The 72,089-nt window shown below is 42.4% G+C and overlaps 1 protein-coding gene across 1 annotated transcript; it reads right to left on the bottom strand.

Moving 5' to 3' along the window:
- Nucleotides 1-40,530: 40,530 nt before the first annotated feature.
- On the bottom strand, nucleotides 40,531-49,314 carry LOC125937359 (uncharacterized). Its single transcript, XM_049652012.1, is given in 4 exon segments — nucleotides 40,531-42,141; nucleotides 42,144-44,251; nucleotides 47,451-47,569; nucleotides 49,270-49,314. Coding segments are annotated over 4 exon segments (3,768 nt in total). The 3' UTR covers nucleotides 40,531-40,645.
- Between the last annotated feature and the right edge of the window lie 22,775 nt (nucleotides 49,315-72,089).

The following is a 72,089-nucleotide window of genomic DNA, read 5'->3' as shown; positions in this document are numbered from 1 at the left end:
AGAAGGTTCCTAAATGCCTGTGGGTAAGGAGGTTAGGCTTAGACTGTGGTGCTGGTATAAATGCTTTTCAATTTAATTCAACCAACAGTCATTGCCTACCTACCAGTATCCCCAGGCCATGCCAGCATGAAGATGATCCTGACATGAATAACAAGAGCAACAGTCTCATTCGTCACCTCCATGCTCCCAAAGTTCCTGAGGAACACCTGTCCTTCCAAATGTCCTTACTTTTGAGAGGCATCATAGTGTGGCAGGAAGACTATGGCTTTGGAGGCAAATCGAGATTTTGCTACTCTTAGCAGAGCAAGGCTCAGTGTTTTCATTCACAGAATGTGGACCGTATCTATTTTAGACCATAGTTGTGATGGTCAACCATGATACACATAAGTACCTGGCAACTTGCCAGGTTCAGAATAAGTTCTCAGGCAATGGCAGCTTTCATGGTTGCTTGTGTCCCTGCGGGCTGCTATGCTGCTCCTCCTGGCTCTAAACCTGCTCCTGTCATTGGGACTACAATTATCTCTGTTGTTTTGACCACCACCCAAAGGTCCCCCAGTTATGGGAATAGTGTCCCCAATAATTAGAGTTGTTCACAAGACTGTTTTAATCTAAATTTTAGTTGGCTAACATACAGTGCAATATTGGTTTCTGGAGTAGAATTTAGCGATTCATCATTTACATAGAACACCCATCGCACCCATTTCCCACCCACCACCCCCATCCATCAATCCTCATTTTGTCCTCTATTGTTAAGAGTCTCTTGTGGTTCACAAGACTTTTTGAAAGGTCGTCTAAACTTTTGGATATTATCATCTTCCATCAGAAAAACTTGAAATGAGTTACCAGGAAGCTACTCGATGAGCTGCCAGGTGAAATTCTTTATTTCATCCCAAGCACATTTCTTCTCTAAAAAACCAATGTCCCAAAATAGGTCCCTTCCCTTTCAAAATTTTTTTTTAACGTTTACTTATTTTTGAGACAGAGAGAGACAGAGCATGAACAGGGGAGGGGCAGAGAGAGAGGGAGACACAGAATCTGAAACAGGCTCCAGGCTCTGAGCTGTCAGCACAGAGCCCGACGCGGGGCTCGAACTCACAGACCGCGAGATCGTGACCTGAGCCAAAGTTGGATGCTTAACCGACCGAGCCACCCAGGCACCCCAGGGCCCTTCCCTTTCAAAGCCAGTTTACTAATTAGCCAGGACTTTTCCCCACTTTTGTATTTCTTTTATTACTCCCAATAAGCCTAGCACAATGCCAAGCCCATAGTAAGCACTCAGAGATTTGATGGAACATGTAACAAACCTAACACACTGGACATACTTAAAATAGAAATCAAAACTAAGAATTACATGTATTCATTTCTCTCCTTCTTTTCATATAGCACCCTGTTGGGATGTCCTTATAAGCCCTTACCACACTTTATTTTAGTTGGCTATTTGGATTAGGCCTTTAATAACTGTTTCAGGAACAAAATGATATACTGCAGCTTACGAAATGAAAAAGGTAAAATAAATATGACAAAATATTTAAAAACGAAGAAAGTTCTAACAAAATTTTGACAATTCACCAACATGAGGATGTTTTTACGATTCATCTAGAATTGCAACTCAATATTATATTCAGTTTATTTTGGAATATAATCTCTTTACCTGGAAAGTCAATACCCAAATATTACCAAATATTAATTTTTTAAAAAATTAAGTTTTTTAAATTAAATTTGCACATGTGAAGAAGTTTTGATATCGCTGGAATAATAATTATAAGTAGCATTTTAAGTACCCACTCTGTGCCAGCAGTCTGCAATCTCTGTGCATGCCTTGTGCAAGCCTAGGGCATAGGAGTATGCACTCGGCACTGAATTCCTGGTTTTCAAAGCTGGCTCTTGGAGAGGATGACAAATGTGATTTACTGGGACTGGAAACTGTTATTTATCTATGGGAAATAAAATGAACTCTGAAGCACTATGAGGGTGGATGGGAGCCCAGAGGATTCAAGGTGGCCAAGACTTTAGACTAGGAGAGTCTTGGCTCAGGGGAAACTGGAGAAAGAGAGCAGAACAGGAGGCCAGTAGGAGGAGAACTTTATGCCTGAAAAAAGGTGAAAAGAAGAGAAACCTGGTTCTATAGCAATGGTTCTTCCCGGTATGGCCCCCTTTCGAACCGGGACCCTGTCCAGTTTATTGTAGGATAAATCATTTTCAAAACCATCTTAGGAACCTCTCAAGACAGTCCATAGCCTTCCTTTATAGTCATTCCTGGATATTTGGCACAACAAGGTATATCTAGTATCTTGTGTCTTGACTGTCATGATAGATACATAGATCTACACATGTGAGGAAATTGCAGAGAACTAGGCTCACACACACACACACACACACACACACACGCAAGTACAAGCAAAACTGAGAAATCTAAAAAAGACCAGTGGATTCTACCAATGTCAGCATCCTAGTCATAATATTGTGCTATGGTTCAATAAGACATTGCAATTGAAACTGAGCACAGAGTGCATAGGATCTGTGCATTATTTCTTACAACTGAATGTGAATCTGCAATGATCTCAAAATAAGTTCATTTTTTTTAAATGCATCATGATTGAAAAATGGTTGAAAGCTGTCTCTCTAATATACTTCTTATACTGCAGACGCTGGGTAGTTAAACACATATTCCTTGAGTCTAGGGGTCCAAACATGATATAGATTTTACATCCCAGAGTTTTGAGCAGGTGGGATAGAGTCAGTGTGGTCGTGAGGACATCTGACTATGCCCTCCCACCCCACTGGACTTCATCCCTGATTTGAGCAGACATACCAGTATCCATTCACTAGCTTTGTGGGGATCAAGAGGCAGTGCATGGGCAACAGCTTTTTGGTTTTGTTTTTGTTTTGTCAGTGCAGATGCAGCAGACATGGAGTAGCTCTGAATTTAATAGTTCTAAAGAAAATGTTTGGATTCCTGGATTATGGTTAAGACTGGGTGTTCCTAGAGCCATATTCCAGTGTGTTTTTTGCCAATTCTCCATTTTGCCAATGGTAGGAGACACAACAGCTACCCTGACAGGCCTGTTCAGTGATGTTACTCTTGGAGTCATCCATGGAGGCCTTACAAGGCCTAAAGCCTTTCAAGATTTTTCTAAGCATGTATGTCTCTGCAGTATATCCCCTTTGCTTAGAAGAGTGGGTATTTTTTGTTGTTGATTTTTGTTTCTATTTTTTTTCATCTTCAACTGAACTTTGACGCTGATGCCTGTGACTCTAGACCCACCATTCCACCACTGAATTCTCTCCCAAATGAGACATCATTAGTCTAATAGTCAAATTATCCATAAATAGTTAGCTAAAGTCATCGTATGGCCAATGAGATTCTCTAACAGCTAGAATTCTCTGGAGTGTTATCTGAAAGAGAGAAGAAAAAGCAGAAAGAAACAATAAGGGGAAACTGTTGATGTTTTCACCTGTATAGAGACTGGGGTATAGTTGATGGAAGCACAAAGAAAAAGTCCCAGAGAGACCATAAGGAAAGCTAAATGTTGTTTTGACAAAGTTGTGGTTATGCAAGACAAGTAAGTCTTGAGATCTAATATGCAGCATGATGACTGCAGTTAATAATACTGTATTGTACACTGAAAATTTGCTAAGAGAGTAGATTTCAGGTGTGCTTACCACACACACACACACACACACACACACACAAGGTCAGGAGAAGATGGATATGTCAATCAGCATGACCATAGTAATCATTTCACTATGTATATGTATCTAAATATACATATATGTATAAGTATCACTATGTATATGTATCTAAATATCATGTTTTACTTAAATATATACAATTTTTATTAAAATATAAATTTTTAAACATTTCTAATCCATTTAAACTCTTTGGAATTTTAATAGATTTGTTTGTTCTTAGTGAAAATCTTGGTGTGATTGTGTTGTGCATCCTACAGGAAATGAAAAGCAGCTGAGATTTTTTTCAGGCTCCTATCTAGCCCCTTTATGATATTCCTTCTCTCCATCCCTCAAAATTTAAAGAATCCCCCTTCCACAGTAAATAGAGCGACATAAAAGTGTCCTTGAGGCCAAGGTAGAGGGATCCGCTGGGGCTGAAAGGGTCGGGCTAAAAGGCAGTGGCTTTGTGGGGCACTGCAGCTTTCACGTTTAGAAAGGGGAGGCCAAGAGCAGCTGCGCCCTGGAGGAGAGCCGCCTTCTCCATGGCCTTAGCCACCCTGTGTTCTTCCTCCTTTTCCCTTTCTCCCCACCCACCTTTCATCGTCCTCAGAAGCCCATGTGTGTGAAAAGCAAGAGAGGAATGTGGGTGGGTTGACTTGTATAATTAAATCCATGTTGCATCGTGTTCTTTAGAATTAATAAGGAATTCATCCCATTGAAACTCACCATGACATCTTCCCTCTGACTCAGATTTCTTTTGCTTTTCTCTCTTTTTCTTAGCTAAAAGCATTAGACATGGGGCTATGGTTCAAATTAGGATCCTACATTTCTCTTCTTCTTTTTTTAATTGAACTTTTCTGTTCAGTGAATAATTTAGTTTGTTTATATTTCATTTTTCTTCTATTCCACTTATCTGCCATTGTCTTTTTCCTTCCTTCTCCTAGAAAACTTACTTGGTAAAGGAGAATACAGGAAAGCTCTTCCTCTTACTACTGCAAAGTTGGAGAAAGTACACTGCTGGCCAAACCTTGACAATCTGAGCATTGTCCTTAGAGGCTCTTCATTCCCTGGGTTGCCACACCTTGCCCTCATGAGCCCTGCTCCCACGTATGCCCATGGAGGCCATAGGGAGCCGTGTATGTGAGACCAAGAGAAACAGTGAACAAATGGTACTTCTGAATTCCTGGGTCATGTTGCAAAACACCTTTTTTATTGGGGGTAATAATTTGACTTCATTCCCTTATAAAAGTAGATTTATGTGATGGATATGTGATATATATTTTTCTGCCACTGTTCTTGCGGGATAGTGGTTGTATCAGTTAGGATTAAATTCAACTGTGAGTAACATAAACCCGAAATAACAGCAGCTTAAACCTGATAAAAGTTTTTCCTCGCTCATGTAGAAGACCAGCTGTGCGATCCCAGGCTGGCTTGGGGGTTCTGTTCCATGAAGTTCTTCCCTGGCAATCCAGGCCCTGTCCAGCTCAGGGGGTGGCCCTCAGCTTCATGGTCCAGACAGGGAATTAAGTCATCATCTTAAGAACTATCTTCTGAATGATCCAAAAAAGTCCATCTCCTTCCTTTTGGGGCTCCTGCCTTTTGGCCACAATAGGGTGCTTCAGTTTAGCCTCACGCATGAAATTTGGGGCTAAGGAGTAAGGCCGGCATGGGCTTGAGTCTGAGCTGTGCTGCCTGCCAGATGTGCAAATATGAACACATTCTTTAACCTTTCTGAAGCTGTATTTTCCCATATGTAAGATGGAAGTTGTAATATATATATCTCTTAGAGCCAGAGAAAGACAAAAGAAAACATACATGAAAGAAGTGACCCACTGATTATCATGATAGCAAATACCAACTTATGGTGCTTTTAAATTTCTTGTTGGGTGGTTTTTCCTTTCTCAAAGGAAACCAATCGTATGTTTAGGAACTGGACATTTGGTGTTAGTGAGAAACCGCCCTGCAGTGGGCTATATGTTCTTTACAAGCCCTTCTCCCACTTAGAAATGAAATCTAATGAGGGCCGCCTGAGTGGCTCAGTCGGTTAAGCATCTAACTTCAGTTCAAGTCATGATCTCACAGTTTGTGAGTTTGAGCCCCGCATTGGGCTGTCAGTGCAGAGCACAGTTCCGATCCTCTGTCGCCCTCTCTCTCCGCCCCTCCCCCACTCACTTGTGTGCTCTCTCTCTTTCTCTCTCTCAAAAATAAACAAATAAACTTGAAGAAGAAAAGAAACCTAATGTGAAGAAGGCAACCCCATAGCTTGCCCCATCTATTTTTCAGTGGGGGATAATGGTGAGTTAATGGCAAGTATCCCCTAACCCCCCTCCCCACTCCCTTCTCGTGCAGTGTTTTTTAAACTGCAAATTGAAAGACGGGTTGGTGGTCTGTGAAATCAACTTACTGGGTCATGATCAGCACTGTTTAATGAAAGAATGGAATGGAGTAGAATAGGTTAGGAAAGAATCAGAGTACATCACAAATACTATATCATTTTCATGAGATGGGTTTCATATTTATGTGTGTGCCTAGGTTACAGAGTAAAATATATTTCTTAAAATGGATCTTGAATCTTGAAAAAAGGGGAGTGAAGTGGAAGGGATCACTCTCCTTGACCTTAAAGCTTACTATAAAGATACAGTAATTAATTCAACATGGTATTTGCAGAGATAGGCGCATAGATCAATGGAACAGAATGGAGCAGCCAGAAATACACTTCCATAAATATGCCCAACTGATTTTTGACAAAAGCGGGAAAGCAATTCAAATGGAGGAAAATTCAATTGACCTTTTCCATTTAAATGGCCCAAGTAAATCATCATCGTCACATCTGTGTTTTAAGTAGCAGCAAGAAGACAAGAGAAGCAACTGTGTGCCAGCTGTCTTAAAAAAAAAAAAAATCTTGGAGCTGCCACCAGGCTTTAGCTGTGTCCCATTGGCTGGAGCTTAGTCACAAGACCACACCAACTGTCAAGAAGGCTGAAAAATGTCATCTTTATTCAGAGCAGTCACATAGCCAGTTAAATTTTCTAATTATTATATATTGCTAGAGAAAAATAGACATGGGGGGACAATTTCCTGCCTGTCTGTGCTACACAGAGATGTGCAAGTAGAGAATTCTACCTCTCATGGACACCAAAGTGGTATTTCCACAGCACATGCTTGACCCCTGATTAAAAAACTCAGATGTCTCTGTAACATACATGGGGTAAATTCCACACTCGTCTGGGAGGATATTTGGGTTTCTGAGCTCACATTGGCAGCCATCTGCTGCCCACTGCATTCTCTGCAATACTAAGACTCTCCCACCTTCATGCTCCCGCCCGAGCTCTCCCTTCCCCTAAACGGCTCCCTCACACGCACCCTGCCCTGTACATCTGACAGATGTACAAGGATGAGTTCCTTGCAGGCTTAGAGAAATTGTCATTTTCTCTCTTTGATGGCCTTCCTGACCCCTCAAACCCAGAAGAAAATTCCCTTCCCTAGGCTTCCATTAATCCGTAGGTAAGTCAGTTATTATGGCTCTTACCTCATGTCTTACAGGGACTTATTTATCTGTGTTGTTGTAGTTTTGCCTTGTTTTCTTTTTGCTGTGGACTCACTGCTGCTCCATTACAGGGCCTATCTTCCTGAATTCCATTTCTGCAGATCTTGGCTTCTCTCCATGCCTTTAAAATTAGTTGTTGAATTACTGAGAGGTTTCTCGGGGTCAAAAGTAGAAAGAGAGAAAGAAAAATGTATCCATTTACAACAGGTGTGTTTTGAATGGACAAAGTTGTTAATTCACAGGTTTTAGTTGTAAAGAAATAATCTGTGCTTAGAACTGATTTAAGAAGCTGAGGTGAAAAGGATGATTCTTTGATATCTTGAGGTTCCCATTTCATTGTCATGAGCAAGTCTCATTCAAACTAGATCATGGGCAAGTCCCCTCAGACTTCATGGCCCTTAGTGAGAGCACCTGTCTGCTTAAGGGACAGGGATTTCTTCAGATGTCAGCACATAAAGACAGAGTAGCAAGGGCAACTTCAAAACTATCATGTCTCTTGTTATTTACCTGTAAGAAAATCCTTTTCTTTCTAAGGAAATACTTAAGTTTTATTCTTACAAGCCATGGTTTTTGAACACAAAAAGTACATTTTATTATTATTTATCAATTTTTGCTTGGCATCCTTTACCTCAGTAAAATTTATTATTTTTTTTTTTTGGTGGTGTAGGGAAGTTCAGTGGAAAAACTTTATACTGTCGAACAACAATTTCCAATTTCCCCCTCTCCCTAACTCCTGGAGATTTCCATCCTATGCTCTTCTTGACTATTTTAGATGCCTCATGTAGATGGAGTCGTGCAGTATTTTTTGCCTTCTGTGACTGGCTTATTTCACTTAGCATAACGTCCTTCAGGCTCATCCAGGTAGTCACGTTAGCAAGACTTCCTTCTGTCTTAAAGCTGGATAATATCCATTGCGTGAACTGCCACATTTTCTTTATCCGTTATCCACGGGATGGACACAGGTTGCTTCCACATCTTGGCCATTGTGAATAATGCATGCCTCTTTTTGGAATGAAATACCAGGTAACATTCTCATCATTGACATTCTTCTAGTGTAATCCTACTGTTAATTGGCTTTCCTGAGCCTCAGTTTCTTAAAGCTGTAAAATTTAGATCCCCTACTGTGTCAAAGACAGTTTGTTTATCAGATCTGCATGTGCTCCTTTGTATTTCCCAGCCTTCCCGTTGGATCAGGGCCAGGTGACTTACTTTAACCCACAGGCTGTGAACAGCAGTGTCTTGCATCAGTTCCCACCATGATAGGTAAGAGCCAGTGTCTCCTATCTTTGTTTTCACATGAAGGACATGCATTCCAGATGGCAGTTAGAAGATGGAGGAAGATATTACATGAGTAAAATAAAATGTCAGTGTGTTAAACCACTGAGATTGAGGAGTTTGTGGTAGCAAGTAGGATTAATAACCATGACTAATAGGCTAACAGTGCAAGGTTCTTACAAGGATTAAACAGGTCATTTACATACCAGCCTGAGCACGGTGTCTGAGAGAAATACACATCAGCCATATGGGTAAAGTAAGGAGGCCATTGCATAATAAAATGGTTGTATTGAAAGAAAAATGTCTAGACCACAGAGAAGCTTGGTTCTAGAGTTGTAGAACTTTAGACCTGGACCTTGAAGTCATTTGGTGTAGTGTTTTCCAAACTTGTCTGATTATAAACCTCCGGTTCTGAATAAAAAATACAGATTTCTAGGCCTTGCTGAAGTTACAATGAATCAGAATCACTAAGGGAGGTTTTGATCCCAATTGTTTTGTTTAGTTTTATAAGGAAGAAAAGTGAATCATAAGAGGTTAATGACTTTTCTAAGACCACAGAACTAATTATTCAGCATGCTGACACTAGAACCCAGCTTCTATGAAGTCTAATGCTTTGCTTCTGGGCTAACAAAATAATGTTCTAATAGAGTGAGGCCAAGACTGACCCTTTATCCCCCTTTCTCTGATAAATCATGTCAAGACCTGCAAATGATTTTACCCTTTAACAATGAAAAGAAGATGTAATTTTAAAATTACCTTGGATGTACAGTAAAAGCAGCATTCCCATAATCAATCATCCAAAATCATGGGGTTATTTGGAGCTATTTGAAGGAAAGTAAATTGAAAACATGTTGTTAAACAATGCACCAAAGAGTTATCAAATCATAAACATCTAGATTACTTTAACATGTTGATTATTTCACATTTAGGGTCTCCTTACAAAGTAACTCTGGCCATGAAGAGACCTGGAAAATTCAATGAATCCTTTCCTAAGTTGTTAACTGTATTAGGTTCAATCACTTTGCCATGTGGGAACATATGTTAAAGTTAATATATATGTGTGTGTGGGTCTGTGTGTGTGTGTGTGTGTGTATGTGTGTATATATATATATATATATATATATATATATATATATAATCTTTTTGGAGCTATTATTCACACTTCTCACTAAGCAGAAGACACGGAGGCCTGTTATTAGGACATGTCTCTGAGGATACAGAAATAGCTTAGGGAGTGCGGTGGTATAACATTGAACACATTAAAACCTATACTGAGCTTTGGAAATCAAATATACAGACATTCCATAATGACCCTTGGGTTTTAGCATAATTCCTGAACCTGAAAATTCATAACTAAATAATGGCAGCACATTTATGACATAAAATGCCTTAAACCATTTGTTTATTATTATATGTGGATTTTAAGTTTTATGTTTAAGAAAATTGAAAGCCTACCCGTTTTTCCCCCCTTGGAGAGGTGGTATACCAATTACCTTTGAGAGTCTTTGTTTTTCTCACTGGAAGAGAGTTAAACCAGGACTGAAATTTACGTCAAGGCATCTATTTGGTTATCAAATATATGATCATACACTCTTGTTAAACTAAACCAAATTAAATTAATCTTTGTTGAAAAATAAATGATGTAATTCCTGGAGGATCCTGTTTTACTCCCAGGATGGTGGCCTGGTTCTTCTAAGTAGCTTGGAAGAAAGGAAATTCTGAAAGAATTCTTAAAACTGAAAAGAGGAAATTGCTTTGAGTACAGCAGGTGTCTAGAAGGAGCCACTACCCACAAATGATCTGTGATCTAAGGGGTCATCATTACAAGACTAAATTATATCTGGATTCTTCCTGAGACCAGATTCAAAGACTGAACTCAAAAACGAATCTAGATGTTGTTTCTTCTTTGAGTTCTAAACTGAGCCCAGCGAAGAGTGGAGCCATTCACCTGACTGGGAAAAATCACAGTGCATCCTCTGACTTCTCTTGCAATGGATTCCTCATGTGGACACAATGTGAGTTAGATCACATCTGGTTATTGTTTTCAGAGAATTTTGCTGAAACACAAACTAAGCCTGTGTACCGTGGGCTGACTTATCAGTGCCTGTCCGTGTGAGAACCAGAATGGAACTGAGAGGTGTGACAATAGGAAGTTGCACTGCGGGCCTCTCTCTGTCCAGGCTCTCATGTCCTAGTGACATGGCCCAAGGTCAGAAAGAGCAAACGCAGTGTATTCCCACACAGAGACACCTGCCTTCTCCTTGGGCTCTGATAACAGCCAAGAGGCAGACAGAACAATAGCAGCGTGGTGGAAAGAAAACGGCATTTGAAATCAGACTCAGCTGTCTCACCCTGGCTCCACCATGTAGGAAATACCTAATTTTTTAAAACAATTCTTTGTTAATGCTTATTTATTTTTGAGAGAGAGACAGAGCACAAGCGGGGGAGGGGCAGAGAGAGAGAGAGAGAAAGACAGAGACAGAGAATCCAAAGCAGGCTCCAGGCTCTGAGCTGTCAGCACAGAGCCCAATGTAGGGTTTGACCCAAGAACTGTGAGATCATGACCCAAGCCAAAGTCAGATGCATCACCAACTGAGCCACCTAGGTGCCCCTGAAATACCTAATTTTTGAGTGAGCTCTGTAATCTCTCTGAGCCTCAGGTTTCCTGTTAGTAAAATAGGAGTAACAGTGTCTGCCTCGTGGACTTGTAAGAATTAACCAGAAACTTTCTGCATAGTACCTGGCATCTGGTAGGTCACCAAAAAAAAATTGGAAAAATGGTCAGTCTTCTATAATCCCTTCAACAACTAACACATGAACACTTATTATGTGTCCAGGACTTTACTTCCTACTGATGCCTAGCACATGCCTGGCGTTAGTGGAAACTCAATAAACCAGTCATAAAATGACAAAACAAGACTGGATCTCTTCATGGTCACTGCCTTTGGCCACGGAAAGAGAGACAGGCAAGTCTAGAGAGGAAATGTACGTGTGCCAGTGCTGTGGAATCCTGGGTTTCTGGGGGGATGGCCCTCTCCTCACCTCAGTCCCCTACTCTTCCATGGATGGCTGTACCCCTAGAACCATTGAGTATTTTGTGGTCTTGCTTCTTCTGAGGCCAGAGGGTGAAAACTGAAACACAAACTAAAAATGTCAAGTTCTATTCTGCTCCAGAAGCTCCCAAGGGCCGGGCAGAGGTTTTGCAGTTTTACCACAAGCATTTACAAGGGCCGCACACTTTGCCAGGACCAAGTCTCCAGATAGCCTAACCTCTGCAGACCCAGAATGCAGCTGAATTTCAGAGGTCGTGAAAGGGGGAGGTTCTGGGGGGTCCTGGAAAAGACTAATTCAACCTTGGTTCATCATCATGCTATGCTCGAACCCCCTGAACCCCCCGTGTAGCCAGGGCTTGCTTGGTGTCTGGTTTCAGAATGACATTTTCACACAGCCCCAATCCCAACCCACCCTAATTTAAAGAAACAGGCACTTGGCATACGATCCAGATAGATCAGCAGTTGCTCACATACAGCTGCGCACATCTGGCACACAGGTATGTGATTTTGCATGAAGATAAATTGTGTGGGGACCAAATGCACAGTTGTTAAACTAAAAATGAATCGCTTCTTGGAAGCAATCTTCCTGCACAGCAGGGCCTCTGGGTGAGCTTGATCCTTTTCATTAGGCTTTTCTCAGAACGCACAGCCTACTCCAGAAGGTCTGTGGGTGAAGGAAGGGGCATGCCCACACCTGCAGTTGGCTCTCTGCTGCTCCTTTCAAATCAGAACTTGGACATAATCTCTGATAGCCACGGTCAGACAGTCTTCTCAGAAGAGTTACTCAGGGTCTGGGATCAAAGAAGGGGCCAGGTCTTCCCTTGGTGCTGCTTCGCTGTCCAGAAATTATGTTTCATCCACAGCCTATTCCTCGGGGAGAGTCTTTTAGTGGACAGCTACTGAAGGATTAAGGCCGTTTACCAAACTTCATGGGCAAAGAAATCTACCTCCCTTGCAAGCTTCATGGAGTCAATAGCGTCCACCTAGTGGGGACAACTTTCCCAGGGTTCATGTGCTTATGGTAACTCATGGGACAATGTCATGGTCATATGCTCTTCAGATCACAGAGCTTCGCTGTGAGGTACCTCACTGGCATGGAGAAAACAGAAGGAACGAATCCTGAGCTAGGTAGTCTCTGGGATTCCATGAAGTGCTGTTCTGATCCAATGACTAAGGCTTTGACATAAAAAGTTCTATCCCAGGCCCAATTCCACAATTTCAGCAATAGGAAGTTCCTGGGTGTTTGCACAAACGAATCAAAGGTTTTAAAGGAGATTCTCCCCATCCTTGTTCTGCGTGGTGGCAATACAAGCAAGGGTCCAGCAAATTATTCTTCGTGTCTCTCTTTCTCTCTCTCTCTCTCTCTCTCTCTCTCTCTCTCTCTCTCTCTCCCTCCCTCCATATCTGTTTGTCACTCATAACAAACGTCCAATAAGTGTAAAGGAAGTTGCAATGGCTTTAGAGGGAAATACAATCATCATATTATCCCACTGAGTACAGAAGTAGATTAGCCATGATATCCATTTCTGCAGTGTCATATATGCTGTGCTTTATGTCTGTAATTTTTTAAGCCCTTTCCTGGCTTGGTGAACCCTGGATCGTTCTTTATAGTTCAACGTAGGTCTCAACTGTTTTCTTACTCCTTCTCAGAAGAGGGATGACTTTATTCTGTACACTACCATTATTCTCCATGCATACCTGTCTATTAGCACCACAACAGTTTTATGATCATCTGTTTATATGTTTGTTCTCCTGCCACACTGCGGGTCTCTATAGCAGGGACTGTCTAGTTCTTTCTATTTCCAACATGTAGCCCTATTTAAATATACTAATATTTGGTAAATGCATACCAATGCTGTTTTTCCTTCCTTGACGTGACTTTGTTAGGCATTCCCAGTTTGAAAATTCCGTGATAGCCCAGTATGAGAATGGAAAGAATCCTCCAAAAACATTATCTGGACCTCACCCAGAAACCAAGCAGAAAACAGCCACATTCTGAGGTATCCTGCAGTTGCCACAATTATCTGGGGGTCTTGACAAGGGATAAAATAAGAAGGAACATGTGAGTGAAAGCAGGACAGCTTTTCTTTGTTCTTATAGAAGAGAGTCCTGGAAAATGCAAGTATTTTTAGGCCTCACTGCTAGAACCAAAATGAGCGTGAGTGCAGAAGTCAAGCCACTGTGGGTGTCACTAAGGGTATTCAAGACCAGCCACTGCAAGAGTTCCCTGAGGGACCCAAGAACCATCAACAGCAAAGCTTCCCAACAGATTGTCCCCATTAGCACTCCCATGTTTCCCATTTGCCCAAACTTTGCCTTAGATTGGTAGTTTATAGCTCATAGAGAGCAAAAGCCTTGAGAAGTCTTGTGTAGACAACAACATAAATTCGGCACTCATATGGGAACAGAAAATTGAGAACTGACAGCATATGTGTTTGCTGATTTAAAAAAAAAGCCCATTTACCAGCTGTTTTTCCATTCAGTTTTTAGGAATAAAACCTACAAGTGCTCAATAAATTAATGACTGATAAAATTGTCATCCCTCTCTTCCTGGTAGAAAAATTTTATCTCAGGGTCCAATGTGATAATAAAAATCTCATGATTTTGATAGGTCAGAAAAGAGGGCTTCTAAGAGGAGTTCCTTGTGATTTCTTACCCTGACACCTAAAACCCAGGCACTTCCCAAGTTTGCTCCTTTATCCCTGTCCTTTACCTTAGACTTCCTGTTCTCTCCTTTGAGCCTCTATCTCATGATTCCCTAAAGCACCATTGCCTGTCTCCCCTCAGGGTCTGCATGGGGGCCAGGTAGCAACACATCATACATAAGCACTGTCCTATTCTTTACACTGTGTGGGAAGAGACACAGCCACCTGGAGTGGGGGGTGGGGGGGGGGGAGGAAAGGATCAAACCATAGCTCTATTACTGTTTCTATGGAAAAATACATGTTGAAAACATAACCCTCTGAGGAGGTGACCAGATATAACTAGAATGTTTTAGTCATCTAGAAACCTTCTCTACTTGCTGTCATGGTATGCCACCCAATCAAAAACAGCCCACACTCCCAATCGAGGATGTAAAAAGCCCAGATGCCCACATGCAGCCAAATGATGATTTCCTGTATATTTTATCCTGGCTGTTTCAGAGTTGCTGCACAATAAACTAAAAACTATTAAAGGAAGCTCAGAAAAGTAAGAATAAAGTGATGGTTAGGTGGGGAAGGAAAGCAACACTAACCTTGGGACTAAGAAGTTGGAGTCTCACCTAATTTTTCCTTTACCTTATCCCTAAGTTTCTTGCATTACAAAATGAGGAAACTCAGGCAAACAAATCCAGGGTTTTTTTTTCACCTTTTCAGATCTTTATAAAAACTATTTCTTTACAGAACCTAAAATTTATGTTTCTACTGCTATTATTATAGCTTATTTCCTATTTCTTTTCAGGGATTTTGTTTGAAAGACACTTGTGCTGGATTCCCTTTCAATCCAGTTTGCTAGATTCTCTGGAAGCCATCTGAATCTGGGTGAGCCTAGCACTCAGAACCAAGTCTGTTTTCATGTTTGGGTTACTGACCCATTTAGGTGTTCAACAAATACTTGATAACTGAAATAATCGCCCATCTTTTAAAACCAACATTGAGAAATGTTCTCTCTAAAAGTTCAGTCTATACTGAAATATCCTCCCCATCCCATTGTTAAAAGCAGCTGGTCCACTATGAACTATTTTCTGAATTAGTTCAAGGAAGACTTCCACTGTTGATCAGGAGATACCAGTTATCAGCCAGCTTTGCTGGGCTGAGAGATCTTTAGGGCATCTGTAAATGTCTCCTCTTCCAGATTTTCCTGGTATTTATGACATTCTTCCATCTTTTCATCCAAAGCACATCGTTCCAGACCTCCGAAACTAGTCCTTTCTTAGGAAATTGGGTAAACTTTGTAAGCTTCTTGCCTCTCTTTCCAGGAGTATATCACAAACACGGTACAGCTGAAATCAAGGTATTATGAAAGCCTGCCTTAGATAGGAGTGGAGTCCGCCGTTGTCTGTTCCTAATGCCTAGCAGCTAAAGATAAAAATACACTTTAAAAGAAAATCCCACCATGTGAAGTGCTATTGATTTTTCACACTCACTTTCAACTCCAATCACATAGGGTCCTGGTACCTTCTCATGCCTAGAACTCAACTCCCAGCAAACAAGTAGGGACTCTTCCTTACGAATCCTAAAGTGGGCTGATAACATAGAGTGTTCATCTTTATTTCCCATTATTTCTCTCACCCTGAAAGCATCATCTTTTATCTTCTCTCATCAGCAATCACAATACTCAAGATTATGCCCCACACATCACTGCCAAAATTGCTTTGGGTGGGGGAGAGGGGAGACTGTAAACCCATTTGTGATGAGAGATGGATAACTGAAGGAATCTTAACAGGAGATATGGAGGGAATGGCTTCATGGTAGAGAAAAAATCCTTAAAGTAAAGGGATGGTGAAGTCACAGGAGGTGGCCATTGGCAGAGGGAAGGGCAGAGAGCTTTGGAGCCCTACATCAACTCTGGGAGGGGGTGAAACACTGTCAAGCTTGGCTGAGGAGAAGGTCTGGTGTATTTGAGCCACTTAGTTCTATTAATAAGCCCTCAGTAAGATCCCAGTGTGTCTCTTCAGTGAGCCTACTTCCTTGTAACAGAGAGCAATCAGAAAGGTTCTCTGCTGTCCCCACAGTCACTGCTCATGCTCACTTCCTTCAGGGGACATCCTTTTGGTGAGCAACACCACAGCCTTCATGGAGAGATGTGTCATATGTCGCATAGAGAAGGACCAGGGCCACTTGTCCATCTACTTCTGAGATACTCAGGCAGAAGGAGGCCCTCTGTGCTTTACTTTCTGAATGGGGTGCCTGTCTGTAGATGTCTAAACAAACAACGCTGAGTGGAAATGTCTTGGGCAGGGGTGAGGGGGATGGGGCAGGGAGCGTTCTTTAAGAATCTGGCTACCGTTAAGGCACAATCCATCATCTCCTCAAACACAGTTTAAAGTACAGTGTGTGGTCCTATTCCCTTGGGTCTTTCTTGGCCTAGAATTTAATTGAAGTCTTTAGGGGAAAAACTATGATGTGAAACAACTGGTCTGTCCCAAAGTGTACGTTTTAAATGTTTGTAACTGTACAACCCATAAGCTAATTTTTATTTATGAAAAGCCCCAGCGAGAATAAACAAAGCAGAGGGCATAATAAATGGCATCTTCATTGTAAGTAAACCAGGCAGACTGTGCTGGCCATGTTTCCTTCTGGGACCTTGGATGAGACCGTATGTCTGCCACCCAATTGGCAGTATGTGATCCAGTCAAGCCTGGGCCACCTTCCCATCAGAGTACACAGTTGTACTAATCGTCCCCCAATGTTGATGAAGATCAATTTTGACAAAGATACCCTAACCCTAAGCCATTTGCCCAATGATGAGGCCAACATCCCTGAGAATGATAGGACCCATACACTACCATCCTAAAAATCCTAAGTCCCAGTGCTTCTTCTAAGTGGCAGCAGCTTCAGTGACGAAGAAGACACCTGGCAGAATCAGGGACCCTTGCTGTAGGATGGGGTGCCTTCACACCTGAGAAATGCCAGAAGCTAACTTTGATTTGGGGACTAGAGAAAGCATTTGAAACAATAATTTTATTAAGAACATACTGATTTGAACTTACTTACTTCATTCCTCAGGATTGCCAAACCAGGGAAACGCAGTAGACATCCTTCAATTGTCTATACCTTGTGGGTGTGAGGGCTCCTATGGCATCAAAACATTTCAAAGCTTATAGCCCCAATTGCTGTTGTTTTACTTTTTGTGCATTTATTTATCCCAACAGTGTCTACATGCGTTTTAAGGTTCTCATACATATATGGAAAACATACAGTTTTTTTTTTTAGTTCATGGATAATATTGGTTTGTGCAAGTGTATGCACAGATCATTTCTATTAATTCTACTGTTCTCAGTGGCCACTGGGAATCAGGAAGGCCTGACGTTAGCTCCAGTATTCAACCAGGCATAACAAAGTTCCTCATGATATATTATGAAGACTGAAAAAAATAAAGGTTGGTGTCAACATAATAGGTGAATACGAGGTAGAATCTACTTCCATAGGTGCTGATAATAATCAGGCAAATGGGCTGGGGTCTCTAATGAGTAACTACAGCTGTATCCCTGGTTCCCTCCTCTCCCACCCTTGATCTCCCACTGACTCAGTGCATGATTTGAGAAATGTCATTTTGCTCTCTGGGCTTCAAGTTCTTCATATGGGACATGGTAGGAGGGATGTGAAATACCACAGCAGTTCCAAATCTTTTTGGATTTATAAACCTCATAGAAATTTTTGTGAATGATAAGAGCCATCTTTCTGGAAAATACAGGCACAGGGTTTACATGTAATTCAGGGAACTCATGGATTTTCTGAAGCTGTAAGGAACCCCCGTGGGTGATCACTACTGAGGTACCCACCCAGCACGACACTATGGTTCTAGAGAATCATACTTCTATGACCATCGAACTGTGGTGATTTCAGTTTTATTTCAAGCACCTCCTTTGCAGAGATATAATAGGAGCCGGTTCCAAGGAGGCATCTGGAAAGCATGTAGCATGACCTCCAGCTGTGTTCAGTTTCAGTTTGTTCCAGCTGGTGACCCTGCAGTGCTCTTTTTCTTCCCCGACCCAGACATGCTCTGTCTCTCTGGCTGCCCTGTACCTTCCCTGGCCTTGTAGAAATGATTGTGCCAAAGGCATGATGACTCCACCCAGAAAAGGGGCCTTGGAGCATCGTCTCATATTCGGACGGCTTCTGCAGCCGAGTCAAAGAAGTTCATCCCCTCTTCCTTGATTTGATTCCCCTGGCTTGTGGCTATTGGATTGGACAACACAGATATAGAACATGCCCATCACCGCTGAATGCTCTATTGGACACCAGTATTCTATACATATATCCAGTCAATGCACACTCTGTGCCAGCACCTGAGTTTTGAAAATATAGAAACAAAGAAGACAGGCTCCAGCTCTCAAGGGGCTTGTGTGGAAGAGGCAGACCTTCAATTATACCACCACCCCTGAGGTGGAGCCAGGAGAGCGATAGTCCAAGCATAGGCAACAGCATGTAAAAAGGTACAAAGGCCTAAAAACACTGCATGTTCAGAGCATGGAAAATTCCAGATGATTTGCATGCAGAATAAATGAATCTAGTGAGTAAAGAGTGCTGAGAGGGGCCGATAAACCAAGGTGGGAAGATAGACAAAGGCCACATCTGATGGATACATAGACAAAGACCAGATCTGTATTCCATGCTTATTTGGTAGTTGCTTTATAAATGGTAATTCTTCAACCACTTGATATTCAACTAGTTTTGATTTCTTCAAGTGTGTTTTCCTGGAATCACATGGCATTTCCCCCTTCTCTGTCAGAATCTTATTATAGAGGATTATTTCAGAGTCTGGAATCCTGACCTCTGTCCTCTCCGAGGCTTAGCTTGTCCTTCTTCTAGGCACTTCCCCTTGGGTTAACATCTCCCATTATCATATTGTATGGTTGTTGGAACATACAATGTATGGGGTATGTTTGGATTTAACTAAGCATCCAGAAGCCCAGATATATACCTTAAATTGACAACAAGGGATGATGCTCACAAAAAATTTGAAACAGAGTGATGCCCAGAAAAAAAACCTTAGCTGGTCACAGAAGGAGGATCAAGGAAAGCCAATGGAAGAGCAAGTGAAAAACAAAACCAACAATAACAAACAAACAAAAGACACTCGAAGAGTACATTCTCCAGGAGGTACTCCAACCGCTCGTCATCTCAAAGACTGGGAACTTTCCTTCAAACTATATAAATCCCCCCCACCACCTGTGGTTGAAATTCATTTCTGTATGCCTGCCCTACATGCATCATGATGACCACTGGCCATCACAGGACACCGTGAAACCATGGCTGCATTCCAGAAAACATTTATTGAACATCTAATAAGTGTGGAGACCTTGTTGCATTCAGTGGAGACCAACCTCATGGGCCTGTAGGAGGAAGAAAACTCTCATCTCATCCTTATGATCCTGACCTCTGGAATATTCATTACAGACTTAAACCCTTCCACTGCTGTCATCTTCTGTGGTCTCAAAATATCCCTGCTAGGTAGATAAGATCAGGTTTGTTATACTAGTTTTATAGGAGGGCAAAACTGAAGTCCAGAGGTATGAAGTCACTTCCTGATACCACAGCAAACTAGGGAGCGAGAGCCAGGTCTCTTATTTTCAAATCTAGGCCTTGAAAAGCATTCTCAGAAGGCAAGTTATGTAATTAGATCAAATTCTCCTAAAATCAAATTTCCTAGCACATTGAGATGAAACATCCAATCTGAGGCAAAAGAAAAAAAAAATACTATGAGGTCCTTGAGGATTGCATGTGGTTAAAAACAGACACAATATTCAAAGAAGCTCAAAGCCCTAGATACTCCTCTTAATGATCAAAAGAAGCTAGAAACTGATTTCTTCTGAAAGTCATCAAGATTAAACTGTTCAGGTGGCCATAGCTATCAATGGCCTTCCTGTTACATAAGAGTAACAAGAGTTTTGCTGAGTTTTAAATGTTCCTTAAAAATAATGGAAACAAAATTGCACCTGTATTGCTTCTCTCATCATGTCAATAGATCTTAAAAGTTTGTGGCAAAAATCACAGTGGCTCATGTTGAGCTGGTTGCTGCAAAGCAAACAATAAACAGAGACGTCTGTTTTGAGCCTTCATCAAATTGCAACTGCATAATTGCAAATAAATCCCAGCACATGCTGTTTTAATTAATGGCAAATAATAAGATAACAGTCACAATCATGAGGCTTAACCAACCATACAGTTAAGCATACATTTGTTTTCAATTAGAGTTAAAATGTATTCAGCTGAATACAGCTTAAGTGGTAATTGCATTCTTTACAAGTTGCTAATAATCCCTGGAATGGCCACTCTAATAAAAATTTGCCTCTAATGGGTACATGTCCTGCTTCCTCACATGTCAAGGCCAGTGAAGTCATTAGGGGCACCGACAACACAGTCATCTATCTGGAGAGTTAGACTTCTGTCCAAAGCCCACACGTGAACCATTTGCTGTGTACTTAACATGGGAAGCAGCACGGTCATTTGATTGTGGTTTTATGCTCTTTCCCAGGAATGTCTCCCAGGGGCAATTCTGCTATTACAGAGTGTGGCTATTTGTCATTTCCTATAAGGTGAGGCCTTCGACAGTCTCTACAGAAGAACGCAAAGGGTTCTCTCTACTCAGTTATCCTGGCTACAGGGACTTCACTTCATTTTGAGATAGTCACTGACCTCCTTCCAGGACATCAGTTTGTGTTTAACGGGTGGGTGGTTGTAGGACTGGACTGGCCACAGCATTCCAATCCAGGAAAATATGTCTGGGTGCACACACAGTTTGATAAACTGCTTTTAATGTTAATGAGTCAGGAAAAAAATCTTAGGCTTAACATTATATGCTCCCTTTCTTTTCTCTTCTCCCAATATTTATTTACTGTGTCTTTCTTCCTTTTCTGCCATGCTCCTCTTTCTTCTCTCCTTCTCCCTTCATGTCTGTCCTCCCTAGGGAAGAATTTCAGGGAAAATAACAGACTTTGTCTTAGTTAGAGTGCCTATGCGGGTTGGCTCTGAGCTATATCATGTCCTCAACTGCCATCTCAACTATTTGTCCAGTGATACAGACCTGGACCTCTGGGTCTGGAGAGCCATTAAAATTTAAGTATTTAGAATATTATTATTTCTAACATCTACTTGAAATTGAGAGGAAGACCATGAGAGTTATCTATGCCCCTGGAGAAGAGAGTAGACTTGAAAGAGAAGGAGGGATGGCATTTCCCAATTTTAAGAGTTTAAAATAGGAACTTGAGCCTGCTATTAGCTGTGCTTTTCTAAAGGGAAAGGTACAACGCTATGCAATAAACATATTAAACAAATAAATGGGAGTGGAAGCAATCAAGAAGAACAGCTGTCAGAGAGGTGACTGTGCTCATAACAGATGCGATGCTCTAGTAGCCGTGGCAGTGTTTGGGCAACTGTTAGATTTGCATATAAATTCAGAAGGCAAAGTTGGCCCCTTTCTTTTTTTTTTTTTTTTTTTTAATTTTTTTTTTCAACGTTTTTTATTTATTTTGGGGACAGAGAGAGACAGAGCATGAACGGGGGAGGGGCAGAGAGAGAGGGAGACACAGAATCGGAAACAGGCTCCAGGCTCCGAGCCATCAGCCCAGAGCCTGACGCGGGGCTCAAACTCACGGACCTGGCTGAAGTCGGACGCATAACCGACTGCGCCACCCAGGCGCCCCAAGTTGGCCCCTTTCAATTCCTAATAGTTGACATCTTTAAACGAATCCTTCCTCCTTCATTTGTGCATCCCATACCTGAGTGTCTGGTGGTAGAAGGGGTGCAGATTGTATCTGGCCTATCATTGAATGACTCTGGGAGATAGGACAATTACTGTCTCCTCTTTGGGTCTTAATTCTTCATCTTTTAATGATTGGAAAAGTACTTCTCATCTCTGACAGTTGTGATTCCATAAAATTACAGCTCAGATTAAGAAAGTCTTCTCATGATTGCTGAGGTTTAACAATCCACTCTTTCCATAGTATTGATCGATTTGTTAGTGGAGTTACTAACTATACTCATTATATAAGTAAATAAGGAGAGATGTATTTAAGGCTTCTATTCATCTCCTACTTCTAGAATTCCACGGCAGTTCTGTTTAAATTCACTCCTGCTTTGTGCCTTCTTTTTTTGTTTGTTTTTTGTTTTTGCTTATTTTAGAGAGAGAGAGACAGAGTGTGGGGGGTGGGGAGGAGGTGCAGAGAGAGAGGGAGACATAGAATCCCAGCATCCAAAGCAGGCTCCAGGCTCTGAGCTGTCAAAACAGCCCCATGCAGGGCTTGAACTCATGAACTGGGAGATCTTGACCTGAGCTGAAGTCTGATGCTTAACCAACTAAGCCATCCAGGTGCCCCTGCCTTGTGCCTTCTAATTGCATGTGCTCGGGCCTTTTATTAAAATTGATATATAATTAACATACTATGTTATATTATTTTTGTGTGTACAACTTAGTGATTTGACACATACATTGCAAAGAGAATGGTATAGCCGCAGAATAAGTAATCACAATGGCTGCAAATTGGCAGCCACATTCCAGACAAATGCTGGAAAGATAGTATGGGCTGATTGCTATCTGCTTCTCTAGCTTATCCTTCCACTTATTCCCCAGACCATGCCACTGTCATTACCACAGAACATGGTGGCTCACACAGCATCCCCCAACATTGTCCCACCTACTGGAATTTAATTTAGTTCTCATTTGAACCAGATTCCGTTCATTGCCTAAATTCTAATTTGGACCAGGCTAAATTATCTCATCCCAAACAATCTTTTGAGCCTTTTTCCCACTGACTCCCAACATGTCCTCAGAGCTTCAGCCACACATGATAGCTTGGACTATTAGTTTTTTTACTGCTGTGTAACAAATTATCACAAACTTAGTGATTTAGAGAACATTCCTTTATTATCTCATCATTTCTGTTGGTCTGGAATCCAGACATGCCTTAGCTGGATCCTCTGCTCAGGGTCTCATAAGACTACAATCTGGTGTCCTCCATGCTGCTTTCCTTTCTCAAGTTCAGGGTCCTTTTCCAAGCTCTGCTATTTGTTGGCAGACTAACGTCCCTTACAGTTGGAGGACTGAGGTCCTGCTTTCTTGTTGACTGCCGGCTGGAAAATGCTCTCAGCTCCTTGAGACCCCATAGTTCCTTGCCAAGCAGAAATCTCACAAATGGCAACTCACTTCTTCAAATGCATGATAATTACTTTATTTACTATATAACATAATCTAATCAGGGAGTGGTATTAACCACCCCTGACATAGTCTATTGGCTAGAAGCACATCACAGGTCCCAGCTGTATTCAGGGACAGGGAGTTATACAAGAGTGAGTTTCACGGGGGATCATCTTAAAATTCTGCCTCCAAAATTATCATTCCCAGAGCATTTTTCTTACCCCTTTTAGACAAATTTTACTGCTGCTTAGTAAGTGGCTTCACCTTTCTCTGCCAGTCCCTAAATCTGTCACATGCATAGATGATGAAGTTTGTCCACCTTCTCCTCTTGGCTTCCATTGCATATATAATCTTCTGAGCTCATTTACTCATTCTGGAGTGCATTATAGTTTACAAGACCTTCTCCCCAGGATGCACACATCTCCTTCAGATGAGGGAAATTAAATGATTGCCTTCAACCCCATCCTCCACCACCACACTCTGCGTAGTGTTTTCTACATAGGCGGTAGCTGGCAAATAACCGTGAGTGGAATTCAATAAATTGAACCAAAGCGTAGAATTACAGTCTCTGCAAGGCTGGAACGGAGCTTCGAGGTCAGCTAGACCAAACTCTTTCCCTTATTGCCCTTGGCTGGAGGTATTGGCATTTCTTCGGGTTTCTATGTCCCATCTGCTATCAAACATTTTTATGACATTTATTTCCTCATTATAGTCCTTATTGTGTTTTTAAAAAATGTATCTGTGAGGCACATGAGAGTTGGAAATTCTCCCTCCCCTTGCAATTCTTCCTTCCCCGAAGTCCCAGCCTCCCTATGCCTGTGGCAGGCCTCCCAAGCTCCCGATGCAGCATCACTCCCTGCTTTCCTGTATGTCTCTTCTGTCTCCTCCACACCTCCATCATCAATTTCAAACTTCCTGTCCTGACATTCAAGGCCTCCTTACACTTTGAGGCTGTCTTTATCGCCTCCCTTATTTTCCCTGTGTCTCCCTCCCTAGCTCCCACTCCAAATTCTGGGCATTCCTCCAAGTTTCTCCATATTCCTGTAACCATCACCCCCACGCTCCCCCTTCCCTATTTCCCCCATCATCTGTCAAGATATCTCTCATTTCTCTTATCTTCCCCCTAAAATTTTTTTGAAGAAACTCTCCTTTGACACAATAAGCAGATGTATATTTAATGTTCTATTAGCAAATGTTCGCCCATGGCTGTTAGGCCATTGAAATATACACAGCACAGATGACATAGTACTTTGATGCTTGTCACAGCGAATCACAGGCAGCTTCCAATGTTGGACACGGTGATGTAGGACGGAAACCCACAGTGGAACAGATTTAAGTTGCCTTGGTTTGTCCATGCGGCTGACTAACTCAGGAAGATGAGAATTATTTGGGGCTTGCTCTGTCACTCAGATAGGTCTTTCATCATTTCAGCCAAGGGGCAGGCTAGGCAATGGAGGCATTTTTAAAGTTAGCTCTCATAGTTACCAGCTGGGGTGAGTTTGGATAAATTATGTAAATCCTGATGTTCATTTCCTTACTTCCAAATGGAGATGACCTTAATGAGAATACCTAAGGATGTCAGTTAAGTAACTTAACATGTAAAAAAATGCAGATATTGTAAAACATACGTACATGGCACACATGTCTGCCTGCAGCTGGTGTCAGGTGGTCAGTTGTGATTAACTGTGGGAGAGCCACTTAGTCCCCTTGGGACCTTGATTTCTTCATCTTTAAAACCAGGATAATAAACTCCTGCCTTCTAAACCTCAACAAGCTGTTTTGAAAATACCATAAGAGAAGAGACACAGACATTTTACTTAGGAAATGTGGGAAAATAAAGGTATCGTCTTCATCATAGTTGGAAACATCACTGTCCCCTGAAAAAAGTAGCATGAGCTGCCTGCATTTCCTCTCTGTTTTCCCTACCTGGAATGCTCTCCTCCTTCCCACTTCCCCACCTCTCCTGACTCACTAGTAGTCAGATTTCAGGTTCCAGTGGCCCTCTCATCCCCTCCCTTAGCCCCCAGCCCAAGTCAGCAATCTCCGGAGCTCTCATTCATTGTACAGCCCAAAGAATTGATGTGGAACCACCACAGTTCCTACCTGGGGACACCCACCCAGAGATTTATTTTTAGAAGCCATCACAACTTGACTTTGCCAGGCAGCAGGGAAATGTTTGAACACAATCCTTAATTTCTGTAGTAGTCTGAAGTTTTCAAGTCCCTGATTTCATAAATAGCTTCTACTATTCTTTGTACTTGCTAGGCCCAGGCCACGAATGTTGCTACACCAACACATTATTATATTCTATAAAAAGAAGTTTGCTTACATAATGACAATTTTTTTTTTTAACATTTATTTATTTTTGAGACAGAGAGAGACAGAGCATGAACAGGGGAGGGTCAGAGAGAGGGAGACACAGAATCCGAAACAGGCTCCAGGCTCTGAGCTGTCAGCACAGAGCCCGACGCAGGGCTTGAACTCACAGACCGCGAGAGCATGACCTGAGCCGAAGTCGGCCGCTTAACCAACTGAGCCACCCAGGCGCCCCCATAATGACAATTTTTGATACACAAATGATATGCCATTCTGAGACAGATCTATAGAAACGAAAACAGTTAAAAATCACCAAATTGATAAATTTAAGACTTGATTCTTTGACATCTCTAGATCTTTTTCACTGTAGCTGCCCTCCAAATTGAATACTTCCAACTTTATTCATAAACAAAGCATTTGAACCTATATTTTATTGACTTTTTTAGGTAATATCCTTTTGAGAGTTTCAAAAAGCTTCAGCGCAATCTGATGTGGTAGTCTCTTACAGCTAACTTTCTTTTATCTTTAATCTTATTCTTCTTTTAATATGTGTTTGATATTCACAGGTGCAAATATCAGAGTAAAAATACAACTTATCTACAGTTTCCTAGTTTATCCCTCACTTTGTATGGAGGCAGAAAGGAAAAACATAACATAGAATATTGCCTGGAGATTGTCTAAATACATAATTTTTTTTCCTTTCCAACCTAATTCCCTTTACCTCTAAAGGCAGTGGCTATTTTATAAGTAGTTTGAATCAAATTCTCAGAATTTATCCATCAACTTGTCTACAATATTTCTGATTCTGCTCTAGTCTAGCCTCCTTTTACTTTTGCAAATTGTCATTACTCATTTTTATTTACTTTTAAAATTGCATTAGGAGATTCACTTTTGGGGACACCTGGGTGGCTCAGTTAATCATCTGACTCTTGATTTCCACTCTGATCATGATCTCAGGGTTCATGGGATCCAGCCCCTTGTTGGGCTCCTGGCTGACAGTATAGAGCCTGCTTGGGATTCTCTCTCTTCTCTACTCTTTCTCAAAATAAATAAATAGACTTTAAAGAGAGAGAGAGAGAGAGAGAGAGAGAGAAGAGACTCACTTTTCACATGATTGTGTCAATGTTATTCACATCCACTTTCCACACTCCTCCTTCTCACAGTGTATCGTTAAGTGAGTTTAGGCATAATTTGCTAATGTGGAGATTTCAGTTACTGGTAACTGAGTAACGGAAACTCTGTGCCAAGTTGTTTCCAGTTCTCTTTGAATAAGGCAATATTGCAATTCTAAATTCGTTATTTATTTTTGGTTTGCAATTCTTAAATTCGTTATTTATTTCAGTATGGTTGACCCACAACGTTACATTAGTTTCAAGAGTAAAACATAGTGATCCAACTTCTTTGTTCCTGTGTTATGTTCACCATCAGTGTAACCACCATCTGTCATCATCCAACACTATTACAATACTATTGACTGTACTTCCTATGCTATGCCTTTTATTCCTGTGATCTATTCCTTCCGTAACTGGAAACCTATATCCCATAAATTAACATTATCTAAAACATTAATTAGAAGCTTCCCCTAACCTTGGTATTCAGGAAATATTATGGTTTGTACAGACTTAACTCAATGAACCCAAAGATCCCGTGTCTGTAGGTACTAGATCCAGAAACAGGAGGAGAGAAGCACCACACAGCACAACAGCTGGGAATATTACTTTTCTCTTGTTGTGTAACAAATTACCACAAATTTTCCAGCTTCAAGCAACACTAATTTATTATGTCACAGTTTCAGTAGGTCAGAGTTCTGAGCACAGTGTAACTGGGCTCTCTGCTCGGGGTAGGTAGGTAGCGCCAAATGGGGGGCTCTCATCTGCAGGCTCTGAGGAAGACTGGGTTTCAAAACTCATTCAGGTTGTTGACCAATTTAGTTCCTTGTGGTTCTTGGTTGGTGGACAAAGGTCTCCATCTCCTGTTGGCTTGTCTGGCCGCCCACATTCCTCCTCCTGTCCCTTCATCTCCATAGCGGCAGCTGTCGCACTCCAAATCTCTCTGAGCACGCCCCGCCTCTACTTTGAAGGACTCACGTGATTATATCAAGCCCACCTGGATAACCTCATTTTAAGGGCAACTGTGCCATATAGTGTACACAAAATCACAAACATTATCCATCATCATATTCGCAGGTTTGGAAAATTAGGCCAGGACATCTTTGGCAGGAGGAGGCCATTTCAGAAATTTTGCCCCACACCAGAGCATGTTTTGTTCTGGTATGAGGAAGCTTCAGAAACCAAGAGATATCACATGGAAAATGACACCTCCTTGAACAAGAAGAAGAAGAAGAAGACCTTGAACAAGAAGTAAGTTTCCAGTAATCCAATGGGAAAATTTTAAACTGCGTTGGTAAATTTTCTGCATTTGTTGCTGGAATCAAACTATAGGAAAAGGCACAGATGATCAAACAAGGAGAGAAAGAAGAAAGGAAAAAGTAAACAAAGTTTTGTTAGAAAGATTCCAGAAATACCAGGCCTGATTTTAAGTATACTGACATGAACATCATGAAACACATGAAAAAAATGAGCCATGAAGGGAAACCGTGCAAGTGAATAATCAGTGAGGGGCCTGGGAGCACAGAGAGCAGGGAGCCAGTGAATATAGAACAGACAGTCCTGGATGAGAATTCTCAGAAGAAGGAAAACACCAAGTAAACAAATACCCAGCTCAGAGCCAACAAGCTGTTTCAAGGCTGAGAAGTCCTAAGATTCAGAAAATAAGGGTGGTGATGGTCAGAGGAACCAGGACATTTCACTGTAGGTCCATGTAGTCAACTGTAAAGAGAGACTCATATACTAGCTATGAGTAGTACAGCAAAATGATCCCACTAAAAGGAGATATAGGCAACAAGTCTGAAAATGAGATATCCTAAGCTAGGTATATTTTACTCTTCAGAGACTCCTTTTCTGTTACTGCAGTTATATGTCTTTACTTTGTACCTAATTCTAGGAGAATGAATTATAAAAATATTAAAGATGATGAGAAGCTTTAGGGGTCATCTAGTTTAACCTATTTCACAACTTGGTAAGTCAAGGACCAAAGAAGGGAATAAACATGTCTGGACCAAACTGTGAACCTCAAGAATAGCCAGTTCTAAGGATCTCAGCCCTCTGCTTTTTCCTAGGTTGAGTATATTTTAATAAATCACTGTGGGTCTTCTTTTAGTAATTTGTATAAGCTTTTACTTCTATGTGCCATGCTATCACTACTCCTCCATAAGAATGGCATTTATTTTTTCATGCAAGGAATTTTGGAATGAAATTTTTATTTTAGTTCAACTATCAGTGGCTTTTAAATAATGAGGGTGTGTTGGTCAATGTAGGTCTTAAATTTCATCAAAAAAATCTTTAAATAACTTTATATGTTCAAAAAATATTGACCCCCCATCAAGTGCTATTAGCATGAAATAGGGATTATGGTGAGATTTGGGGTCTATACATGAACTCATACATCCACTCAACAAATAGCTGGTTGTATGAAAATACATAAGAGCTTCCATTGTTGGGCCTCAGTTCTTCATCTGTGAGAGGTGAGAGTAGGAGTAGACTATCTATACTCTCCCCTTTAGTGCTAATAAACAACGAGTCTAAGAATATACATACCACAGGACGGCTATTGAGCTGTGCACTCAAAACACCAAGGGAGTGCCATTCTCACGGCAGTGTGTGTGAATGGACCCTTTTGGAGTATGGGATATGAAAACTGCAATGTTACATATGTTGTTATGTGGGAAAAATCCATCTCAAAAGAAAACATCACGAAAAATTGGAGATGGTATTAGACCATCCAGCCCAATAAAGAATCGTCTCATATCAGCTACACTTCTCCAGAATCTCCCGTGTTGGCTGAGAAGAATAGAAGATACTCCTTTCACTCTGGCTCAGAAGGGCCCTGTTGCCCTTGAGATACCATCTTAATGCAGTGAGAATCCTGCCGGATAGCTGTCCAGCTTGGAGGCCGGGGCATGGGAAAGAGCCCAATAATAATTGGAGAATGAGGAGTGTGGTGATGAGCTCAGATGTCTAAACATAGAAGAAAAGCCAAGAACTGAGTAGTAGATTAGCCATGGAGCAGTCCAGTGAGGCGCTCTATATCCTGTAGGCATGGTGACAAAAAACAAGAATTAAAAATGCTCAAAATTCATCCAGCCAATTTTATTAAGAATAACATTTTGTAACTAAAAAGAACTTGAGTTAAAGGCATTTCCATATGCATGTCCTTCGATATTGAGTCTTAGCATGACTAGCACTGATTTGAGCTATAATCTATGGAAAGATTCTTTTCAGATTTTGAATTTACCTTGGGCAATCAAAGTGCTAGTGGCAGATACTTGAGGTCTCCATTCTAGGACAGGCAGGGACATTAACAGAGTTATAGGTTGAGGGAGCGGGGGGGCAGGGAGGAAGAGAAAGAAGGATCCAGGAAAAAACCCTTCAAGGATTTTTTTCCAATTTAATTTTATTTTAATATTCTCTAATTTTAGAATAAACAATCAAATAGTAAAGTCCAATGATCTTAAAGTTAAGAAATCAGCATCAGCTTGGCTCACACCCCAATATAATCTGTACACTTCACTCAGCCTCAATAGCTCCAGAAAAGTCAAATACCTTCCTAGTCAAGGTCTAGACTGGGCCACTGGGGAGCAGGTGTCATGTCCTACTATGAAGCTACTGATCACAGCAACAAGAATAACAACCCTCCTTTTTGCACTTTGGCACCTGAGACTAAAGGAGCAACACAGAGAGGCAGCCATATAGAAGAAGAAGGTCTTGCTTTGGTTTTGGGAAAGCATCCTCTCTACAGCTCTTTGAAACTATAGAATGATTATTAGAAACTAAGCTGAATTTACACATTTTTCTTTTATGTTTCTCAGAATCAAGCTATTGGGAGAGTGAGCAATCTATCAGTGATGTATTCATTCAAAAACACATAATAAGAATGCACATATCATGAGCAAGGTACTAGGAATGAACACAGCATTAGAAATGGAACCACTCTGCTCATAGAATTATTGAAACAAAGGATGAAATTTAATAATTTTTCAGGAAACTTAATAAATGAAAAATAATACAATATTTTTGATGCTGGGGTGCCTCGATGGCTCACTCATTTAAGCATAGGACTCTTGATTTGGGCTCAGGTCACGATCTTCCAGTCGTGAGACTGAGCCACGCATTGGCCTCTGTGCTGGGTGTGGAATCTACTTGGGATTCAGTCTCTCCCTCTCCATCTGCCCCTCCCCTGCTCGCTCTCTCTCTCTCTCTCAAAACAAAAAAAAATTTTTTTGATGACATGAATCCCTGCCTATTGCAGTGGGAGTGATTTTTTTAATGTTTTTCCCATAGCTGACATGTAGCCACATGGGGATTAAATGAAACGAGATAAGAACTGCAAGGTGCAGAGCATGGTAGTTTCCGTCATCAAATGGATGTGACTTAGCCCTCCATAACGTTAGTGTGTTAATTCACGGACTCACATAGTTTCAACTGCCCAATTACTTTTATTGGCATTAAGTTCCACTTTCTTACCAGAATCATATATGTTCATGAAGATGCTAAACGATGAATCTGGGTACATCTATGAAACCTCCTGAAATAGATCCAATTTCAGTGAGGCTACCCATTCCCTGCTTCAACCACCAAGATCTAGATGCAGAAGATGATACCTGAAGTCCCAATGCTGGGACAGGACAAATCACATTAGCCTCCGAACAAAGTCAGTCATAAATGTCTGCTGCTATGTTCTCATGCGGTTATCTTTCCTGTGACTCCTCATCCAAGTCCTCCGCCACCGCACCTACTTGGTCTAAAATGTCAGTGTTTTGGGGTATATTTACTTAGCCATCTACTTCCTGGCTCTAGGATTCTGTTTTGTTAGATGCTGTCGTCACTACCAGGCTGGAGGCCAATGTTTGTACTGGGTGGGAGTTGGAGGGAGGCATAAACAGAATCAACCCTCTTGTGCTTTAAAAAATCAGGCTAGAATTATATACATATTTCATGTCAGAAAAATAAAATGTGTCTTGGCGGCAGATGGGAAGTTGGAGCGCGTGGAGGGGGAGTGGAGAATTGGCAGAATTGTTCCCCTTTTCTTTGGCCCCCCGCCTGACAATCATTCAGCCCTTTACTCTTGGAGTCAGCACCTTCTCCTTCTTCTGAGGCCTTCCAAGTGCTACAATTTCCTTGCCGTCATCCCTAGCATGTTGTCAGAACTCCGAATGGCTTGAAAAGGAAGAACACTCTCACAAAATGGTGTCCATTCCCTAAATTATCTAAGACTTGTGTTCAAGTCACTGGAGTGAACCTCAACTTGGCTTAGAAGAGAAAGCAAGGTTCAGATGGCAAGACAAATCCACACAAGGATTTGATGATCTAAATGAGGATACATTTAGGAACCAAGCTCTTCACCTGAAAAAGAAATTCCACTTCTGAGCTTTGTAGGGAACCGAGAGTATTACCTACCTAAAAGGTTTGCTAAATTTCTCTAAGCCCATCACTTCCCTCCAACTGGAGTGTTTCTGTTTCTCTAATTCCTGGTGCTTTCTAGGACCACCCAGAGCTGCAGTCTGTTCTGAATAATTATCTACACAAAATGTGACCTTCGCCCTAGTCCTTTAGCCTCAGCCTTTCATTAAGCAGTTCCCAATGCTTCCTATCATGTTCCCAGAAAGGACCGCTCTGTGATAAACAGCGCTTCTAAGTCCTCAAACTCCTCAGAAAGTTCTTCTCCTACCAGTGGTCTCAAAAACCCTGAAGGCTTCCGGTGGCGGCTACTTGTGTCCATGTGATCCCTAGATACTAGTTTTAGGGGGTATAGAATAAATTTGTAAAGACCCACAAGGCTTCTTGGCCACTCCTTTCCTACTCTCCTTGAGAATACCCTCCTCCTTGAGCCTGATGCCACTAATGAGCTCTCTTCACCTTCATGGCTGTCATATGTCAGCCTCTATGTTGGTCATTTCTTCATATTTAACACCTCTTATAACCTGACACAGTGTCTTACTCTCCACCTTAAATCCTAAAATGTAGTGCTGACTTCACCAATCACAATCCTAAAACCTTGCTAATTCGAATGGCCTTAGAGTCACCTCCCCACCTATACAATTCATTCCAAAGACCATCAGCCAGACCCTGGAACTCTTCCTCTCTGAAAGTGCCCTAACCCCCACCGAAATATCACCTTTGGAAGCCCACTCTTCTAGCGTTGTTCAAACAGTGCAACAATATATTTAGTAGAGAATGAGATCTTTCAAATTCAAGTGGTGTATCCAGATATCAGAATGGAAACAAACACCGTAGTTAACCCCAAGCAAAATATTTTGTTTGGAAAGAAGAATAAGCAGTGAGAAGAACAGAAAAAAAATATGGGTGTCAATGGCCTTTCCTCCTGTAAGAAATGCCTACATCTTCTGTACTGGGGAGACAAATTCAGTACTTAATAGCAAATAAATGGGATGTATTCCATTACTTCTTCAGGAGAAGATAGCATTTCTGCTTAGCCTCCATTGACTTGCAAGGAAAAATAACACCGGAATCACCAAAAATCATGATTTCTGGGGTTGTTTGTGGTAAAGAACCCACCTTATGCCAGAGTGCCAGTGACTAGTCTAAGCAGGTCCTGCTCCATGGCCAGCCTACCAAAGGCAAAATCAAGATGAAGTGTTCCATCCCACTAAAAATGTATATGCACGGTCCCAGATTGCTGTACTTTCTTTATGACACAACTGAAATAGGAGGCTGGGAAACTTGCCTTATCTAGAATTGAGTCCCAGATCTTGGCATTGTCCAAAACAATCCTCAACTCAAGTTACACTAATGTAATCTTCCTTCTTGTGCCAAAAACAACTTTTGATGGGTCTTCTACACTTACTCTGCAGGTCACACACTCTCTCCCAAACGTGAGTGTTGAACTAACATCAGCTGATTTCCGAGAACTTTCAGGGCAGGGGAATAGCCCCAAACACTTCTGAATTTGGCTGATTTTTTTTGTTGTTGTTATTGAATGGCTATGCCTCCCTCAGCTCTGTGTTGTCAGCAGAATTAACCTGTCTATATCATCTTTTATAGATTGTGAACAGGGAGGACCTCAAGTCTGACCCCTGTCGGGCCCCAGTAAATCTTGCAGCACACAATTAAAGGCACTCCTCTGGTCTTTGTTTTTCTACCAGTCCATCAGCTCCCGTGCACTCTGGATACTCATGAAACTTCTTTTCATCTGAGGCTCACAGTAGGATTTTTTAAAAAACATCTGCTGAAGATCCAAATAGGTTGTTATACTTCCTCTTAAAAACTAACCCACGGGGGGCACCTGGGTGGCTCAGTCGGTTGGGCGGCCGACTTCGGCCCAGGTCATGATCTCGCGGTCCGTGAGTTCGAGCCCCGCGTCGGGCTCTGTGCTGACAGCTCAGAGCCCGGAGCCTGTTTCGGATTCTGTGTCTCCCTCTCTCTGCCCCTCCCCCGTTCATGCTCTGTCTCTCTCTGTCTCAAAAATAAATAAACGTTAAAAAAAAAAAATTAAAAAAAAAAAAAAAAAAAACTAACCCACGGGATTGCTTCTCCTAAACAATTTTTTTTTTCTGCTGAAAGTGAACACCCTTCACTTGTTCTTTTATTTCAGTTTGAAATGAAGTTGCCCAAGGTAGGAAATAATGCAATTACCAGCCCTCCTTTTTTTTATTTTTTTTTATTTTTTTATTTGTGGACCACTTGGCTTTGTTATCCCTTGGGTTTAAAGACTCTCGGGAAAACTTGGAAATCTCTTGAGAACTTTGTTTCTTATAATGGTCTACTTCTAGGCTCTGCCCAACGGTTTTATTGTCATATTAAAACCAACGCCTATCTTATAAAATACAATGAGAAAAAAATTCATGTGCATTTTGCAGATAGACCAAGACTTCGTGGATCTTTTCTATTCGGTGCCTACTTAAGCCTCTAACCCCACAAGCTCTCAAGTTGTACGTTCTGTTTTCTCTTCAGGAGGGAATATAAGAGAAATGCACCTTCCAAAGCCCCTCACAGCAAAGATGAGGAAGCCAAGGGGACAGGAAGGGCCTTGCCAATAATCATGTGCTACTTGGGGGCCCCTTGGGCTTGAGCTCAGAGCTCCTCTCTCCTGTTGTAGAAAATAAAACAAAGTAGAAGACATTGGAAAATACAAAGAAAATGATAATAGCAGTTCATAATCCAGTCATGGATAACTATTATTCATGTTTTGGTCAATATCATTTTTTATTATGAAAAGTTTAGTTTATATAATTTGGATCATAATTATATATAATTTTGTATAGCTTTTTGAACACATAATATAACACAAGTATTTTCCAACATGAATAGAAACTCTAACATATTTTTGATGATCATCTGATATTTTATTAACAAACATACCACAATTTAACTAACTACCTTGATTTTCTAGAGCTTTTGTATTTTAAATAATCTAACAATATCTTTCAACAAACTTTTTTTTCCTCTGTATTTTGTAATTAACTTTTAGGGTCAATTCCCCAAAACCTAAGAGTATGGATATTTTAAGGCCCTTGGTATTTGTTGACATTTTTTTACAGATAGCTTGTGCCAATTTACATTTCCTTCAGGGATATATTAAAGTAACTAATTCATTAGACTTTCATGAACATTAGTTATTCTAATTTTTTAGAATTTTTATTCTTACAAAATTCAAATCTACAGACAACATACAAGAACAGTACAATGAACTCCTGTATGCTCTTTGTCTATATTCACCAATTATTAATATTTTGTTACGTGTGCATTAATGACCTCAAACTATTTATTATCCCTATTATTATTATTATTATTATTTGCTGAACCATTTGAGAATAAGTTATAGACATTTTTACCCCTAAATATTTCAATTTTTGTCTTCTAAGAAAAACACTTTTTTATATTGTTGTACGTTCAAATTAAGCACCTTTAACATTGATAAATATTATCATCCAACACACAGCCCTATATTTAAGTTGTCCTAATGTTGTCCTTCGTACGATTTTGTTTTCTGATCTAGAAACCAAGCCAGGATGATGTATTGTGTTTTCTTGCCATGTCTTTTTAATTCCTTTAATTCAGAACAGTTTCTCAGCCTTTAGTTTTCATGACTTTGACACATTTGAAGAGTACAGGCAGATTGTTTTATAAAATGTGCTTCCATCTGGGTTTTTCTGAGTTTCCTCATAATTAGACTCAGGTTATGCATTTTGGGCAAGTATGCCACAGAAGTGATGTTCTGCTCTCAGTGTATACACATCATGATGTCAGTTTGTCCTATTTTTAGTGATGTTCACTTTAATCACTAGGTTAAAATGATTCTACCATGTTTCCCCACTGTAAAGGTAGCTTTCTCTTTTGTAATTAATAAGTAATCTATGGGAAGTTACTTGAGACTGTGTAAATATCCTGGACCTCAACAAACTCTCGCCCATGGGTTTTAGCATCCGTTTTGAGATGTGTCCGAAATAGTTGTTACTATGATTGTTGCAAAATACTAATTTTTCTAACTCCAGAATCCCTTCTGCATTTATTATTTGCCATTTTACTTTAACAAAAAGCTTTTGCTTTTTCTTGCTATTTTTCATGTATGTATGTATGTAGTCAGTCATTTGTTCATATATATTTTTAATAGAATGGATATATGGATTCTTTTTATATTCAGTGTGTTATAATCCACTAAACTTATTATTCATTTTGATACTGAAATTGTCCATGATTTGACTACTGGGAGCCCTTGTTTCTAAGTTCTTTGGACATATCTTCATCATTTTATTAGCCCTTTCTCATATCCTGGCTCCCCACTCCCCACACACAGACACACAAACCCCACATTCCAATTACTCTGCTCTCGCAGTTATCCTGTTCTCATTCTGGAATTGGCCATTTATCCAAGGACCCCTGATTTCTTTTACGGGAAAATAGAATTAATTCTATTTTTTTAATGCAAAATGTTTTGGCTTTAATTTACATTTCTTTGGTTATTAGTGAAGTTAATTTTTTTCAAGTATTTATTCCTTGCTTTCATTTCATCTTTTGCTATTGTCTTTAATTTGCATAGTGTTTTCTTTAGAATACCTAGAATACATACTTAAGAATGACTTTGATTCTAATATTTAGATGAAACCATTTGTTTAGAAGGATAAATTCAATTTGTAATTTCATTGTTCTAAATGGTTAAATCCCCCAAAAGGCTCTTCATCAAACTCTTGTAAACATGTTAAAGGAATCCAGTTCCATTTTAGAGCACCATCCCTATAGCCAAATTCAGAACTTCAGCCTATGGGAGCTGAACCCATTCTCCTGTGCTTTCTACATTACGGTGGCCCTGCCAAGATTTCCTAGGTGGGAGAGTATGTGAAATCTGTGCTGGTGAAAGCAGCAGTGGAGCTTGGGGAGAGGAAGAGCTAAATTTGAGGTCAAAGGAATCTGTGGCAGTGGAAGGACCCATGGTAGGAAAGGAAACGAAAATGGTAAGATTATTACAGAAGCAGCTGCATGGAGAAAGGAAGGGCTCTCAAACAGTGGTAGTTAAAAGAGAAATCATGGGGCGCCCGGGTGGCTCAGTCGGTTGAGCGTCCGACTTCGGCTCAGGTCACGATCTCGCGGTTTGTGAGTTCGAGCCCCGCGTCGGGCTCTGGGCTGATGGCTCAGAGCCTGGAGCCTGCTTCCGATTCTGTGTCTCCCTCTCTCTCTGCCCCTCCCCCGTTCATGCTCTGTCTCTCTCTGTCCCAAAAATAAATAAACGTTAAAAAAAAAATTTAAAAGAGGAAATCATATGGGTGCCTGGGTGGCTCAGTTGGTTAAGTGTCTGACTTCAGCTTTGGTCATGTTCTCATGGTTTGTGAGTTCGAGCCCTGCTTCAGGCTCTGTGCTTACAGCTCGGAGCCTGGAGCCTGCTTCCGATTCTGTGTCTCAGTCTCTATTCCTCCCCTGCTCACACTCTGTCTCTCTTTCTCTCAAAAATAAATAAATATTAAAAAAAAATAAAGTAGAAATCATAAACCAGAGTGGCAATTTGTAAAGAACTTTACTTTTATGAAGAACTACCAGAAGTTTGAAACATCCTCTAAACACCTATGGGTGGAAGAGATCGTCCCTCTGCTTGTTACAAAATAAAGCATACGTATCTAAATTACACAGTGATCTATCTTCAAATGAAATTATAATGAAAAAAATAAATATGTTAAGCCACTGAAATTCCAGGTTTTTTGTAACAATAGGCGGAGATACCCTAACTAATGCAGTTATTTAAAATAAGGTAGCTGACAGGTTCATGCAACTAGAAATGGAGGGGTGGAGGGTAAAAGAGAAAACATTAAGATAAAATAAGAGGGGGCCATGGACACACCTGTAGTAAGTAGGTAGCCCTTCTCTATGTGCTGCAATCAAAATATATATTTTTAATTTTTTTAACATTTATTTATTTTTTGAGAGACAGAGCATGAGCAGGAGAGGGGCAGAGAGAATGGGAGTCACAGAATCTGAAGCAGGCTCCAGGCTCTGAGCTGTCAGTGCAGAGTCCAACGTGGGGCTTGAACTCATGAACCACGAGATCATGACCTGAACTGAACTGGGACACTTAACCGACTGAGCCACCCAGGCACCCCCCAAATATATTTTAAAGAATTCACCAAGGATTGAGAAATCAAAGCCAGTCCACCAGTCAATCATTCCATCCATGTATTCTTTCAAAAAGTGTTTGTTAATTCCCATCAGAGAGACACCAGAGATATATCAAGGATTAAGATGTGGTCCTTTCTCTTATAATTGTCAGGAGAAAAATCAGCTTTATAAGTCTGTTATGAAAAGTAGTTATTTTCTACCTGTGCCCTCCAGGGAGAAGGAAGAATTAAATGAAGAACTTTATTAGTCTCACATTTCATTAAAGTCTACTCTGACTGTTTTTCCTTCCCCTGATAAACTACTAAGATTTAAAATGGATTGGTCTTAAACCTTTGCCATATTTTTACTTTCAGCTTCTAAGAAAATTCTAAGATTCATAAAACTGATCAAGCTATCAAAAAAGTAGGGGGAAAAGACAAACAGTCCAGATAAAACAGTGGTCAGAAAATCCACACCCTTGTTTGACTCATCTTGGCTAATTGTATAGAATTAGAAAAGATTCTTTAGAATTTGGAGAAAATTGACGTTTTAATCTCAGAAGCTCCAGATCATTGACTGCCTCTCTGAGCCACTGAGTAGGCTAGTATGTGTGGCACAGAGACAAAGCAGGCCTTCACCATCTAGTGAGAAACACCACTAAAGATAAATGTTCTCTGTGTCACAGAAGGGTTCAGATCAGTGCCACCTGCCTAAACAAGAGGAGACATGTTTACCATGGGACTCTGAACAAAGATTAGCAATTTACTCATATTCCCTCCTTTCCTGGGAATTTCTATTCCCTCTTCTGTATGGTGGAAGTGACTCTTCTGCATGAATTCGAGCAGGTGGAACCAGAAACCCTGCTTTTGCCACTCCAAAATGGGCCACATGAGACACCTTCCTGACCATGTCGACACCCAGAAAGCCTGATCTTAGTGCCACTCTTGGCAGTTTGGACTTCTTAGCCCCTGAATCTCATACCAAATGAGAACTTCCTAACTGTATCTTTGTCTTCTTAATATTCAACTTTCAATGAAGAAAAGATTCAGAAAAGAATTATGTATCTCCTTCAAATCTAGAAAACATGAAGATGGCTCTGTCCTCAAAGGGCAAGTGATGTTTTAGAAAGAGGTGTAAAATTTTTGTAATGTTACATGTTTTCCTGGGAATAGGGGGACCGGGAACATTGGAATCCTGCCCCAATCTCATTGCTCATTCCCATAAAGTCCCCAAAGGAATTATTTTTAAAAAGGGGAGTACAGCAAACGGGAAATTAAAGTACACTTTATTATTAGCCTGGCCAATGCCAAATAAACAAACGTAGAACTTTCTGGTAAAGTGTCTAGGACACATGGCATACTCTCAGATCCTGGTCCAGATCCCCAAACTCTAAATTGAGTATCTTATCTTGGAATCTTCACATCCTTGGGCTGCTCACATGGAAGAGGGAACAGAAGTAATAAATGAGGAAAGTACTGCATGGAAAAAGAAATAAAATTAACCTGGAGAAATTTCAGAAACAGAATCCTTTATTAAACAAAACAACAAGCAAAAGTACTCCAGCATAAAAAAACAGCTCTATCATAAAAAATAATTTCTCATTATCAGGTGTTATGCCCAGAATTCGTGATCCCCAAAGACCACTAGGGAGCCGAGTCCGATGCAAAAGCAAAGAGCCTTTATTCGAGCTAGCTCGAGCTCAGTCCCCTACCTGCACCGACGCAGCGGTGAGATACCAGGGAGAGAGAGCGAGTTTCAAAAGCACAAAGGTTTTATAGGGGTCTAGGGGCAGTTGGTGAGGTAATGGCTGTGGCCTCAGCCGATTGGCTGGGGAAGGGTCGGAGTCCTGTTACGCAGGTCGCTGGGCGTGTTTTGATCAGAAAGTTTGAACGGGTGAGCGGGAGGTTACTCAAGGGGAGGAGGCGCAGTCTGAGGTTTCTGTGATTTTCCCGGAAAAGGGGTCATGTCGGGGACATAGTCACTCAAGGTGGAGAACACAGAACAAGATGGAGTCGGCCGGCGTAGGCCCGCCCTTTCATTCCCCCCTTGTCATGTAACTTACGGACCCAATCATGGGACCGGCTGCATTTATGGTGACAAGGGGAACAGAGTTTGGAGGTTTACGCTAAGTTCTGGGAAGCATGTGTCCCTGGGGTGGCTCTGGGAGGTCTAATTAAGTATTGTCCCTGAGCTGGTATCTATGATCTGCCAGGTGATGTTTTGGGGGGTGTGGGGACTCCCGGTAGCATGAGCAATGACAAGCAGAGTTAACAGAGTTACCAATATTAGGTGGGTCGAATGTGCTGTAGCTTGAGCTTGAGCTTGAGCTTGAGCGGGTTGTGTTGGTCCCGACTGATGGCCCATCGCGTGACGAAGTCCTTCCGGATCGAGGAGGGGTCCGCTGGCCGAACGTGGGTGTGATGGACCCAGGTCGCGATGCCGTCTACTTTGAGAGCGGTGGGGGTTGTCAGCACTACAATGTAGGGTCCCTTCCAGTGCGGCTCGAGAGTCTCTCGGTGGTGCCTCTTGACATAGACCCAGTCTCCCGGCTTGTACTGATGAGGTGTCGGGGTCGGGCCAGCCTCGTAGATGGCACGGAGGCGCGGCCAAATATCCTCGTGCGCCCTCTGGAGCCCTCTCAAGGAAAGAAAAAGTTCTTGATCTTTAAACTCTGCAAGAAGTTCAGCTCGAAGGCTGGGAATAACAGGGGGTGGCCTGCCAAACATGATCTCGTAGGGAGTAAAACCCAGAGTGTAAGGAGTGTTTCTAACCCGGTAAAGGGCGTACGGTAGGAGAGTCACCCAGTCCCCGCCAGTCTCCATTGTTAATTTGGTAAGGGTCTCTTTTAGGGTTCTATTCATTCTTTCTACCTGTCCTGAGCTCTGGGGCCTATAAGCACAATGTAATTTCCAGTTTGCCCCCACCGCCTTGGCTACTGCCTGTGTTACCTGAGAGATAAAAGCTGGTCCATTGTTTGATCCTACCATGGCAGGAAAACCATACCTGGGTAAGATGTCTTCTAGTAGCTTCTTAGCCACCGTCTGAGCCGTTTCATGCTTGGTTGGGTATGCCTCCACCCAGCCAGAGAAGGTGTCTGTAAATACTAAAAGATATTTATAACCATACTTTCCTGGTTTGACTTCAGTGAAGTCGACTTCCCATTGGGCTCCCGGTCTGGTGCCTCTGAGCCTGGTTCCTTTTTTATTTGATGTGGCTTTCGCATTGGTGAGTTGGCAGGTCTTGCAGGCAGATACAACTTGCTCTATTTTGGTGTCCTGTTGGTGAATCTTGATTCTGGCATGTCGGATTAAGTCTTTTAATTTTCGGGCCCCCATGTGAGTAGACCGATGCATGTGCTCTAATATTGAGACTCCGAGCCGGTCTGGCAGCACGAGCTCCTTGTTAGGTGTATACCACCATCCCTTTATCTCCTGGGCCATGGGGAGTTTCTTGATCCGCTGTAACTCCTCCTGGGAGTATTTGGGCTGGTCTGGTAAAACTGGGTCTCCCGGGTCTGGTAGTTGTATGGTCATGGTGGGGACTGGAGTAAGGGCTACTGCCTTGGCTGCCTGGTCAGCCTTTCGATTACCTCTAGCTACTGGGTTATCAGCTTTTTGGTGCCCTTGGCAGTGGATAATGGCTAGCTTGGCAGGAAGCCATAAGGCCGTAAGCAGGTTAAGTATCTCCTGCTTATTTTTTATAGTCCGTCCTTCTGCCGTCAGTAACCCCCTCTCCTGATAAATTGCCCCATGAATATGAGCTGTGGCAAATGCATAACGCTGTCTGTGTAGATGTTAAGCCGTTTTCCAGCTCCCAGCATCAGCGCCTTGGTGAGGGCTATGAGCTCCGCTCGCTGGGCTGACGTTCCGGAGGGTAGAGCCTCCGCCCATACGGTGTCCGTTTCGGTGACCACCGCTGCACCCGCATACCTGTGTCCGTCTCGCACAAAGCTGCTGCCATCAGTGAACCAAGTAGCCTCGGCATCGGGGAGGGGCCGGTCGGTCAGGTCCGTCCGGAATCCATGTACTTGTTCCAGGATTCCCGCACAGTCATGTAGTGGAGCACCTAGGTCAGGGTCGGGCAGCAGGGTTGCAGGATTGAGGGCTGCACTGGGGTGGAACCGCACCCGTGGAGGGTTGAGTAGGAGGCTCTGGTAATGAGTCACATGTGTGTTGCTCATCCATCTATCAGGAGGCTGTTTCAGGACCCCTTCAATGGCGTGTGGGGTCGTGATCCAGATCTCCTGTCCTAGGGTCAGTTTGTCTGCATCCTTGACTAGGAGTGCTGTCGCCGCAATAATTCTTAGGCGTGGCGGCCAGCCGGCAGCCACTGGGTCTAGTTTCTTAGACAGGTAAGCCACTGGGCAGTTCCAGGGGCCTAAGGCTTGAATTAGAACCCCTTTTGCTATTCCCTTATGTTCGTCTACGAAGAGGTGGAAGGGTTTCGTAATGTCTGGTAGGCCCAGGGCTGGGGCACTTAGGAGGGCCTTTTTTAACCGATTAAAGGCAATTTCTTCTTTTTCAGTCCATTTAAATGTTTTCCCCTCTTTGGTAGCTTCATATAGGGGCCTGGCGATCTCAGCAAAACCTGGAACCCAGAGGCGGCAGTAGCCGGCTGATCCTAGGAATTCCCTCACTTCTCTTCGGGAGGTGGGAGTAGGGATCTTTAGGACAGTTTCTTTTCTGGCATCTGATAACCGCCGCTGTCTGCCCTCCAGGATATATCCCAGGTAACTTACCCTCTCCCTGCATATCTGAGCCTTCTTCGCGGATGCCCGGTACCCTAAAGCCCCCAGGGTAGCCAGCAGGTCCTGGGTCCCTCGCTCACAGTCTTTGGCCGTGTCGGCAGCAATCAGGATGTCATCTACGTACTGTAGGAGGGTGAGGCCAGGGTGCTCCCTTCTGTACTCACCCAGGTCCTCGTGTAGTGCCTCGTCGAAGATGGTGGGTGAATTTTTGAATCCCTGAGGTAGCCGTGTCCAGGTGAGTTGCCCACTGTAGCCCTCCTCCGGATCATGCCACTCGAAGGCGAACAGGGGTTGGCTCTGGGGTGCCAGCGGCAGACTGAAGAAGGCGTCCTTTAAATCTAGTACAGTATACCAGACCCTGGAGGGCGCCAAGGAGCTCAAGAGAGTATATGGGTTGGGAACAGTTGGGTGTATGTCCGCGACCCTCTTATTTACTTCCCGGAGGTCTTGTACCGGTCGGTAGTCATTTGTGTGAGGCTTTTTGACCGGCAGTAAGGGGGTGTTCCAGGCAGACTGGCAAGGAACTAGTACCCCTAGGCTTCGTAGTCTCTGGATGTGTGGCTGGATCCCCTTCCGGGCCTCCTGTGACATGGGGTATTGTTTGATCCTTACCGGACTCTCTCCTGGCTTGAGCTCTACCAGGACTGGGGTCCTATGAGCGGCTAGTCCCATCCCCCCACCAGTCTCTGCCCAAACCGAGGGGAATTCTTGTAGCCATCTGTCTATATTATCCTCTCTCGGGAGCGCCTCCTGGTGGAGGAGGTATTCATCCTCCAGTTTCATGGTCAGTACCTGGATGGGGTGGCCCTTGCCATCGGTGACCTGAGGCCCCCCTTGTCTGAAAGTTATCTGAGCTCCAATCTTGGTCAGTAAGTCCCGTCCTAACAGCGGGTAGGGGCATTCTGGTATTACCATAAAGGAGTGGGATACCCGGCCCGTTCCCAAATCTACTGTTCTTCGGGTAGTCCATGAATACTGGCTCATACCAGTTGCCCCTTGTACCCAGGACTTCTTGCTGGCTAGTTTTCCTTGTGGGGTGCGGAGGACCGAATGTTGTGCTCCGGTGTCGACAAGGAAGTCAACAGGGGTCCCCTCCACTTTAAGAGTTACCCTGGGTTCGGGGAGAGGGTCCGAACCCCGACTCCCCTAATCACTTAGTTCATCTAGCTCTAGGACTTTTACTCGGTCAGTCTTGCTTCCTTTCCCGCCGGCCCTTTTCAGACAATCTCGGGCCCAATGCCCTATCTCCTTGCAGTATGCGCACTGATCCTTCTGCAGCCTCTGCTTCCCCCCTTGGTGGTTCTTTTACCTTTTCTTGCGTCGTCTGCCAGCTGCCAGAGACGGCGGTCTCGTTCCTCAGGGGAGTCAGCAGTGGTAGCTAGTAGTATTCTGGCCAGGTCTCGAGTCTGCTTACTGCTGGCAGCCGCCATGGCGCGAGCCTGCTTGTCCTCAGGAAGCTCCCGGTTATTATATACCTTTTCGGCTACCACCAGTAAGTCCTGCAGACTTTTTTCTCCTAGTCTATCTATTTTCTGTAATTTTCTCCTAATGTCTATGGCCGATTGGTTTACAAAGGCCATGATAACAGCTGCCTTGCTTTCCGGAGCCTCTGGATCCATGGGGGTATAGGTACGGAATGCCTCCATGATCCGTTCTAAAAAGGCAGCCGGAGATTCATCTTTTCCCTGTTGTACATTTCCTACCTTGGCCAAATTGGTTGGCTTTCTAGCAGCCATTCGGAGACCCCCCATTAGAGTCTGGCGGTAGACCCGGAGCCTCTCCTTACCTTCTGCCATGTTGAAATCCCACTGGGGCCGAGTTAAGGGGAAGGAGGCATCTATCTGAGCCTGGTTGGTGGTGGGACTCCCATCTGTGCCCGGAACTAGTTTTCGGGCCTCGTTGACGATTCTTTCTCTTTCTTCAGTCGTGAACAGGACCTGCAAAAGCTGCTGGCAATCGTCCCACGTGGGCTGATGGGTAAAAAGAACAGAGTCTAATAAATCAATAAGCCCTGCCGGTTTCTCGGAAAACTTAGGATTCTGAGCTTTCCAATTGTAGAGGTCACTAGTGGCGAAAGGCCAATAGTGATGGGGCTGATTCCCCTCCGCGTCTGGGGGTCCGGTGGCTCGCAGGGGCAGAATAGTGGAGTCGGCGGCGGAGGCGGATTGCTCCCTCTGAGCCCTTTGTCTGGTGAAGGGCGGGCTTCCCACTGGAGCGTTTCCGCCTCCCACTCTCGGAACAGCGTCTGCCTCCCCCGGAGGGGGAGGATGGTGTTCTTCCAGCATCCTAGAGGGTTTATACGAGGGAGGAAAAATTAATTCTTCTTCAGTACCCCCCTGTAAGACAGGGTAGAGGGGTGCTGAAGGCTGGATAAGACTTTTCTTCTTCTTTGTCCCCTGCAAAGCAAGAATGGGTTTTGACTCCGGAGGGAGCGGGGCTAGGAAGAGCTTAAGCCAAGAGGGTGGGTCTTCCACAAGGTCCTGCCAAGTGATAATGTAAGGGAGCTGAGCAAGATGGCCCGTCTTAGGCTGAGAGATGATACTCCTGACTCGGTGGATGGTAGGGAGGTCGAAGGTCCCCTCTGGTGGCCATCCGACATTGAAAGTTGGCCACTCGCTAGAACAAAAAAAACTGCCACCGACCCTTTCGGACTTCCACACTGAGGTTGTTAGCTCTTCCCCTCACATCCTTAAAGTGATCAATCATAATACTTAGAGGAGTAGTCTGAGTCTGTCCCATAACGTCCGTCCAATAAGTCCACAGAACAAAACAGAGAAACACAAAAACAGACAAACAGAGGGCCCCTAGAAAATCTTCCAACTCCATGGAAGCAAAACTGAAAGCTAGCTTAGACATTTGAGGGGATTCCACGTCCCTCCAAAACCGATGAGGGGATTCCACGTCCCTCCAAAACCGATGAGGGGATTCCACGTCCCTCCAAAGACGACGGCCTCACGCCAACCAGCGGGAGCGACCCGCCTCGTCTCAGACCTTTGAGGGGATTCCACGTCCCTCCAGAAGGGAGAATCGGAACGTCTTCCGAAACTCCCGGCCCGTGGTCCTCCAGTGCGTCCACTTAGACCGCGTTGGGCACTACCAGAACTCCAGAAGTGAGCTCACACAGAAAAGACAGAACAAACAGACAGACACTAACCGTGGCCAGTCAGGCTCTCCGGGTCGGGGGTCCCTCAGGGGTCTTGGGGATCCTGGGCCGAGCCCCCAAATGTTATGCCCAGAATTCGTGATCCCCAAAGACCACTAGGGAGCCGAGTCCGATGCAAAAGCAAAGAGCCTTTATTCGAGCTAGCTCGAGCTCAATCCCCTACCTGCACCGACGCAGCGGTGAGATACCAGGAAGAGAGAGCGAGTTTCAAAAGCACAAAGGTTTTATAGGGGTCTAGGGGCAGTTGGTGAGGTAATGGCTGTGGCCTCAGCCGATTGGCTGGGGAAGGGTCGTGGCCTCAGCCGATTGGTTGGGGAAGGGTCGGAGTCCTGTTACGCAGGTCGCTGGGCGTGTTTTGATCAGAAAGTTTGAACGGGTGAGCGGGAGGTTACTCAAGGGGAGGAGGCGCAGTCTGAGGTTTCTGTGATTTTCCCGGAAAAGGGGTCATGTCGGGGACATAGTCACTCAAGGTGGAGAACACAGAACAAGATGGAGTCGGCCGGCGTAGGCCCGCCCTTTCACAGGCAGATAGGTATTCTGGACCTAATCCCTAAGTGACAGACATGGAGGGATTGCAGGTTCCAACAACAACCCTGAGAGTAAGAAAAGGAAAAGAGCTCAGTGATGTCGGCCGCCCTCGCTGATCTGGCCATGTGACTGCAGGAGAAAGAAGATCGTAGCATACAATGAACTGCCTGCTGGGGAACGCGGCCCGAATGGCAGCCGGCATCTGGCACCGTTAGTTTAGGACTTTATTCTCCGAGAAAGAAGTGAGAAATGGGACAAGAGCGTGAAGACTCCGCTTGCCAACTCCCCCACAAGTCAGAGATTGGTCAGGAAAGAAAGGTCATCGTTGATTTTGGGTTGTAGCTCGGGGTCAATACTGCCACTGTGAGTCTCTTCACTCTGCAGGGAGACTTATGTAGGAATTCCCGCAAGCATCACAATTACCTACTGCGCCAGATATCCCAGTCCTCACTGCGTCTATTAGGAAAATGTGCCTCAGAAAGGTCATTTTGACCAAGATCTCACAGCTGTTAAATGTGATCTTGAATTATCTGTATCCAGAGCCTATATGCTATTTGTCATTTTTTTCATCTGAGTTTATTACACCAGAATTGCATTATTAATTAGAACAGGTTTTGGAAATCATTTGATTTTTTTTCTTATTAGTCATTACAATTTGGCCTTAATGGAAATAGTCAAAGTCAGTCCTGAGTTATATTTCGTGTACACAAATGACACAAAGCAGGCACTGCTCACCACGCCCTTTGCAGCATTCTCTAAGGCATCTTGATACTGTCAAGAACAGAAGCTTCTTCACACACAAGTTCTTATACGTCCTTCCAAAGAAAACATTCTTTCTTATAAGTAGTCATAATCACCGTATTTATATGCTTACTCACCCCAGGTAGCTAGGTACATGAGTTGAAACAACCACTTAGTGCAAACAATCGTAGGAATATGTACATATATTCTGCATTATGTATATGATATACTTACTTCCCATAAGGGAGGTATGACTGGCCTCATTAAAAAGTTCCAGAAAAATGAGGGTTTCCTAATTTATGCATAAATTTATATAAATGTGCTTTCCAGCTTTTGCATAATTTCACCATCTAAATATTCAAATATATGTATAAGTGCATATATGTACATCCTTATTGACACAGTACCCACTCTATGGATATCATGGTTATTACTATTAAGAAACATGTAGACACCTGGTTTCTGCTTGGGATGTAAAGAACCAGAAGGATTATTATTCCCACCCCTACAACAACAACAAAAGCCAAACTACAAGTTCACTTTTCTTGACTGCATCAGAGAACCAAAGTTGCAGGAAAAGATGGGACAGGAATCATGGCCTACCTGGGGCAAATGCAGGAAATGTCAACTAGTATAGTCACAAAAATTGATGGCTGCCAGGTGTAAGCAGGCAAGAGAGTTTGGACCTCCTTAGACCTAGAGAGATACGAGGGGTTTGCACCTTCTTCGCCACAGACCCCACTGGGAACTAGCATAAATGATTGACCAATGTCTTGAGAAAGTGTTTTTGTGGTGTAGGTCTGGACCTTTCTCTCTTCTCCTTCACAAAGGGATGCAATCCTTAATCTGTGGGGGAAGGAAGGCACTGGTGAAAATCCATTGCATTTGGTCAAAAGAAACAGGAAGAAAACTTCAGTTTCTGGGTCAGGTGCAGAAATCCTTTCAGGGCTCAGAAGCACAGCTGAGGCAGGGGTGCTGAGAGATAAAGCATAACTAAAGGAACTGGAAGCCCGTGATGCACAAAGAGAAACCACAGCGATAATATGACCAAAGACCCAGCAGTACCCTTGACTAGATCAACTCAAACCCCCACATTAAAAACATAGCAGAAAGGAATGTACATTCATCCCCCTGCATAACAAATGATTTATCTCAGTCTCTGTCCTACACAAAATGTTTAGCTTTAAACAAAAACTTACAAAGTATTTGAAAAGGTAAGGAAAAAATGATATAATGCCAAGAGGTAAATCAATCAAAATAAATAGATTCAGATATGACACAGATGTTGGGACTATGTGAGAAGGAATTCAAGAAACAACTAGAGGTCACTATTGATTATTTCCAAGCCACCAGGTTTTGATGTTTTTGTGGGATATTGCAGTCTATAAAGCTAAAAAAAATCCAAGCTGGACTACCCAATAAAGCTGGTTCCTAAAGACTCTGTAATGGGTCCTCCAAGAACACCATTATCATTCATTTCATGTATATTTACTCACTATTCATTGTATATGGGACCCAATCCCCAGTCTTTTTTTAATGACAGATATTCTCTTTAAATGAACACAATTACATGTTAGATCCCACCACTCCAGATCCTTTTGGGCCTCAGGATTATATCAAGCTGTATCATAGATTTTCTTGGATTCATAGCATCATTTGAGGACCTTTCTTGGCCATCTGCTCTTGCACCTTAGTTCCACATAAGTATGTGCATTAGAACATGTTCTCACCATAGCATCATCTGCAAATTTACAGATGTGCAGCTGGAACCACATATGTCCCCTGATGGAACAGCTCCCTTATTTGAGACCAGTTGGAGGTGAAGACCATTACTGTCCCCTGGCATTTAATTTGGCCTAGAGCTTTGTTGCTGCATTATCACCTATTTTTCTCTTATAATTCTGTTTAAGCGTAGATTTGGATCATTCATTCATTCATTCATTCAATAAACCAATCCCCAGAGCAATATATGATTGAATCCTTGTATCATGTGATAACCAGTTTTTTGCCAACATCCAATATTGTCAGGGACTGTTTCATGCATTTTCCATGCATTATGCATTTCTCACAATAATGCAACAAGTATTATTAACCCCATTTTACATTTAAGAAAATTATACACAGTGGGTTTGAATAGCATTGTCCAAGGATATATAGTTAACAACAAATCTGGTTTAAAAAATTTTTTTGATGTTTATTTATTTTTGAGAGAGAGAGAAAGAGACAGAGCACGAGTGGGAGAGGGGCAGAGAGAGAGGGAGACACAGAATCTGAAACAGGCTTCAGGCTCTGAGCTGTCAGCACAGAGCCTGATGCAGGGCTCGAACCCACAGACCACGAGATCATGACCTGAGCCGAAGTCGGACGCTCAACCAACTGAGCCACCCAGGTGCCCCAACAAATGTGTTTTTTAATAACCTGTCCAAGTTGATGTCCAGTATGTCACACATGAGTTTATACTGATTTTCAACAAATCTCCATGGAGAAACATTTCATATTGAGATGACATCTATGGATGGTCATCTTACTCTTTTTAGTTCTCTTATACTTTGAGAGGACTGAACTGGATCACAAAAAAGTTAATGGAGCACAAAATCTCATGAGAGACTTAGAAAGGCCAGCAGGGATGAGTCTATAGGATCAGAGCTTCACAATCCATGAAATAAGGCAATGGAGAGAAAGTCTCCCTCCTTTACATCCCCACTGGTACATTTCTTATAATGTGTTATTCTACTGTATAATATCATTATCTTGTTAATTCAGAAGACACTATTCACCTTCTCCCTTTCTGTCAGGTGTTAGAGTCCCATACTTTTACACAGCATTTATCATATTCCCTAACATTTTCCTTTATTTCCTCTGGTTTTCCTTCCCCCACCAGAACATAAGCTCCACAAGAGCAGAAAGTTTGCCTATCCTATTCATTGTTGTAAGCATACAATAGATACTTTCTGAATGACTGAACCATGTCTAATATATGGTCAAGATTCTTTTATTTTTTTAATATTTATTTTTGAGAGGTGGGAGGGGCAGAGAGAGAGGGAGACACAGAATCTGAAGTAGGCTCCAGGCTCTGACCTGTCAGCACAGGGCCTGACATGGGGCTCAAACTCATGAACTGTGAGATCATGACCTGAGCCAAAGTCGGACACTTAACTGACTGAGCCACCCAGGTAGCCCTGTGGTCAAGATTCTTACTGCAACGTCTATCCATTGGGGTCAGACAATTGTGAGTAGAAAGCAAGATTGCCCCTTGGGGAGAACCACATCCCTACAGTCACCCGGAAACAGGGCTGAGGGAATGCTCATGCTTCCATACAGAGCCAGAGAGAAGTCTGGTGTAGAGTCTTAGGTGCAGAGGTGCCTGCTTCACAGGCATGTTTGGGTTTGGACGTGGACATTATTTGGGGTTCCCCTCAGGCCTTCGATAAAGTCCTGTCAAAGTCTTAGCCTGCTATCAATTGGGCTGTGAGAATCAGAAAGAGTAGTAGTATTGACTCCCTAAGCCCAGAGTAAAGGGGGACTTCGGGGTAGACATGTACAAAGACAAGAGTGCCAGGACAGCAAAGATCTCACACAAGGGGGTTACTAGCAGGAAAGACACTAAGAACATGCCAGCAAAACAGGTCAAAGCATAAAAAGGAAAATTGCTTAAGATAACAAGAAAGTCCTAGGTTTTTGGAGATAACTAGTAAGCTTTAGGGGGAAAAATGAATACTCATTTTTTTTTCTTTTTTAAAGCACATGTCATATTATTTCCTTGGATGACTCCATTAAATGTATATGTCTTCATTCAAGAAAGAACTTATTTTGATTCCTGATAAAGCACTTATTTGCATTCTACAGTACTCTTTGATCTAAAACCATTTGTTTTATTATCATAAAATCCATTTTCATCTGAAAAATACCAAATCACCATGTACTAGCCTGACACAGATAGGCTTGGTCTGGACAATCATCTTGTGAAGCTCAAAACCTTCTGGAGCACCACTCCTCTGGACGATTTCATGAATATTTCCCACCTATCTTCATTCTCTGGTGCACCAGCCAGGCATCCTACTCTTACTTCCCGAGTCCCCACCTATCCCCTGGCTGTTTCAAAGCCATTTCCACAATCTGGTGCTGTATTTGTTTTCTGGGGCTGCTGTAATAAAGTAGTACAAACTACAAGACTTAAACAACAGAAAAGTATTGTCTCATAGTTCTGGGGGCTAGAAATTCAAGATCAAGGTACCAGCATGTCTGGTTTCTTCTGAGGGCCATATGGAGAATCTGTTCCATGCCTTTCTCCTAGCTTCTGGTGGTTGCTGGAAATTTTTGTGCTCTTTGGCATCACCATAGTCTCTGCCTTCATGTTCACATGGCATTCTTCTCATGTATATAACGCTACTTCCAAATTCTCCCTTTTTAGGATACAGCCATATTGGATTAGGGCTCACCCCAATGACCTCATCTTGATCATCTGCAAAGATTCTTAACAAACACAGTCACATCTATAGGTACTGGAAGTTAGGGCAATAAATCCTTTGGAAGGATGTGATTCAATCCATAACAGATGGGGTGAGGGGGAAGAAGGGGTTGGGGAGAAGGCTCTGCCTGAAGGCCCTTCTCCCCCTTTCCACTACACTCATAATGGTTTCCTAAGTTAATTTCCCAGTCTAGTGGTCATGTCTGAAACTTTCTCTTTCCTTCTCAAACTCTGCCTTTACTACTTCAAAATCCAGAATTTTAACCCTGTTGATTAAACATCCCAGATAATTTTGGGGGTGTTTGATTTTATTCTGAAAAATAAATCAATTTTTCTCCCAACAAAATTCCCACTATTAGAAACTCTGGGTGATTTTTCTCATTCAAAAACTTCAAAGAAAAGCAGTGTTAGAGCACAAATGAAATAATGAAGTGGAAAGTTATTTTGTTTTCCATGTTGTTCTTTCTTTTTCCTTTTACAAATTATTCCCATCTTTATAAAATTTACAACTAATTCCCCTATTCACCTTCAGCCACTATCCCTGTAAATCATGTTCCAGCCATATAGGACTTCTAAGCAATTCTTGAATCAAAGTGAGATTTTTGATTCTCTTTTCCTCTGTCTGGAGTAACCTAGCCTCACTTATGAATCTGGAAAACTCCAGCCAACCTCCAACACCTGGATTAAGTACCATCTTCCCCAACTTCCTCAGGGATTTGAACTCTACGTGCTTTCCCCCTTCACAATGATTTATACAAGTTTCTATCATGATAGAAGCCGTTGGCCATTTTTCACTGTGGTTTGTTGACAATGTGGTCCTTCTGATTACCCCATACCTCTGACAGTATGGACTGTCACTTTCCATTGTATCTGGCCCCTCACTGGCACTTCATAAATGTTTGAGAGACACATAGAAAGAAAAGGTGTACAAGTCACAGAAGAGCTGTTTCCAGGTCTTCACAGGCATTTTGAGTAAGGCCTTTTGAAAACATAATCATTCTATGCAACTTGCCACTGGTATAGGGTCTTGCTAAGAGTATACTCACTCTAGAACAGAGGAAGACATTGCAGTTCAGTAAGATAAACATGGAAGTTTCATAAGAATTCATTTTGTGTTTTATGGGTGTATAGCAGAGAGGAGTTTGGGGGGAAAACTGTTGAGAATGCTGGCTAACCTCAAAAGATTCTGGTCTTTTGTTCACACGAACAAAGCATGAACATGTTCACAAGCTGTAAGCTGCAATTCAAAAATCAACACCCAAGCAAAGTTAACTTAGACAAGAAAAGCATCCAGAAACACTAAGAACCCAGCTCTATTATGCCTTTGCCCCTTCACTATAATACTCTATGATTGCTTGTCATTGACAAAAGTGTAGTGATCCATTATCTGAGTCTTGAAGGAGAATATGAGTCAGTGGCATCCATTCACTGGGCAGAGATGCACCCAGAATGACCATGTGAGAGCTTCATGCATTTACCATTCGCAGTCCAAGTGGCTGCTACCTCTTGCCTCAAACATTGACGTCTAAACAATCAGCAACTTCTACCAATAAACTCCTTCACTCTCTAAATGTAGCATCTGAAGCCCCATAAACAGGAGTGAACTAGTAGCAGTCTGCAGTTGTCATCATTGACAGCTTATGATTTATCTTAAACTCTCCCTCGCCATTTGGCCATGACTTTAAGTAAACACTTTCCGTCTTTCTCATGTTCTCGTTACTGCCACCTCCCACTAATAAGAGAGACTGCCAAGAAAAGCATCCAGACAGTTCATTTACCTCCCAAACTTGCCTGAAAGTAGCCGCCCCAGTTTAGACAAGGGGCGAAGCAACTACTGCACATTTTCAACAGATGGAACAATGCTTCCCAAATTATTTACATTAACATTATTTGCTCTGAGGATGTGTGCAACGAATGGGTAGTTGAATGAAATATTATGGCACAGACTGAAGACACCAGCAGTTCAGGCAGGCCATTTATGGTGATAGATGGAGATGGGCCGTTTTGCTTTCTAAGAAGCTGAGGAACTTTGGGCAGTCTGTCTTTGCTAAGTTCTTGGCACTGTCTTGTTCTGTTGGGCGGCTGGGGGCTTGGTCCAAATTCACAGGGAAGTTCCTCACTTAAAGCATGGTGGCCAGAGGATCCCAAGACTGTCTCCTCACCCATCAGCCAGTGAATGAAATTGGTCCAGAATGTTGGCTGCCGCACAATGCAGCTGGCCACAAGAATGGTAGGTAGTCCTTAGATTTTCTGTGAGTGTCAGGAAGCCATCCCTAGTAGAAGTTGAGAGACCTTCCCTCAAAACTGATGGAACCCACTTTTGACTCAGTCTTCCTGAAATTTTTAATGGCCTGCCCACACCAAATCCAAAGTGGTATTGGGTATAATAGAATAGGCCATCATGAGGACCCTATGCCTGATAATATTCCTTTAGTGCCTTGTAAACCAAACCAGGAGTAGAGTAGAATGGTCACTGGCAGATGATGGGCTACAGTATAGGAAGAGAGTGAGCAGCGTCCTACTGTTTCTTCGGGTGAGCAAGTGGATTAGTAAGGGTTGGAAGGATGCCACAGTGAGCCCCCTCAGTGTCAAAGTCAGTCTCATAGCAGGAGTTTCCAAGTTCTGTTTGGGTACTCACACAACAATTCTCCACGTGGACTGTTTTAAATGATCATATATTTATTAAGTATTTATTGAGTACATTCAATATCCAAGGCTCTGTGTCTTGAAACACAGATGAGGGATATCTTGAAAAATGCCTTTTCAGAAGCTCCCTCTGCAAGTGGATACGTAGAAGGCCATCACAATACTAAGTGATAGACCTAGAGAAGGACATTTTCTTGAAGTGGCAGCTGAACTACACAGGCACTTGCTTGTCCTTGGTGTTTGTCAGAGGACTACAGAGGGTGAAACAGGGCGAGAGCTGGGTTGTTCCATTACTGCATCCACCATTACTGGGTTGTGTGTTATATGGAAAGATGTGACATCACAGGCTGTGCAAGCCAAGTTGTTCAGAAGTCTACAGAGCAACTTAGATTGTGGGAAAAGGTGTCAAGCTCCTTCTCTGGATTTGTCCTCAGAGTATTATCTGGTGTTTTGTTCTCTTTCTCTCCCTTCCTCTCTCCCTCTTCCTTCTTCCATTCTCTCCTCTCTTTCTTCTTCAAGGAATCCTCACAAGTACCTCATTATTCCCTCTAACCTGCTGTTAAATCTTCAGACATCCGCAGTCTCAGAGTCCTGAGCTTTTCATTCACAGTTGAGTTTCTCCTTCTTACATGTTATTTCCCTTTCCCAGAGCAGTGATGGTTTGGCCCAAGTGGAATGATTTTCTCCCCACTGCTCCTCTGCCTGACTGTCACATCTTTAGTCTAAGAAGTATCAGACACCAGCAGTCATCGCCACATGATGGGGAGGGGACCCTAGAGTGGGCCGTGGTGACCATATGCTGGACTACCCGTCCTCATGATGGGAGTCTGGATTGTTCTGGGGAAGAAAACGCAACAAATGACATTTTGCCCTTATCGCTCTGACACATTTTTAAAAATTTATTTTTGGTATCATAAAAAGAAGACACAAAATTTCTGTATCTAGGAAAATGCTTGGAGAAGGTGGCAAATCCTGACACACAACTCTCCTGCCCCCACCCCAGCTGCCCAGGCCAATGTCTCTGGCCACCAAACCACAGTGACCATGTCCATGCCTTGTTCTTGGCTCTGCACAAACACTCCTGGACAGCAGGCTTGGCCTGTCATAAGAAAGTGCGTGATCCAGGCTGACTACACACTACAGGGCTGGTTCTTTTCAGTGTCCTAAATAGCCCATAGCATAAGGCCTTGCACATACAACGAAGTTTTTAAAACCCTTAAGGATTGCTGCACTTTGACCAAGAAAATTCTACAACAAAGTCAATTATGATTTCATTTTCCAGGGGAAGCACACCCAAACACACAAGCCGACAACACACATAGGCATGAACACAGACATATACGTAGATTCCCAGAACATACACTCGAGAGTCAGGGGGGAAGCACATGAGAGCAGCAGATCACACTCAGATGCAGGGACCCCTGAGCAGACGCCTCGTGGGGCTCTGCACACATCGCACCTCACCCCCGCTGACATCACTGCCATTGCTCAGAATTCCTGGCTCCGCAGTTTGGTCTCAATTCCTTTGGGCTGGAACCAGTGGGGCCTGGCCTGGCCAGGCTAAGCTGAGCTGGACAAGGCAGGGCAGGGCAGGGCCAGCCAGGGCAAAGCCGCAGATGGGTTCAGGTGTCAGTCCCCACCCGATTGGGAGCTCCCTGAGTCCAGAGTGACTCAGGCCCTGCTGTACTCGGGTTACTCTAGCTTAACTGCCCTGAAATGGCCTTGCACCCCCGCTGACCACACCAGCCCCCCCATCTCCCCACTGGCCAGATGTGTGGTATACATTTCAGTCTCGGCTCAAACACACCAGTCTGGCCCCACCGAAAGGCGCAGGAATCTGTGCTTCCCTCAGGGATTCAGAGAAGGGGCTTCAGTGTTCTTGCCTTGACCAAAGGCTCCTGGGAAGATGCCTCAAGATTCTTTCAGGTCTAACCCTGTGGGCTGCACTCCTTGTGCTTAACTTCCTAGAAGCTGGGGCTGCTGGCTCCTGAGTGGGTGCTCAGGGAACAACTGTAGGGGATGGTTACTCTAGCACTCTTTATCTCCGCAGCAAATAGAGTGGCTCCCACCTTTGTGAATCCCGGTAACACTCTCAGGCATGAGAGGCCTTGTTTTGGCCCAAGCAGGTTATTCGCTGATAGTCTGAACTACCTTTGGGTACTTAGAGGCCACTTGCCATGTGGCTGGCTCTGGGCTAGGTGCTGGCAGTGAGAGAAGAGTAAAACCCGGCCTTCATCCTGGGATTATGGTCATTTTGGGAAATATAGGAGTGGGAATAGCAAGACAGAAAAAATAACAAAGGCCTGGACTTCACACAGACTACAGGTCAGCCCCTGTCTCTGTCTCCGGCTAGATGCATGACTTTGGGAAGTTACCCTATGGCTCACTAAACCTACTTTTTTTATCAGCTATAAAATGGGAAAGTCTATTTAACACAAAATTGTGTAGATTCTGTATATGATAACAATAATGATAGTGACAAAAGCAATTGTTACTTATAGAGTGCTTACAACTTAAAGAAACTGGACCAAACTTGACTCTCATTTAGTCCTTACAACCACCTTCTTATTTTTAATCTGTTTTTCTATTTCTAAATTATATTTATTATGTATTTATTTATATATTTATTCATTATATTTATATATTTTATTTTTTTATTATATATTTATTTATATATAGTATATATAATATTTATATTTATTACATATAATATAATATATATTATTATATTCTATTTCTATTTCTAAATTATAAAATTTGCCAATAAAATGTGAGAAGATAAAGATAGAACTCCACAAGATATTTAAGTTTTAACAGGGACTCTTGAACATGAAAATACTTATGAATCCTAAAGAATGAATCTCAAGTGGTGGAATTTTCACAACATGGCAGGAAGCAGGGAAGACAATTTTTTTAATGTTTAGTTATGTATTTTGAGAGAAAGAGAGTAGGGGAGGGGCAGAGAGAGAGGGAGAGATATAATCCTAAGCAGGCTCCCTGCTCTCAGCACAGGGCCCAACATGGGGCTCTATCCCACAAACCATGAGATCATGACCTGAGCCAAAATCCAGAGCTGGCTGCTTAACCAACTGAGCCACACAGGCGCCCAAGGAGAAGATAATTTTTGGTAATAGATCTCATTAGTTCTTATTATTTATACCACAGAAGCAAACACTTTACCTTAACACTTTTCTTTAACTTTGGCCAAGATCAATGGTTTAGATAAAGTGATAGTTAATTTTATACATCAACTTGGTGAGACCATGATGCCCAAACACTTAATCAGGCATCATTCTTGATGTTTCTATGAGGATGGTTTTTGGATGAGATTGACATTTAAATTGGTAGACTTTGAATAAAGCAGATGGCACTCCATAATGTGGATGAAAGACATGAATAGAACAAATACTGACTGCCCCTGAGCAAGAAGGAATTCTGCCAGCAGACCGCCTTGAACTTGAACTGCAACATAGGCTCTTCCCTGAGTATCCAGCCTGATGATCCATCCTGTAGATTTTGGACTTTTTAGCCTCCATAGTCACAGGATCCAGTTCCTTAAAATAAATCTGTCCCCCCTCCCTCTGTCTCTCCCTCTCTCTCTCTCCACACACACACACACACACACACACACACACACCCTGTTGGTTCTGCTTCTCTGGGAAACCCAACAGATACAGACTAGGAGGTTGATATTGGCTCTGGCCCCAACAGAACTCCAGAGTGAATGGGAAGAATTCTGATATCATAGACTAGGACAGGGTTCTGCAGATTTTGAGGGGAAAAAAGCAATTCTTATAGGCTCTGGCCTGAATGCTTCAGGTCCCAGGACCTGAAGGTGACTAATCCCAGCCTGTGACTAGCAGCTTCACAGGGATTTTGTTACAGAAAGGAGGAAGGGGACTTCAGTCAACATCTTCTTGTTCTTCACTTCTTAAGGCATATACCCCTTTATGAGTCCCTCAAACACAGGTTCACTGGCATTTCAAAGTTATTAAGCTCCCTTACTGCTCTGCTGTGCCATCTTTTCAGGGCCAGTTTCCCACCTTATCCAGTCAATGAGCCATTCTTATCTCCCCACTTCCTTCTTGTGGTGTCTAAAAGTGGTGTCTCTTGTTCACATGGGGGCCCCCAAATGTGGGACAATTGATATGAAGAAGGTGATTCTGGCAGTGAAGGGACTCACCAGAGGCAGAACAGAGTAGATAGAGGTTTACTGAATACACCATGGGGAGCAGCAGGTGGAACAGCAGAGGGGAAGCTGTCAACCAGGAGGCGATGGGTACAGGCTATTTTTAAAAAGGGAAGGTGAAGAGGCGTGGCAACATATGGAATTTTTCCTTTTTTGGTAACTGTGCCTAGTTATAAGTAGTCCATTGGTTAGGTAGGCCTTATGGATATTTTGAGGTGGGTCACTTGATGGGCCTGTCTGTATTCAGCCAGGTGGTTGCTGTGGGCTCTTTTGCCTTGATCAAGTTTCCATTGCTCAAGCCAGTTGTCTAAAAGCAGCTTCTACACTTCTGGTCAGAAAACTCTAACAGACTATCTGTTTAACCTTGCCCAGTTACACCAAGCTTCTTCCCAGGGGAGAAGAAGGGGCTCTGGATATGTGGTCAGAAGACCTCACCCTGACCTACTGATCACTTATTACCTCCATTATAATGGACAAGGCATCTGGATTCATTCATTCATTCGTTCGTTCACTCATTCATTCATTGAAATATTTCATGGAACACTACACCCTCCATGTCAGCATTTTGATTGTCACTAGGGCCATGGTGAATGAAAACAGACCATGCCATTGTAAGCTCCAGTTTTCATTTGACCATTCACTCTCATTTATAATTACAAACTGTGGTCAGAGATTCGAAAACGTAACAGAGGAAACTTACATTTAGCAGAGGATCAGGAAAGTTTGACATTTAAGCGAATATCTTACACTAACTAGGATAAAGGGCAGTAAACAGCATTTTGTGTTGACAGAACAATAGCATATGGGAGGCCAGAGAGAGAAAAGATACAATTGACAGAAACTGGCCATAGCGACACAGTGGCTGACAGGAAGGTCAAGGGAAGTGTCCAAGATGACTCCTGGGCTTTCAGCTTTTGGAAAAGATGGATCATAGAGAGGGAATATTGAGGGAGGGGGGTGCGGGGAAGACCAGGTTTGGGAAGAACAGTGTTAGTTCCTATAGTGGTAACTTGTTGCTTTGTCACCCAGAGTCAATTCAACCTTCCTCTGATAGCACAATAACTTGCATTTTCTTGGAGAAACAGCTTTCTACCCCTTCAGTGTGTGGTGTGGGAAATTGCCTCCAATATTCCTGGGGCAAGTACTCATTGGTTGAAGCTGAACAGAGTAACTAATTTCACTGGGAAAAGTGATTCATTCTGGACTGTATCTATCCCCCTGCCTGGAAGTCAGGCCCTGGGTTAGAGAGTTATGAGGGAAACTTTTTCCTTATGCTATACTTAACAGTGGGGGTATGTACATTTAGAAGCTCCTAATCTTACAATCATTAGAGGAGAGTCAGACCAAAAAAGGAACAAGCTCACAGGAGCTTATGTTGAGTGGAAATGACAGAAACTGAGTCATAAACATCAGTGAAGCCCATGGTCCAGCCATGTCTGATATTTGACTTTTTAGTCACATTAGGCAATAAATTCCTTTATAAATTTAGATCAGGTTTTCTATTCCTTGAAATCCAAAATTCCCAACTGATAGAATTCTTGGAGGTTTAACATGGACTTCTTGGCTTCTCATACAGTCTATCTGGACTATTTGAATAAAATAATAGAGGGTAGAAGGATAATTTCAAGAGTGAATGAATGAATGAATGAATGGAAGGTAGGTATTTTTGCTGAATGCTTTCTATATAAGTATCATGTTTGATCTTTTATATGAAGCAGCCACTGTTGTAGACCAAAAATATAACTTGTTTATGCCCTATAACAATTCTTGAACATGATTGTTAGCATTATTGCCAAGGATGAAGAAATTACAGTTTGAAGAGGGGGAGTGAAAGATGAAGTCAAACAACCGGTGCATACAAAACCTAGGATTGAAGCCCAAGAACTTTCTACAGTGCTTCCTGCTTTTCTGAACCTTAGCTTTCTCATCTGTAAAACGGAGATGATAATACAGTACCTCTTTTCTAAGATTGTTAATTGAACCAAAGGATGTGTGTCTGTGTGTGTGTGTGTGTGTGTGTGTGTGTGTTAAATCTCTTTCTAATTCTTTGGCCTGTTTCTCTAGCATTATCAAGTGACATGGACATAGCATTTAAAACAAATGGTTTTATTTTTTTTTTTTGTCCTTGAAAATGTTTTTTTGTTTCCCTAATGTGCACGTTTAAATTTCACGCATCCAAAACTGATTTCACTTTCCACTTTGCATGTTAACTTTGCACCATTGTTCAAGGCTTATGTGCCTGGAAAATTAAGGAAAGTCTATGTCCCCAGAGCCCATGTTAACTGAAGCCTGTTGTCAGACTCTCCATAGAAGTCTGGAGGTCCTCTCTGTGTGACTCAGCAACTTTCTAACCACCACTGCACTGCTAACACCACCTTCTCTATCACTTTCACCACTGTCACCACCACCGGCACCATCACCAACACCACCACTCACACCAACAACTCCATGAGCGCCATCTATCCGCAATAATTCCACCACCATAAGCACTACATCTGTGACTACAGCAGCGCCCACACTTATAAGGGTTGGGAGGCACTTATGATCCCTAATCTTATAATCCCTAATCTTCCCTGGAACACTATAAAGAAGGCATTTTATCTTGTTTTGCCTGTACAGAACCAAAGTCTCAGAAAAGTGAAATAACCTTTCCAAAGTCTCATGAATTGTAAATAGTTGAGCAAGGATTTGACACTCAAGGCTACTTGAATTGGGAAAGTGTGGTCTTTTCACTCTAGTACTATTTCCTTCTCTCGCCCATTCATCTCTATTCTAAAAGGCCAGACTCTGTTTTTTTTCTCTGGAGTATAGAATGAGATTTCCCCTCTCAGCCTTTGTTGACTGCAGATGTGGCAAAATAAACTTGCCTGACAGTAACTGTCTTAATTACGGATATGATAACAGGAAGTCAAAATCACTACAGAGAAGGTAGAGAGGGAAGGTTGAAAGTGGGGATAGTAAATGTGTACGAATCTCATGTGAGACTTAACTTGTCACAACTATGGGCTCTATTGTCTGAAAGGCAACAAAGTCTTTCCAGCTGGTGGGGAAAGTCCAGCTGAGGTGGGGGAGGAAGAGATACCTGGCAGTGAGGCCATCTTCCTGTCAAGATGGGGGTGTAGGGTTGCTGTGACATCGGAAATGAGGGCAGCCTGAAGGCTGGGGTTAGCATTCAATGGGAGGATTGAAGGGCACTTTGAAGTCTAGATAGCATTTCTGAAGAATGCCTGACAAGAATTCCAGACTTTTATAGAGGGATATGGAGATTGGATATGTTTTGCTTTTGAACGCTTTTTATTTGCAACTTTATAGTTTTCTGCCATAAATTTGAACTGAAATGGATATTAAATTGCAAAAACAACACAGTTCATGCCTATTTTTCACACACACCACAAAGACTCTCAGAGTAAACTTTGTCTTGACTAGCACATAGAATGGAGTTTGGATAATGCCTTTACCCAGGTTTTACTACCCCACCGGAACTATTGCCTCCTTTATCCCATTAAAAAGAAAATTGATTTATTAACTGTTGATATTTTCACTTGGGAAATTCATCAGGCCCCTTGGTCAGTAGAACTAGGAATCCTGAACAATGTTTCTGTAGTATAAAGAGAAGGTACCAATAGGATATCATCCATGTGTGTACTTAAGAGTGTTTATGTGTTTGAAATGTTAACACCTCTACCTTGCTTGTCCATCATAGAGAGCATCTGATTTTCTAAGCCAAGCACAACAGGACTCTGTCAATTCTAAAGACGTTAAGCCATTTATTGCCACTTTTATTATAGCTTCTATAAGATCGTTTTGTGAGTGCAGGTATCACATGTTGTTATTACATTGTTGTCCAAAGAAAGGTACTCATAACCTCACTACGTAAGAATAATTGGGTGAGAAATTCTGATTAGCCACCTCCTTTTATCCAATAAGATAAATTCTAGGATTGATGGCATTCGGACACTCTTAAAACTCTTCCAAGTGTTCTGATCTTCATTACATTTATTAAAATAAAAAATAGCCTCATCAAAGAGTTTATAGAGTTTAGTTCTCTTTGAACCTGTTATACAAATGTATCCTCTGCAAGAGCTGACATGTAAATATATGTAACATTTAAAGTGTAAACATACAGTTAGGGCTCACAAATTAGTCCCCTTGAAATAGTCCTCAGGGCACTGAGAGCTGCTAAGATCAATGTTTTAGAAACTACATTCTTTTGATGAGTGAGATAAGTTCTCTGATTTGAATCCTGGGAAGGCCACAAAGTGCTGAGAGGAAGGCTCTTGGCTGGGTGAGGGCCTTTATGAAGGGAGGAGGCTAGTCCTTCCTCCAGGGAATATGACGCTACCAATGCAGCCTGAGCTACATAGTCGGCACTTGTGGCCATATTGGCTGCTTTTAATCACTCTGGGTAATAATCTGAAGGTTGCATTCATGGTATTAATGATTAGTAACTCCTGTGCCCATGGTTGGCACCAAAAACAGCATGTTGATGATTACTTCTGGTCTTAAAGAATGAGTAGCACAGGATGCCTGTGTCCCACTCTATATGAGGCCTTCTCTCCCCTGCAGAGTAAGTTGGCATCTTTCTTTGGCTTAATTCAGAGAATGGGTTTCCAAGCCAGCCTTGAGCAGCCTCTGGAGCATTTTCTGAGCCAGCTTCTGGTGGGGTATTGGGCTCTGGTGTATTTTGAAGAGAGTAGTTGGCATACTCAAAGAATGAGTATATTTGTAAACCACAATCACATAAATGTGAAGGAAAACACAGCGTCTGCCAGCAATGTCTCTGGCCTGTATGTGGAACAGACTGGCAAGCAGTGGAACAGGCCAGAGCCACGAGTGTCAGAGCTGGAAGGGACCGCAGCATAATAAGGGCCAAGTCCACAATGACAGAGAACAAGCAACTTTCCCAAGGCCACTCCACCACGTCCCTCGGTTGCTTCATTTATAAAAGGGGAACAGCAGTACTTGTCTGGCAGATCACTTGAAACAGGTTAACATTTAATCTAAATACCTAAATGGGGTAACGTCTATGTGAGTGCCTCACATGGAGATTGGCCCCTGATAAATGTTTACCAGTTGTCTTATTACCAGGGTATTACCCCTTGGAGCCCACACCTCTAACCATTGTACATTCTTGCCTTGCTGCATGCTGATGCTACACTGCGATCCCACACGGATAAACCCTGGTGTGATGCCGGATGGTCACACATGCCAGGTATGAGTTCTGGCCACAGAACTCACCTCTTTGCAGTACAAAACATATAGAAAATTGTCTCCTTTTAAAAATAACTGTATAGAAACTTTTCCACTTCCATGACATGGAAGCACCACAGACAACCCAGGCAGGACAAGCCCAGAGCCTCTTGACTTGGGTTTCCTTGGGATTTAGAGCCTGTCATCGTAGAACAAACACTCATGAATCCCTACTCTTCTCAGGAGCACATTGTTGACCCTTGTCTCTCGAATTCAAAGAAAAATATGTTCCAAGCTCAAGAACGTCATCTTAACACCCAAGAAAAGAAATCATCTATCCCTTTACCTTTAATAACATCAACAACTAATAGGAAGGTAACCAAATCTTTATAGTTTTTCAAATAGCGCCTAGATTTGTAATTCCAACCGTGAGAAAACAGCATGCACCTGTGACAGTGCAGTGTTCTGTGTCCTCATAAGAGTCAACAGGGAACTTAAATAATAGTGCACCCATGATGGTGCAAAGAACCTGGAGGCAATTTTCTTGAGCCTAGTTTCCTTTGAACATATGTTATAGGCTCGGGTAGACTGTTGCCACTGAGTATTTGGTATTTTGTTCCAAAAGAGAAAACCTCTGCTGGTAATAGGGTATCCCTTGACAGAAATCAGCCAAAGAAGACTATCATAGAATCCACATCACAGAAATTTTACCCAAACCACACTTTATAATATTTCATATCATGAGAGTTTAACTTCTTCTATAGAAAGTTACAAAAACATCGAAAAATCAAACTCCAAAACCAAATTCCCAGCTGCCTTTTCAAAGAACTCTACACTCAGACCATTGGAAGCAATGCTTGATAACGTGTATTTAAAAAGAGCTATTGACTGCACAGCTGCAAGTGGAAACAGGGGAGGGTTATAAATTAGGAATCCACCATCCAAGAAAATATCATACAGATAAGAAGAAATCTCATCTTTCTGAAGCAAAGCCACTAAAACCAACAATGGTCAGAAACTCTTCTGGGCGCTCAGTGAGGTGCAAGGGGACATTGCTTCTTAAATGAAATACTACTCTGATGGAGAACAGAAGAGATATCCCAGAGTCTTTTTTTAATGCAGTGACCAATTTTTTTTAAATGCATCATAAAATTGAATTAATGGCATGAAACGCAAAACTGGAAAGCAGCATCACATGAGGAGGAAGCAGAAGAGATGTCAATAAGGATCGTGACAGATATGGGAAAAGAGGCTAAAAGTCAATATATGAATTCAAGTTCAGAAAAGCAGGGAAGAGAAGAACCAGCATTTATTGTCTATCACGAGCAGTCCCTCTGTTATGTTGCTTTCTGCTTTTGTTCAAGAGCTCAAGGTGTGACTAAGTGGAGGATAAGAAAATATTTTAAATAGAAACAGCAAGTGCCCCCTTTCTGTGGCATTCTTAATGTGGGCATATGATTTATTCATGCGGCACAGGGCTAGACTCTGTTCATCCTTCATCATGAGTAATTCTCAGAACAATCCTGCTAGATAGGTCTTATTTTTCTGATTTTATAGATGAGGAAAGGGCATACAGAAATTAAGAAGAAAATACAGCAAATGGTTAGTGTAGTCAGCTCAGGCTGCTGTAAAATATACCATAGTTTGGGTGGCTTCAACAGATTTATTTCTCACACTTCCCAGTCCACCGAAGACCAGGGTCCTGGCAGATCCCAGATCTGGTGAGGACCGACTTCCTGGTTTGCAGATGGTCGGCTCCTTGTGTGCTCACAAGGCAGAGAGCAGAGAGAGGAAACAAGCCTCCGTGTCTCTTCTTAGAAAGGCACTAGTGGCATTTATGAGGGCTGTGCCACCATGACTTCCTCACCACCATCCTCAACTACCATCATTCTGGGGATTAGTCTCCCACATATGAATTTGGGGAGGAGGGGACACAAATATTCAGTCTATAGCAGACAGAAGCAATAATGAAATGTATTACAAAAATAAACTTCTTTATCTGAAAAGGACCTAAGACAAGAGAGGAGATGTAATAAGGAAAATTTGTGAAAAGAAATCCTTACTTAGACATCCTTTTTTCAGGGCAATGAAAAAGAATTCTCTAAGCACTGGAAAAAAAAGTAAATAAACAAAAATTTACATCACCTGCCAATGAATACAAGTCCGCTTTTTGTAAAGCTGACAGGAAATAATGAAGAGGCCTCTGGAGAGGATGAGGGGAAATGGGAGGAGCCCTCAAATCTGTGCCTACTAGAATTCTCATTCTTATGCGATGAAAAATAAATATTATTTATGCTGCTCAAGGCATCTGAAAAGTGGTTTATACACACTGACCTTTTTCATCATAACAACTCCTTGAGGAAGAAACTATTATCTCTATTTTACAAATGAGGAAACTGAGGCACCAGAAGGCATCTGACTTATCCAAGTTCACACAGCCACCATGCGGTGGAATCTGAATTTCTTTCTGGCAGCCTGATTTCCGAGTCCTTGCTCTTCACCAACACGCTGAGAGGAAGTTGGTGGATGGCACGAATGGGGTAATTCACACCCACGAATCTTTATGTCACAAAGAAGTCAGGAACAGGATTTGAAATAAGGATGTTTAGAACACTAGAAAAAGCAATCTGAAAGAAGTACTGGCTGTTTTGGCAGAAGAAGGATCATCAGAACTGAAAAGGAACCAGTATCAGTTCTGAATTTATACTCACAGAATAAAACAAACAAACAAACACCCCCAATTTAGTAGTGTAATGGTCTACTAGACAAAAACCGAATTTGACACTGCATCCCTGCATCTGAACTTGAAACTTGCATTTGAAAATGGAATCTAGAGCTGGAGAAATCTCCCAGAATGAAACAGAGAGAGAGATAAGGATGATGGAGGGAAAAAAGGGAAGGAGATCTGATAGCAGGAAGCAAATGCCAGGAGACAATTCAGTATACAATATACAGTGGCTACTCCAGAAATACAGAAGAAAAAAAGGAGATGAAGAAAAGGTTAGATGTAATTTTGACACTTATGCTTTTGTTATTTAGCTTTTGCAATTAATAATTTCCGATATGATTTCTGCTTTAATCCAAGAGATTTCTTTTCAACCAATTTTCAAACATCTGGGGTTTTGAAAGTCATCTATTTATCGGTTAATGTTCAGTTGCTAATTCTGCCACATTTCGTTATTCATTATTCATAATAAAAATATTTAGTTCTTGTCATTGTTGGGGTTTTTTGGTTTCTATTTTCGTACAATTTCAAGAAAGAGATGAGTACTCTGAATAAAAATCAGAGTACCAACTTGGTTAACAAAAAAATCTAAATCACACGCGGCCAAAGATTAAAATCAAAACAAACAAAAAATAAATAAAAAGTGGTGGAAAAAGGAGATTACTTACAAATGAATGCTAATCCAACTAATGGCAGACTTCATATCAGCAACAATGGCTGTAAAAGAACAATGAAAACAATGACCTCAAAGTGCTGAGGGAATAGAACTCAATCTAGAATTCTAAACCAGCTGAACCATCATTCAAGAATAACAAAAGTGGTGCCTGGGTGGCTCAGTTGGTTAAGCATCTGGCTCTTGATTTCAGCTTGGGTCATGATATCATGGTTCCTGAGTTTGAGCCATGCATTGGGGCTGCTTGGGATTCTCTCTCTCCCTCTCTCTCTATTCTTCCCTCACTCATGCTCACTCCCTCTCTCTCAAAAATAAATAAATAAATAAAACATAAAAAAAAGAATAACAACAAAATAAAGACATTTTTACAGTATTGCCCAAGGACCTTGGCTGAAAGGCATACACTATAGCTTATATTTCAGCAAGAAACATGCATTTTCTCTTTTAATTTTTGGAAGTGAGGTCTTATGCTGATATGATTGTTTAAGTATCCATATTTTTTTAGACAAATTCCACTTTGATATGGTGTAAAATGTTTCTGAAGCACTATTGTCTTTGTCTTCCTAACACTCATCAAAGTCTGGACAGAGATTAAAATGCCAACAATCTGAGTGCTCCCCAGATTCCCTCTCTTCTGGACAGAGCCTGCCCGCCTGCTCTCCCCCTCCTCAGGAGTGACTGTGGGGCTGAGGCTGTCCGCACAGAGGTTTCCATGAGGGCCCAGAAGTGGTCGGGTTGGCCCACAGGATGAGCCTTCTGCCTTCCTGTGCCCCCTCTGCTTCACAGGCCCTCTGCCTGCCAGGCACCTTTACTGAAGTCACAGAAAAGCAGAGGCAGGCAAAATGTGACAACACACTTAAGGATTCTCAGGGAGGAAGGTGTGCATCTAGAAGAGCTGACAGCTGTTGCACAGGTGAAAGCATTTGAAGAGAGCTTCCCAAATGATGAAACCTATAAAAGTAAGTCACTTAGAGACCAATTAAAGGTCTGGATCTGAAAATATATATGATCAAAAATGTTTAACAGATAACTGAAAAGGGTGCAGGCAGAGCTGAACACGAATTCAGATCTGAAAGATCCAGTGGAAGAATTAGTTCACAATACAGAGCAAGCACAAGGGGATTGATGTCCCTAACTCAGTGAGCCAATCCTCCATATTTTATTGCTGTCTGTAAAACTGAGGCAACTATAACTAAAATTCACAGCCCCACATTGTGGCTCAAAAGATGCCAAATCCCAAGGAGACTTCTCTTTTTTTTTAATTTATTTATTTTGAGAGGGAGAGAGAGAATCCCAAGCAGGTTGGGCACTCTCAGTGCGGAGCCTGATGTGGGGCTCGAGCTCACAAACTGATCTGAGTTGAAATCAAGAGTCAGACACTTAACCGACTGAGCCACCCAGGCGCCCCATGAAAATTCTTGAGGTATGTCCTAGCTTTAGATGCCCAACCAGGTATTCACAAAATTAAAAAAAAAAACATTTTAGTCAATTATTTTATTTTGAAATACATTAATGTGATACACAGAGACCTAATGAACATTGAAGCGAGTTAGTAGTTTGTTGGTGGTGTGTGTATGTGTGAGTATGTGAGTGTGTGTGTGTGTGTGTGTGTGTGTATTCCCTCTATTTTGGATTCCTCCTATTTCAAAGAAATAACTGTCCTCCCTAAAGACTTGGAACACAGACAGGACTTTTTACCTGTCTTCTCTTTTTACCTGTTTTCTCTTTCTTGTTTGTCATACAAAGAAGGTACTTTGGTATTTTATGCAATTGGATTTTTAAGCCTGACTTTCCCTTGGAATAAAATTTGACTCAAGAGAGTGCTCCATGCTGTGAGCAGGGTTAAACCACTGTTTTCAAAAGCTGGCAAACAGGTGAAAGGTTGGAGGTGCATCTAAAGAGATAATCCAGGAATGCTTGGGGCAAACCCTATTGGGAAGTTCATGACAGACTAGGGTTTCAGGAGTTGGGCCAGAGAGGCAGCGGTGATATTGAGAATCACCTTTTGGCTACGCCAAAATACATCCACCTATCACCAGAAAGGCCATGAGGCAACTGCTCAAAGAGGCACATGAAAGTCTATGTGAAACCAGACTCAACAAAAGGTGGAGAAATAAATGAGGAAACCAAGGCTGAGTATTACGTTTGGCTCTGAGACTTCTGGCAACACAAATAAAAGGTGAAACATGGTGAGCTATGTGGTTCTTGTCAGAAAGGATGAAGGGAGGGTCGCCTGGGTGGCTCAGTCGGTTAAGCAGCCGACTTCGGCTCAGGTCATGATCTCGTGGTCCGTGAGTTCGAGCCCCGCGTCGGGCTCTGTGCTGACCGCTCAGAGCCTGGAGCCTGTTTCAGATTCTGTGTCTCCCTCTCTCTGACCCTCCCCTGTTCATGCTCTGTTTCTCTCTGTCTCAAAAAAATAAATAAACGTTAAAAAAAAATTTAAGAAAGGATGAAGGGGACCAATGTTTTTCTTGGTACTTAACTATAAACTAATTTTTCCAATGCATCCTTATATGGGGGCGATGAACAAGCATATCAACATGCAAAATAAATTAGTTAAAGTGGTACTTCTGAAGCGCTGGAATCACAGTCTTTACCGGGACTTTGCAAATACTTTTTTCTTGGGTTTTTAAAGAAAATTTGATTTACAATAGCTCCTTTCCCTCCTGGTTTGAAAATCAGATTGTTATTGGCTGAATTGTGCCCTCCCCGCCATTCATATGCTGAAGTGTTAACCCTCAGGACCTCAGAATGTGACCTTACTTGGAGGTAAGCTTTTACACAGTTAATCAGGTTAAAATAAGGTCATTGTATGGGCTTAATCTAATATGATGGTGTTCTTACAAGAAGGGGAAATTTGGACACAGACAAGCATGTATCGTCACATAAAGATGAAGCCAGAGATAAGGATGATGCTTCTATAAGCCAAGGAATGCCAAAGATTGCAAACAAACTAGCACCAGCTACACGGGAGCCAAGGAACAGCTTCTCCCTGACACCCCTCAGCAGGAACCAAGCCTGCTCAGACTTCTAGCATCCATTCTTGTTAGATGATAAATGTCTGCTGTTTGAGCCACTCAAGCTGTGGTACTTCATCAAGGAAGCCCTTAGGAAACTCATGCACATGTCATTGTACTTTTTTAGGCTGAGGGATCCTCCAATGCAGCTTTGCCTGGCAGTGAACATTTCTGATCAGGGCCTGAATCAAAGATTCTAGTGATTCGATTACAAACAAAATAATTGAGAGAAAAATGCAGTCAGGATAATTCCAAGAACAGTCCATGACTGAGAGCATTTTCCCCGTACCCAATGTCCCCAGCAACGATGCGCTCACATCAAGTCTGATCGTACCATGAAAAGTTCACATTTCTACAATAAAAAGTTCACATGTTTTCTTTGGTCTCGTCCTAATTTATATTGGTTTCCTTTTATGACAGGAGTCCAGGGACCAGAAAGAACTGGCCCAGGACCAAATGTAAATAAAACTTGAAATCTCTGTCATTTACCTGATCCCTAATTAGGAGAAGGGCAGCCCCTCACCCAAGCCTTTGCCAGTGCAGGTAATGCTGCTGGAGGGTCCCAACAGCTCCTTTTATGACTTGAGTGAATTTTGCCAAGTATTTGCTTGGTGTCACATTTATGAGCTTACTTAAGAATCTTTTGTACAAACGTTTTGAAGACTTACTTTGTGGACTTGCTCCAGAACTAGATTCCTGGGGCCCACTGCACAGTATTTTAACGAGGCCAAGAGGTAAGCTTTGCCTTCTGGGTATTTTCTCCTATCTTCTTTCCTGCCTCTTCTCCCTTCCTCCAGGAGTTCCTGTTCCTATAACAAACAAGTCAGCTACTACCTATGGGCAACATTCCCTTAAGCACCAACCATTGTCCTGCCTCTTCCTGGGCATGGGCCTGATCTCTATGGGGAAGCTTACTATCTTAGAGCACCTGTGAATGTTCATGTGTATGTGCATGTGTGTGCACGCGTGCATACACTTGCAATTGAGGGAGAGCTTCTTGAAGGAGAACTGCCCACCTATTTGTAGAATCCAAGTATCTTGGCATTTCAAGAAAACTTTTAAAATGTCTGATGCAACTTCGACTCCAGCAACCTTTTCTCCAATGAAAATTTGCTATACAGTATCTTTGCCAGCTGGTCATACAAGTTCTGATGGAACTCTTCCAGGATTAAGTCATCTCTGCATTTCATGGAGCCCACAAAATTCCAAAGACTTTTCATTGTTCTTGGAAGGTCTTCCACCTATTGAGATAGAACTTCTTTCTTGGCTCTAACCCACTGCAGCTCTTCCCCTAGACAGTCTCACTGACATGGGCATGGACTTATAGCAAAGTTAAATTGGGAGGGGAGCAAACTCTTAGTAATTCAGATATAAAGCACTGCCAGTTCTTCTCTCAAATGTCTGGGCCATCTTGGTGAAAGTACCCTCATACATCTGTATAATTTGTGACAGGATCCCATCTCCTCCTTCACTCTCCAGCTTATAGAATCCCCTGGCACAGGGCTGGACTGGGCTGGACAGCTTCGCCTGAGTCATATGTCTGTGAATGGTAGAATAAAGGGAAACAAGCAATATACCCTGGAAGTTCCAGAGATGGTGCCCCCTTGGGAGGATTTGGAAGACAGAAGTCAGGATCAGTGGG

Source organism: Panthera uncia (assembly GCF_023721935.1).
Source record: "Panthera uncia isolate 11264 chromosome A3 unlocalized genomic scaffold, Puncia_PCG_1.0 HiC_scaffold_12, whole genome shotgun sequence".
Classification (NCBI taxonomy): domain Eukaryota; kingdom Metazoa; phylum Chordata; class Mammalia; order Carnivora; family Felidae; genus Panthera; species Panthera uncia.
Note: the sequence above shows the minus strand (reverse complement) of the source record. Positions and strands in the feature narration are given on the sequence as shown.